The following is a 61670-nucleotide window of genomic DNA, read 5'->3' on the forward strand; positions in this document are numbered from 1 at the left end:
AGGAAGAACCTAGTGTGGAGTTTTATCTAGAAATGTATTGAACCAGTTCAAGCTTTCCCTGGAAGGTGACTCATTTTTGTCTATTGAGGAAAGATGTAGAAGACACCTCTCTTCTGAATAAAGCAACCACAATTGTCCTAACAAACTGTAGTCAATCCTCCAGGTAGTGAGTGATTGTCAATTTTTGCACGGAATTTGGAATTCCATTCAATCGAGGTTAAACCAAGGATTCTTTGGAGTGGATTTTCAAGAACCTAAGTAGAGACACCGAAGCAAATGGACTTCTCTTGAATTCATTATTGCAACAATTTGCTAATCTGTATGGAATTGAAGGAACACAAATAGTATCTACAAGAATTTTCAAATTCCAGCTTAGTGTGTGTGACGCATTCAACAATCAGTTGCCTAACACCTAGAAAAAGACATGTTGGATTCATCAAAATGAATATTTATGCATTACTGAATCAAGAAGGTGTTTTTGTGATAAATTCGATGCATTCCATCAACCCGACGGTACCATTTGAACGTGGAACTGGCAGGCGGTCTGAAGCACTCATGCATGATTGAGTATCAGCGGACTAATTTACAATCAAGGTGTTCCCATAACAAGTTTGATACATTCCATCAACCCAACAGTACCATATGGACGTGGAACTGGCAGGCCTCGGATGAGGTCTGAAGCATGCATGAAGAAAAGACAATAAAATTATTGGTCGAAAAGGATTCAAAAATGGCCTGCAAAATTATTGAAGAAGCTGAGAAGTAGGCGGTGGAGGCTAGCATTACTCCGTTCCCACAAATTTTCTTCGTGCGACAACAGAATCATAATAGCCAATTGAAGCTCACACACCTGATCATAGGATGACTTCCTACTGATGCCAAGCCTTCCGTAATGGTCCGCGTCAGTTATCGCTGTCAGTTTATTCACCAACAAAGGAAAAACAAAGGAAAAAAAGTCCTCAGTGTTTATTCAGAGATGGGGAAAAGAAGAAAACATACTGGTATGCAAAGATTTTGAGAGTACAGACCGAGGCCTCTAATAGCCTTCTGGACGTTTGCGGCGGAGATGAGAGATGAGGGCCGTTTCTGAGTTCCCACAGGCCTATCTTCGGAAAGAGACGACGCTGTGTCCTTCTCCGCCACAAGATCCGACCCGGCATCGGCGGAGCTTCGGACGCGATTACTGAGGTGCTGCCTCGCTGAAGGCGGACGGAAGCAGGTCAAGGAGCGGCGGCTGCGGAGCATCGAAGGCGGCGATTGCAGCGCAACGGTGGCCATCTCCGAGAGAAAAGCGGGTGGGCAATTTTAGGGATGCGTGCTATGTATTTCATATTTGTGTGGTTTTGCTCGTTACTTGATATGGACAAGGATAAGGTCCAACAAGTTTGAATCGATTTTACAAGAGAGTGATATATATATACACACACACCATCAGGATCGTAGTATACTACGATCCTACGATCCGGAAGCAGTGAATCGATCCGGGATCGATTGAGATCGGAGTTTACAGTAGAATCGAAACAAACTCGTTGAAATCGTATAGAATCGATGAAATCGTATCGATTCACGTTACAAACGATTTCACACCCAACTGGAACAACGGAGACAGCATCCTCGTCGGCGGGCGGCGGGCGGCCGGCGGCGACAGCAGAAGGATCCTCGTTGGCGGGCAGCGACAACGGAGGCGTCCTCGTCCGTGGGATGACGCCGATGGTGCGGAGGTGGACTACATCTTGCAATGGGAAGGGGGGCGTCGGCCACTGGCGGCTTGCGATGGGGAAGAGGGGAAGACGCAGGCGGCTTGGATGGGGAAGAGGGAAAGGCGCAGGCAATGGCCGGCAGCTGTAGCGACTGAAGGGAGCAGCGGCGATCGGGTGAGGAGAGAAAGAGTAAAGTGACGGCACTGTAAATCTTATACAGTTTAGGATTTCTAATTAAAATTTTCGTTAATTGATTTTAAATGGAATAGTTTTTTTTTAATTTTATTTGAATTATCTTATTTAAATATATATAAATTTATTTTAAATTTTAAAAATTATAAATAAATTATATTTATTTGTTCTATGTATTTTCATACCATTAGATTATTAATATTAATTTAATTTTATTTAATTTATTTAAAGATAATTTTAATCAAATATAAATTAATTTAGTATTTCATCATCCTCTCAAATATTAAATTATTTTTTTAAAAAAAATTGTGATGGGATCATACATTTCTACGATCCGATCTCACTCAATCCAATTCTAACTCCAAATCGATGCAATGTAGGATCACAGTTGTACAAACTATGCTCCGGTCTTCATCCATGATTGTACCTTTTTTTATTTTTTTTATTTTAAATATTTTTTTAACTAGTGGGATTTTACCATTAGGTTTAAGGGTTAAGTTATAATATTAAACATAAAAAAAATTTAAATCGAAAAAAAATTTAAGTGTGCACATGGCATGCGACGTTAGATCCTTAACCTATCAAATCTTATATATATATACACGTGCGACACTAGGGGGGCCGCTAAGGTAGCGGATCTACCTTTATATTTATATATATATATATATATATATATATAAGTGAATATGAAAGTAATAATACTTTACAATTGAAAACTAAGTGGGCGTTTGGTTTGCGTTTTCCACGTTCATTTTTAAGAAAATGAGAGGGCGTTTTTTAAGAAAACGAAAAACACGAAAAAGTCATTTTCTAAAAAATGAAAACGCGCGTTTTTCAGAAAATGAAAATAAAAATGGGGAAAACAAAACGCACCCTAAGCTAGCTTGATTTTTAGGTCGAGACTGATTTCTGCCTATTAGTCGACTAATTTTATCCATTAGTCGATTAATATAGTCTCTAATCGTTCAACGACCTTTGAACATTCTGAAATCTATTTGATTTTATTGATAATTCGAACATCAATCTATTGATGTCCAACGTCAATTGACCGAGCATCAGTCGAATAGAGCACGTGAGTTTCACTCGTTTCTATGTTCTTTAATTCAACATCAGTCGAACAGAACAAGTGAGTCTCACCCACTTTTGTTCTTTTTAGTTTAACATCAATCAACTGATCTGAACCATCAGTTGAATCAAATAAAGCAAATTTAACTTGTTTCTGTTCAGTTTCTAAAGCCATCAGTCGATTGATCAAATCCATCAGTCGACTGATTCCATCAGTTGAGTCTAATAACTAAATTAATTTGCTTCTATTTGGTTTAAATCATCAGTTGACTGATCAAACCCATCAGTCGACTGATACCTAAGTTTGAAATAATCTCTGAACGAGCTCTATTTTATAATGAAAATCACCTCATTCTGATATTCAAGTCAAAAATTATGACATTCAGAAGTTTGCTCTATCGGAACTTCCTCGTTTCATACCAACTCTCTATTAGACTTCCAACCGCCAAGTATTTGATCAATCGTGACCCACTTGGATTTTCCATCTCGTGCCAAGTGTTCAACTCCCAGCTAACCCACTTTGGAGTTAACATAATTCCCAACTAGGTATTCTACAGCCCAACCCCGCTAGGATTTCCCTTGTCTAATTCTCAACTAGAACTTTCATTGCCTAGTTCTCAACTAGGTCTTCCACCACCTAGTCTCGCTAGGACTTCTATTACCTAGTTTCCAACTAGTTCTTCCACCACCTATCCCTGCTAGGACTTCCATTATCTAGTTTTGAACTAGGTTTTTCACCGTCAAACTCCACTAGGATTTCCATTGCCTAATTTTTAACTAGGACTTCTGTTGACTAGTTTTCAACTAAATCTTCCACTATCTAATCCTACTAGGACTTCTATTATCTAGTTCCCAACTAGATCTTTTACTGTCTAGCTTTGCTAAGACTTCCATTGTCTAATCCCACTAGAATTTTTATTGCCTAGTTTACTAGGACTTGCACTGTATGTTCATCAAATATCGAAACTTTAACTAGATCTTTTACTGTCTAGCTTTGCTCAGACTTTCATTGTCTAATCCCACTAGGATTTTTATTGCCTAGTTTACTAGGACTTGCACTGTATGCTGATCAAATATCGAAACTTTAACTTGAATCAACTTGAGCTGGGTCAACTTGGTTAATCCTGACTAAAGTTCGATTGTACCAACAAAGACAACGGAGGTGAACTAGTAAAGGGATGACACATGGAATGAGTTGTGGCTTAGTGTATTTGAAGGACCTAGGACCTGATTGAAGATGGCCTTCTAGGTGAAGTAAAATTGTAAAGGTAAACTCTTAAGCGACTTGTGAGAGTCAAGTGACCTGTAATTTAGGTTTTAGGTATATTTGACGTAGGTGATTAATTATCTAGTGGATTGGAGGTTAATCCCAGTCGATTGATGCGTTAAACAAATAGGGAGTTGACTCAGGCCAAACTGTTCATCAACATATATGATGCCTGTTTTTTGGAGCAAAATGTTTGTGCAATCGGACTGAAGCTTGGCTTAAGTGGGAGATTGTCCATATAGTCATGGAAAGATTAGCAAATTTATTGGCAAAAGTTTTGAGTTAGAATTAATATATGTTTTTATATTTGTTAAGTGTACAAATGCAGGATTTTGATAGGAACTGCGATTGTAGTTAGGAAAAGTCCAAGTAAGTTGAGTCTTGGAAAGGAAAAGTCCTACATATGTTGGCATAGGAAATCCTAAAGAAGTGATCTTCAGGCAGATGAGGAAAAGTCCAGCAAGAGGAATTGGCAGAAGTCGAAGCGATTCTTGGCAATGAGAAGTTCCAAAGGAGTGAACATCTAGCAGACAAAAGTTAAAGCAGATCTTGGCAAATGAGAGATCCAAGAGGAGTGAATATTAGGTATACAGAAGTCCAAGTAGATCTTGACAAATAAGATGTTTAAAAGAGCAAATACTAACAGATTTGAGGGTTGTCAAAGGTTATTTAGATGTCTGAAGAATTGCTAGATGGATGGCTCAGACGACTCGGATCAATTAGGACTCAACGGTTAAGTTTAATTTTATCAAGGAGGAATCAAGGATCCACATCATTAATTAGCATGAAAACATGTCAAATGAGAGAGACGGGATAATGTCACTTTAGGCATTTTGGATAGAAGTTTTCTACTTAGGCATGTACTCAACTAACCAACAAGTGTTCTGGGTCGAATTTGATGAAATAGCTCAAGATTGAGCAAGTTTAGTCCATTGGACTAATTCCAATTTGACTATAATATAGGAACTCTTGAGACTCTGTAGCGCTTGGTTGAAAAACATATGGAGACTTAGTGTGGCCAAGGTTGATAATAAACTGATGGCTCGAGGTCCATTGGAGATTAGAGAATGGGGCATCCAAGGGAATGAAAAATTGAGAAACACCAAAGTGCAATTGAACTAGAGGAGGCAAACTACGTAGGTAAAATGTGAAAGATGATACATGAAATTAGCGAAGGATTCAATGTGTCCAAGGAACGAGTAATCTGATAGGGGTGGCGAAAGGGTATATTTCAACTTAAACAAAAACTCAATTATTAAGATAATCATAATCAACAATCTAGTGAGCTCATTGCAATTGTCATGATAATTATTTGAATAGTCTAAGGTTGTCCAATAATTTATAATAATAATTATTTGAATAGTCTAAGGAGCATAAGATCACTAACGCTACCTCATCATGGAAATGCAATTTACAAAAGAGAACGAGGGTTTTTGGTCGATTTTGTCATTCGACCAATTCAGGGAGGTTTAGATAGTTTAGTCAAAGGGGCATTGTAAAAAAAATAAAAGAAATGGGGGCATAGTTTATAAATATTTTTTAAATGGGCCCATGTAACTGTTTCCATCCGCCCATAGAGTCAAGTCTCCTGCATCATCGGAACATTTGACAACCACTAACGACTTTTTGTGCGGTGCTGACGAATTGCCCCAGTCAAATCAGCCAGGCAACCCCAACATTCTTCTTCTTCTTCTTCATCATGTTCATCTTCATCCGTCGTCGTCGTCGTCGTCGGCGTCATCACGGAGCATAATTCAATTATAGCGGCTCGGCTCCACCGGATTTTTGTGATAGGCCTCAGGATTTGTAATTCCTTTGCAATTATTATTCTTATCATAATTATCTCGACACGTCGATAGAGATATTATCATAATTCTCCTTTCTCCATCCATTTGCTAATGTTGCCTAAAACTATAGATATACCTCGTGTTTGATTTTAAATGGTGTCATGATCGTGAGAGATGGTGGAATTTTCCATGAATTTCTAGAAAACAAAAAGCAAGTAATCTTGGAGAACAGGAAACCTCCTCGCTCGATGTGCGATCGCATCCAAATCATATTGAAATTTATTTAATTATTTATGTTACTTGCGCCAAATATATTAAGGTAAAAATATTAAAAGGCCACTCCATGTTTTCGAAATCATCAGAAAGAACTTTTTTTTAATCAAAAAATGTCTCATCCCACTGGCCATCTTGTACCATTACTCAATTATACTTAGTATATTGTTTCTATCAGTTATATGAATAAGATATAATTATGAATCATAGTTATAATATTAACTACGATAATTATAATAATTATAATTCATAATTACTAGATATAAATATTATTGAATAAAAACAAGTTTATAATGTAACAGTTATAATTTATAATTGTCAACTTCTCTATTCAAAATACATAATTTAAGGTAAAAAAATTATTTTATTAAATTTAGATATTTGTTTTTCAATAAACCATATATTAACTTCCCTATTTCTTCTCTCCTCTATAATATTTAAAAAATGAAATTTATTTTCTAAATTAAAAAAAATATTGTTCATAAATGCATAATTAATGGAATGGATAGAATAGTTGATGTAAAATTTTTTTAACTACTCTATTTAAAATTTAGGATAATATTTTTGAATAACATATCTAATGTGGATATTTTTACAATGTAAATATTGTTTAATATGATAAGTCGTTATAGTAACTATAAAAATTATCTGAGCAACTGTTATAATACAGTAACTAAAATTTTATGGTTATTAAAATATAAATATTATTGAGGATATATGTTAAATCTATCTAATATTTAATTAATGCATATGTCAGAGCACTGTATTTGAGGGCAATCCTACATTTTATATGAGTTGCTGAAAGGATGAAATGCCCTTCTGATTATAAAAATAAAAGGGAGGTCCTTTTTCATGATTTCAAAAAATGCCATCTATTGAAGAATTTTGGTAGAACTCTTGAGGAGAAAGAGATATTTTGTTTTCTGTATAATAAACTTTTAATTACAAAGCCATTATATAGACTTGAAAGAAACTTAGAGGGTAAGTAAGCTTAAATGCTAAGTAACCGTTTAGCTTATCAAGGTGACTCTTTAGCTTATCAAGGTGACTCTTTGATTCATACAACAATTGCATGCACGATGGAAGAGTGATGGTCCAACTTCCTCATAATGATGGTCAACACATTAACTTTAACACTCCCCCTTAATGTGTTGTCGGATTCCAAGTTTGGCTCGGAGCTGTTCAAATCTTTCTCTCGGAAGTGCTTTTGTGAAGATGTCAGACAATTGCTCCTCAGATCGACAGAACTCAAGTTGAATTTCTTTATCTTCAATTGTTTGTCGAATGAAATGATGCTTGAGTGCTATATGTCGAGTTCGGCTGTGGTGAGCTGGGTTCTTAGCCATAGCGATTGCAGATTTGTTATCGCAGTATAGCACGGTTCCTTCAATCTGATGATGACCGAGATCAGCTAAGATTCTTCAAAGCCAAATTGCTTGTGAAGTGGCTACTGATGCTGAGATGTACTCGGCTTCCGCAGACGATTGTGCAACACTTTGTTGTTTCTTGGACAACCATGAGAATATTGCTGAACCAAAAGAGAAACAGTACCCTGAGGTGCTTTTCATGTCGTCTAAGGATCCACCAAGATCACTGTCACAATAACCGACAAGGTTAAGTGCGTGATTCTTTTGAAAGCTTAGACCGAGGTCGGTTGTCCCTTGAACATATCGTAAGACGCGCTTTGCTGCACCGAGATGAAAATGGCTCGGACTCTGCATAAATCTTGAGAGTAGACTTGCAGCATACATGAGATCAGGTCTAGTTGCTGTGAGGTATAACAAATTACCAATGAGGCTACGGTAATGAGTGACATCCGCTGCTTTTCCTCCATCTTCCTTTTTCAATTTCTCCCCCATAATAAGTGGTGTAGAGACAGGATTGCATCCCAGCATGTTGAATTTCTTCAGAATCTTTTCTGCATATATCTTTTGGCAAATAAATACTATCTCTTCTTCTTGGTAGATCTCCATGCCCAAGAAATGTCGAAGTAGACCCATATCGCTCATTTCATACTTTTGAGTCATGTCATTTTTGAACTCTTCGATCATCTTCTTGTTGCTTCCAGTGAAAATTAGATCATCAACATAAAGAGTGACTATAAGAACATCATTACCTTGCTGCTTGACATACAAAGTTGGTTCACTCTTGCTCTTCTCGAATTTTGTTTGGTTGAAATAGTTGTCGATCTCACTGTACCAAGCGCGAGGAGATTGTTTAAGTCCATATAGCGCTTTCTTAAGTTTGTAGACTTTTCCTTCTTTTCCTTTTAGGATGAAACCCTGAGGTTGATCTACATACACTTCTTCCTTCAATTCACCATTGAGAAACGCTGACTTGACATCAAGCTGATAAAGTTTCCACCCTTTGCTGGCGGGGAATGCAATTATAGCTCGGATTGTGTCAAGTTGAGCTACTGGGGCAAATGTCTCCCCATAGTCAATTCCAGGCTGTTGAGAATAACCTTTGACAACTAGTCTTGCTTTGTGTTTTTGAATGGATCAGTCTGGGTTGTGCTTGACTTTGTAGATCCATTTAACACCTATGACTTCTTTATTTGTCGGTTTATCAACAAGCTCTCATGTCTGATTTTTTTCAATCACACGGACTTCCTCCTCCATTGCTTTTTTCCACAATTCTTCTTTGATTGCTTCATCAAAGTTCTCAGGCTCAATGGAGCAATAATTGCATGTAGCATATATATCATCTAATGATCTGTACCTTTTTGGAGTTGTGCTCGGGGATGAGGAGTTTGATGAAGTTGGATCAGTTGAGCTTTCGTCATTGGGTTGAGATGAGCTTGAATCTGGTGTGCTTGGCTCAATTTCATCTTCTTTGTCAGTACTGATCAAAATGTCTTTCTTCTCAACTTTGTTTTCTTCCCAATTCCATAAAGCATTTTCATCAACTTGAACATCTCGGCTAATAATAACTTGACCCAACTGTAGGTTAAATAGTCTATAACCTTTGCTCATGGTACTGTAGCCGACAAAAATACATCTTTCGCTAGATTCGTCAAGTTTGCTTCGTTTCTCTTTTGGAATTTGAGAATAGCAAATGCTTCCGAATACCTTGAGATGGTTCACCGATGGTCTTCTACCACTCCATGCTTCAAACGGAGTCTTGTTTGGTATGGCCGTGGTTGGGCATCGATTGGATAAGTAAACGGCTGTGTAGACTGCTTCAGCCCAGAAGATTTTGGGTAAACCTTTCTCGTGCATCATTGATTTTGTCATTTCAACGATTGTCTGGTTTTTCCTCTCGGTAACACCATTTTGTTGAGGGGTGTACCTTACCATTAGTTGCCTTTCTACTCCTTCATCTTCACAAAAATTATGAAATTCTTTAGAAGTGTATTCTTTGCCTCTGTCACTTCTTAAGGTTTTGATGAAGCATCCACTCTGTTTTTCGACGAGACTTTTAAACTTCTTGAATATCATAAATACTTCCGACTTCTGTCTCATGAAATAGACCCAAGTCATGCGAGTGTGATCATCGATGAAAAGAATGAAATACCTATTCTGAGCATGAGAAAGGGTGTCCATCGGTCCGCAGACGTCGGTGTGGATAAGTTCCAACTTTTCTTTAGCTCTCCATGATACTCCTTTCGGGAAAGGAAGTCGATGTTGCTTTCCAAACGCGCATCCTTCGCATATATGTTGCTTTCCTTCTATGTGAGGAAGTCCTTGCACCATACTCTTGCCAGATAATTCTTTGAGGCTTTGAAAATTAAGATGACCAAGTCGTCGATGCCATAAGGTTGATGTCAGGTAGTCCGAGGTAGAAGCTCGATGAGCTTTTAGATCGACATAATTGATGTTGAGAGCGAAGCTTCGATTGACCATTTTGATCTTTGTGAACACCTTTGACTTATCTCTCCTGTCAAATATAACACATTCATTGTTATCGAAGCAGAGCTTGTACCCATTTTCCACCAATTGTCCAAGGTTGAGTAAATTTTGACTCAAGCTCGGCACACACAAGACATTGTTGATGCAGCTCGGACCTTCCTTCGTCTCGATGGCGATTCTCCCAAGTCCTTTTGACTTTGTTTGCTCTCCGTTTCCAAACTGAACAGGAGCATTGATGCTATTGTCGATCTCAGAGAAAATTTCTGAGATCGGCGTCATATGGTTGCTACATCCGCTGTCTAGCAACCATTTTCCTTGCTCCTTGTTGGTGGCTGTGTGACATACATAGAATGTTCCATGTGTCTCCTCAGCTGTTTGATTTTCTCCAACCTGATTTGCCTGATAAGAGTTCCTACTTCGGCAATCTTTGGTGAGGTGACCAAATCGATTGCATATTTTGCATCTCGATTGACCTTTGAACCAACAGTCCTTCTCGGAGTGATTTGGCTTATTGCAGTTGCTGCAATTCGATGAGTTATCTTTTCCTCTTCCTTTTGAGTTACGTCCACCTCGTCCTCTTGATTTCCATCCACCTCGTGATTGGCCCTCTCGTTCGTTGTTACCAATTTTGAGCTTTGATTGGAATGCACCCTCTATTGGCTTTTCAGAATGTCTGGACAATCTTTGCTCGAACGATTTTAGGGACGCCATCACTTCTTGAACTGTGAGTGTTGTTAGGTCCTTTGTTTCTTCAATGACGGCAACAATGGGATCATATTTCTCAGGAAGACAGATGAGAATCTTTCGTACCAGTCTCTGATCTGTAATATCTTCACCATGAGATTTCATTATGTTGACCAAATCAAATATTCTGGTTGAGAATTCCATGAGTGTTTCTTTCTCTTGCATCTTGGCATTTTCGAATTCCTTGAGTAGTGATTAGAGCTTAATCGCTCTCACTTTCACATCTCCTTGAAATTCGCTCTGCAAGATCTCCCATGCTTCTTTAGCAGTGTCGGCACGTATGATTCTGGGAAATATAGCCTTAGTGACTGCTCTTTGAAGGATTGAGAGAGCACTTGCGTCGGCTTGTCGAAATTTCTCTAATTTCTTCAGACCGGCTTCGTTGAGGGCAGTGGTTTCCTCAGGCTCTTGCACTCCATTCTCCACAATCTCCCATTGGTTAAGAGATCGAAAGATGGTCTTCATCTTTACATACCAGAAATCATAGTCTTCGCCATTGAACTCTGGAATGAGATGGTTGATGTTTGTTAAGCTCGAGCTGGCCATGGATTTTGATTGGTAGAACCTGGAGGCTCTGATACCAAATATTGAAGAATTTTGGTAGAACTCTTGAGGAGAAAGAGATATTTTGTTTTCTGTATAATAAACTTTTGATTACAAAGCCATTATATAGACTTGAAAGAAACTTAGAGGGTAAGTAAGCTTAAATGCTAAGTAACCGTTTAGCTTATCAAGGTGACTCTTTAGCTTATCAAGGTGACTCTTTGATTCATACAACAATTGCATGCACGATGGAAGAGTGATGGTCCAACTTCCTCATAATGATGGTCAACACATTAACTTTAACACCATCCTTTTAATTTTTTTTCCAATATATTAAATGGTTAAAAAGTTTCAAACATATTTATAAGTAATTTTTTAATTATAAAATATATTAAAAAAATCGTTTCAGCCATTCGGCTGTTTTTTTTATTTATTAATTTCAGGAGAAGGATGGCATTCTAGAAAATGAATTTAGATAATTACTATTATTATTATTATTATTATTATTATTATTATTATTATTATAAAAACATTGTTTGCAAACATGACCTTGTATATTTTCTTACAAGTTACGCAGTCAATATTTAACTTTATCGAAGTCAACGGCCCAAATTAATTCTGTTGACAATGGAGAAGCTTCATGGAACCGCTGTCTATATTTTTCTGTTAATTCAATCTCTAAGCTGTCGTCATACATTAAAAAATCTCGATTAATTGAACATGTGCGAACATGTCATTTCTCGCTATAGTGCCTGGTCCTGCAAGCTACCGGCGTATGTTACGAAGTCAACGCCCAAATTTAATAAGATTTGATTGACGGAGCCGAAGCTTCTTTGAGGCGGCGTCGATCCGGCAGGCCCGTTTATATATATGTTCTGTCCGCACACCGTCGAATACGCCGTAAAGGCAGAAGAACAGATAGACTGCGATGCTCTGCGGTACGGGAAGCTTCAAAAGCGTCGACGGCGGCGAGACATGGTCGTCGACTCCGCCGTCGTCGCCCAGGAAGAAGAGGACCAAGAGCCTGAACCCCTACTCCGCCAGGGGGCTCGACAAATTCGCCTCGTTGATCGCCGAGCTCGAGGCCCGCCGCGCCAAGGTCATGGCGAAGGCCGGCGCTCAAGGCGCCGCCACCTTGGTCAGGTTCACCTACTCCAACTCCAACGACTGGGTGCCCATCATCATCCGTCTCCCCGACGAGATTAACGCCAAACCTCACCATAATCCCAAGGCGAAATCGGAGATCGCCGGATCAGAGGCGGCGGCGAGGCCGGTGAAGACGCAGGAGAAGGAGGAGGCCGCGGCGGTAGTCCTAAAGGAGAATAAAAATGTGAGCGCCCAAGTGCCGCTCTCGTGGCCTCGCGTAAAGGAAGCTGCGCTGAGGAGCCTGAGGCCGAGGTGGCCGGTGCTGGTGGCGGTGCTGATGCTGGTGTGCCTGGTGGTGTTCGGAAGGGTGTTCGCCATCTGCTGCACCACGGTGGGGTGGTACTTGGTGCCGGCGATGAAGGGGGAAGGCGCGGGGAGAACGGGCAGGAAGTCCAAGTCCTCGAAGACGAAGGATTATGGACGGAGGCTGAGTTCCAAGAAGAGCCATCTCAAATGATGAACTCGTTCCATGTAAATTAAGAGAAGATCTAGCGCGCTCTCTCTGTTTTTTTCTTTTAATTTTTATTTTATTTTGTTTTATTTTTCTCTTCAATTTCCTTTCTTTTCATGGTTTGTGTGTCTGTGCTGTTGTTGTAAATAAACGATGTCTGAGCGTGTTGAGTTTGATATTTCGATCAGGGGATCAAAATTCCCTGAAATCATGGTTTGTTTCGAGCAGTTCATATGCTCAAGGCAAAAATTATAATTTTCATATACATATTTTATAATTAAAATACTTTTTTATTAAGTCTAATATAATATTTTAATCAAATTAACTGTCACATTATAAAATCACGAGACTTCACTTGCCTGCCACGACAAGTTTCACAGCTTTAATTAATTAAATCACGCTGAGAAGAAAATGGGTTCAGACGTGAACAAGTCTTCGCCCCCATTGACTTTGACTTTGACTTTTCTTAATGTATTTCTAGATCGATCATCGTGGTAGCCACCGAAGAAAAAGATCAAACGTTTGACGACGTTAATTTCACGGACTTCCTCTCAGACTTATTCTACGCATCGGCATGTGCTTTGGTTAAATCTAATCGTTCATTAACCACGAGAACAGTTGGATAAGCGTCATGCGTGCATTCTAGAAGGTAACAACGTGGACCAAATTAAAGGATTTGTTTAGGGTTAGTAAATTGAAGTTAATTAAAAGCATAATAAGTAATTTTTTACAAAATTGTTTCATTAAATTTTATTACTATAATTAAAATTAAGGTTTTACAAACAATTCAAAAGTATGCTTCTTGTTAAATATATGCTTCTTGTTATCCATCCTTTCTTGCCTTTGGACTGCTAAGCTTCAGGTTTTTTAGTCCAATATATGTTTGGAACTAATCTAATCGACTCCAAAATCTCTAGTTGACTAATTCAAATTTTATTATTTGTTAAACATAAGTGCTTGATGGATATGGAGGCCTAGAATTCCTCAATACAAATAAATAAATAAATAAATGATGCAGCATTGCAGCCTATAAATCTATCAGATTCTTCCTCTTTGTAGCACATAAATCAATCAAGCCTTTATTATCTTATATTCTCCACATAAATTTCCTTATATTTTTTCATGTAAACTTCATGGCGTGCTGCTAGTAGATGTTAGTGTTGTTAACTCAATTTTCAACTTATTGTTATCCATCGTCTTTTGCCTTTTTGGGTCATTAATTAAGATTCAAGTATATGCCTGAAACTAATCCAATTGACTCTAAAATCTCCAGTTGACTGACTTAGATCTTGTTACTTGTTAAACAAAAGTGTTTGATGGCTATGGAGGTGTAGGATTTATTTCAAAACATCATTGATAAATTACTAACATTCCCTAAGTTTTCCCATACTCATTTCCCCTGGGTTTGAGGTCTCCAAGGCCATTAAACACTTTCTACCAAAAGGGCTTGATGGATCTAAACTTATCAGTGTTGGTTAGTCCTAGGAAAACGTACCAATTTCACTGTACAAAAATTTTTGTACAAGTGTCGAACCTTTCCTTAAATAATCTATTGTGTTATTTAGAAGTTAAATTAGGAATCGCAGACGGAACTTAACATCATTGATTCCAAATTTAACTTATCTGTTCTTAATAGTTTAGATTTGAATCGCAAGCGGAACTTAACACTATTGATTCAAATCCACCTATGTTATTAATTTCATTAAATATTAATTTCCAAAATTGACTTCTAGGATTGCATGGTGAGGCTCATGGCCTTCTTGGATATGGGAGCAACCACCATCGCCTAGTCAAAGCCTTTTAAGGAAAGCTAATATTTAATTTTCTTAAATAACTCTAGGTTAACCAAAAAGAACAATCGAATCACAAATTCGAAAAAGAAGAAAACACAAACTCGAAAAATAAATTTGATAAACTAGATCTAATTACCTCTTGTATTTAGAATTCTTACAAAGAAAATAACTAGTATGATGCGGAAGAAAATTACTAGTTATACCTTCTCTTTGTAAGCTAATGACCTCGAGATCTTCTGCCGTATTCCTCGTCTCGCCTTGGACGTCGTGTGAGCGACGATCTTCCAAGATGAACACCACCCAAAAGCTTCTTCCTCTTCTTCTAAAATCCGGCCACCACCACCATCAAGGAGAAGAGAGCAAAGGGAAAGGGAGAAGAGAGAGGGACCGGCCGCCAAGAGATCACCAAGCAAAAGAATAAGAGTTGTGTCTCATGAAGTCTCCCCACCCCTTATTTTATATTAGTTGCCCAAGGCAAATAAGGGAATAATTTTTACAAAAATTAAAATCTTCCTCTAGCTTTTCCTTTTCCCTTTTAATTTTTCTTTTCTTCCCTCTTGATTAAATCAATCACCAAAATTAATTGATGATGATTTTATTTTTTTATTATGGTCGGCCCCTTGCTTGGGCACCAAGCAAGGTGGCCGGCCACCTCATCAAGGGAAAAAGGAAATATATTTTTTTTATAAAATTTTACAAGAAAAATTCTTATAAAATTTTACAAGCTCTCTTTCCTAAAGTATGAGTTAAAAAAGGAAAGTTCTAAAAATTAAAATCATATTTTAAAATTTAAAACTTCTCTTATAAAATTTCCTTTTTTAACATGATGATAGAAAATTTTAATTTTAAAACTTATCTTCCTTTTTTTTTTCTTAAACCATGAGGATGGTTAAAAAAGGAAAGTTTTAAAACTTTTTAAACTCTCTATTAAAACATGTGGCCTAATTCAAATAAGGAAAGTTTTAAAAATTAAAATATCTCTTTTAAAACTTATAGTTTTCTACAAAGAGAAGATTTTAAAAATTCAAAACAACCCCCTATTTGAATTAATCTTGGTCGGCCCCTACAAGCTTGGTCACCAAGCAATAGGGCCGCCCCCTATAAAGAGGATGTGGTCGGCCATTGCTTGGTCACCAAGCAATGGTCCAGCCCCCTTCTTGGACACCAAGAAGAGCCTTACATTTGGATAGATTTGAGGCTATAATGAGGCTACGACAGGGACCTAGAGGAGAAGTTGGTTTTGACCTTCCGATGAGCTTGAGTATCCCGTGCTCACCCCGAACACACAACTCAAGTTCATCGATAATAACTCATTCCACTAGAGAGTTATTATCGCACTACCGCACCAATCCCAAATTACATTATGGGCTCCTTCTTATCATGAGTGTGTTAGTCTCCCTGTGTTTAAGATTACGAATGCCCACTAATTAAGTAAATTACTAACAACTTACTTAATTAATATCTAGCTCCAAGAGTAGTACCACTCAACTTCATTGTCATGTCGGACTATGCCCACCTGCAGGGTTTAACATGACAATCCTTATGAGCTCCTCTTGGGAACATTCTCAACCTAGATAAATAGGACACAGATTCCTTCTATAATCAACAACACACACTATAAGTAATATTATTTCTCAACTTATCGAGCATATTGATTTATCGAGCTAAACCTCACCCTTTGATAAGTCAAAGAAATAAATATTAAATATATATGCTTGTTATTATATTAGGATTAAGAGCACACACTTCCATAATAACTAAGGTTTAGTTCTTTTATTAAGTCAGTACAAAAAGAACTTACCTAAATGGTCCTACTCAATATACTTAGAGTGTACCATGTAATTTATTAATCAAGATAAACTAATACTTAATTACACTATGACTATTCCGATGATTTGTTCCTTTCCATCTTAGTCGCGAGCAACTGGTTATAATTTATAAAGAACCGATAACATGATCTTCTGAGTGTGACACCACACTCCATGTTATCTACTATATAAATTAATTGAACAATTTCATTTAACAAATAAATGTAGATATTGACCAAATATGATTCTTTTATTTCAAAATAAATGTTTACAAAAGCTAGGCTTTTAGTATACACTCCAACAATCAGATTCACTCTAAACTTGGACTATTGTATTCCTAATATTCACCATAGTCTTTTTATGCTCAATTTTCTTGGTTTTGGGTATTGGGAAAATCATGCCTTTGAGCATTACGTTTTGATGTTTAGGCAAATATTTAATTGGACTATATTGTGATTATTAATATTATGTGTTAAGTGTGTTAGTGCAAGTTACTTGAAATTGAGATTATAGATGCAATAAATGAAGTTTAAGTGGCTTGAAGTCATTTAGATACTTTGCAATCGGGGAAGTCCAAGTAGATTGAGGATTAAATATCTAGACAAGTGGAATGCGCTTGGTGGATGAAAGTTGTGGTAGGTATAGGTTGACCAAATTCTTGGTAGAGAAGGAAGTCCTAGAGCCAAGCCCTCTGGACATGGAAGATCCAAAAGCAAGGCTTTTTAGCACATGAAATCCGAGAGGTGTGCGTTCTTGCCATGTAACTTTTAGTGAGTTGAGAATCGAACATAATAATATAATGAGTGATCCTATCTAAAATTGGGAAAGTTAGCGTGAGGGTTAGGTGACTTTGAGGTTGACCACAAGGAGACTTCGAGCAGGAGAAACTTGGCGCCATGAACGAACCTGTGTATCAAAGAAGAACGAAGGAGGAAGAAAACATCAGTAACCGGGCTAGGGAGGGGTCCCAAGCGTAAGTATTCCGATGCTCAAGTTAAACGAATGATGAGGAAAAAATGGAGGATCATGAATAGTAAATTCTAATAATGGAGCTTACCTATGCCTGTAGGTGGAGACCCTTTATATAGTGTTATTTTCTCATTGCACGAATATCAATGCATTACTAAAACAAGACCAGACGCAAGCATTTCTCTTTTCTCTTTTCCATCTTTCCTAAATTGGACCCATCATCTTTGCGCTTGTAGGATGGAAATTTCCATCGTACGGACAACACGGGGTATGTTTCTTTGATTCTCTGACAACGATTATGCAAAACATCAAAAAGGAGTATTAGGCCATTGGGTGAGGGGCTTTTAATTATAACACTTCAACGGTGGGCTGACCGAATCCAATATGTTGTCCAATAGAACATCATTTTTTAACGGATCTAATCGGCTATAGAAGGCTAGATATCTTGAGGGACTTGGCATCTGATTGGACAAGGAGTCCAATTGGGTAATATGTATAGAGAGTCCGATCAGACCAAGAGGACTTTAGATTTGATCGAATAAAGGGTTCTCTAGGATAAAAGGTTCGGTCAAGCATTGAGGCCATGCTAATTGACCCAAGAGAAACGTTCACTCAGAAGCAGTCGGTTAGCTTTGTCCTATATTTATAGGAGACACTCGACTAGTGTGATTACCCCCAATCGTTAACCCCTCCATGACTTTGACCACCACATCAACTGGCCCTCTTGACTTCGAACACAACTCACAGGGCCCCACCCTATTCGTCGTATTATAAGCCTCTCCTTTAAGTCTAGTCGAAGAAGGCTACAAGCTTGACTGATTAGACCCTTGTGCCTTTTTAAGTCTCTCTGTTCCTAATTGGATGCTCATCTTGAGCTGATGTCATCCCCCACCACCATACTTGTACCTCAAAAATGGGATATATCACATACAATTAATGCCCAGTAAGGTAAACACGTTTATCGATTACCATGATGATTACTTCGCCCTCCCCCCAAATAAATGCTGATGGTACCTCTCTACCACTTCTACCTTCCCCGCCATCGTCTGCAGTTACTTTAGGATTTCCACCCTTCGTCGTAAGTTTTTCCCTCATCTCCTCTGCTTCCCTTTCCTATTCCTCATGGCCTCCACTCCTCTTGTCACCATTCCTAGCTAATGGTGCACTTCAACCATCTCAGATTTTAATGGAGGGGAGGTGGAACATATACGCTTCACTTGTGAGTTATCCGTCGACCATCATATCATTATACCCTCATGCCACGATCATCCTAATCTCTCTCCCGCCAACTACCTCACTCTCTTCAAGAATCAACTCTTGGTCAGTCTTCATTTTTCTTTGCACCTCTTCTTTTCCGAAATTTCTCTCTACTTTCATATTATCCTCCGACAATTAGCCCCCAACTCCATCAGGTTGATGTGCAGAGTCGTGATTCTCTTTTGACTGTATCGTATTCTATTGCATCCCCATGTCTTCCATTACTACTTTTATTGCCCTAAGAAATCCGAACCAGACGTCTTTATTGTTAGTGCAATAGTCCCCGGGTCAAGGTTGACCAGTTTGACTAAACTCGAGTGAAGTCAAGCTTAAATTTTGATGTTTGGACAATATGTTGTGGACAACATGCTTGGACTGTAGGATCGAAAAGAATTTATATATCTTTATAATAGTATGATATTGTCCACTTTGCGCCTAAATCCTCATGATTTTGCTCTTGAGCTCTATCTAAAAGGCTTTATGCTAATGGAGATATCTTTTTTTTATAAATCCATAATTTTTTTCATGTGTTTTAAATGTGTGACTATGTTTGTAACCTTATAACCCTGATGTAGCTCATTTTGCATGTCACTAGACACTTCAAATTAATAAAGATCAGAAACCATTAAAACTCATGAAAAGAGATGTAGTAAGGAGTCCCAAGTCTTCTTTTTTCTCCAGGGATAACTATTACATGTGTGTGAATTCTAGATTCAAATTATTCTTTTGGGGTTCCTAAATGAACTAGGTGTATCCGTGGCTCAGTCAAATCAGAATTCAATTACCTAGACATTCATTTTCATTCTTTTCATGATAAGAGGCTACCTAAACACTTATCTTCTAAATTTTGAGCTTATCAATTCAGATTATCATCCAATTCAGAAATGAAATCAAAATAATTCTCGAGTAGACATTGAAACTCGAGATTTAAATGGCAATTGTAGATACACAAACTTCAATCAACACTCCAATCACAACAGATCAATTGCACAGAACAGGGGTTTCCTAAACTCAATAACTGAAACTAAGTAAATTTGCAGTAAATGAAATGACAAATTCTAAATAGAAAGAACATAGTAAACTAAACTAATCAGATCATTAAATCTGAGCAAGGGAATGAGAATCAAAGTAAATAGAAACAAAACACGTTCCACATCCCAAACCTGAGATCCAGTCCACTCACTCTGCCATGACACAAAAATGCTCATGGGTACCTTCCTTCAAACACCCAATGAGGAATGTCTAAGCTCCCAGCTGTTATCAGATGATGCTCACAGCTCCTGGGTACCTCCCTTTAAGCTCGCAATCAGCGGACAATCTCATCGCTCGAAGAATAGAGGTTGAATTTTGGGAATCACTTAACCCGATCGATTGATTGGATCGATCTATGTACCGCTGTAGAATGAAGGACGGAATGGAATCGGAAACTCTTGGGTACCTCCCTTTAAGCTCCGTTGGATGGAGAAAATCACAGATCGAAAAATCTCCCTCGATTTGGATTGCGACAGTGAAACAGAAATCCAAGTTCGCGGACTGGGAAACCTCCCTCTGTCGCTCTCTGACTTCGAATGATGAACGCTGGCAACTTAGAGATCGTCGTCGGTGGAGAAGACTTGCTCTTGGATCTGGAATGTGGACGAAAGCAACAGGCGAAGAAGATGAACAATACAAAAATCATGAGAAGAAAAAACATCCGAGCCCCCTTATTACTGTAGCTTCTCACGCCTTTTAAATCAACTCCTAATCTGATCAGACTGTCTAGAATTCTTCCATCTTGATCAACAGTCCAAATATCTCAAATTTGGATCAAAAACTCTGGATCTTTATTAATGGATGTGATCTACTTCCACTTGGCTCGGATGGAGTAGATCTTCGATGTATAGCTCATATCTCTCTTAATCTTGAATCGACAGTCCAAATTACTCCAAAGCTTGATCGTCTTGTTTAAACTCCAATACGAGCACAAATTTGGTTCGAATTAATCTGAGTCCAAGATCCTTTGATGCCTACAAAATAACAATCAAATATTAGCATCAAATAACGCAGTAATAAGATAATTTGTAATTAAGTCTAAGAATAAATACAATGTATGAAATGTGATATAAATAGGAGTTTCATCTATGAACAAAATATTAAATCATGCATGAATGAATCAAAATAGTGTAGTAAAATCATGGTTATCAAATCCCAACAACCCCCCCTCAAACAAAGGACCACAGAATTCCTCTCAAGTATCGAGTTACTCTTGATCTGCTTAGGGCCTCTCCTCGAGTATGGAGTCACTCTTGACCTGCTCAGGGTCTCTCCTCAAGCATCAGGTCACTAACCAGGGCATCCCCTACTTCGTTCAAGGTTTCACCCACATGGTTCTATCTTGAATTATGGCTCTGGCTTGTGCTTCTTCCAGCGGTTAGTCTGGTGAAGAGCGATCTCACTCTGATATCAATTGTAGGATCGAAAAGAATTTAGATATCTCCATAATGGTATGATATTATTTACTTTGGGCCTAAACCCTCATGTTTTTGCTCTTGGGCTATACTCAAAAGGTCTCATGCTAATAGAGATATCTTTTTCTTATAAACTCATGATCTTTCTTATGTGTTTTCAATATGAAACTATATTTGTAACCTTGCAACCCCAACATGGACAATATATTGTGGGACAATATATATGAGAATGGTCAAGTAGGTCAAGGAAGACTAGTATTTGACTGGTAAAGTTCTAACTGGAGATTAGGCAAGGCAAATCCTAACTCGAGGGTTAGGCATCGAGAAAGTCCAAGTGGGTCATGTAGGATTGCACGCTGGTAAGAAAAGTCCTAATTGTTGTTAGGTAAAGAAAAACCCAAGAGATCAAAGAGGACCGCACATTAGCAAAGAAAGTCCAAGTAGGTCAAGGAGCACCGCACGTTGGCAAGAAAAGTTCTAACTACATTTAGGAAAGCAAAGTCCAAGTGGATCAAGGAGGATGACATGTTAATAAAGGAAAGCCCTAACTGTAGTTAGGCAAAGGGAAGTCTAAGTGGGTCAAGGAGGACCACACGTTGGCAAGAAAAGTCATAACTATGATTAAATAAGCAAAGTCCAAATAGATCAAGGAGGATCACACTTTGCCAAAGGAAAGCTTTAATCATGGTTAGGTAAAGGAAAGTCCAAGTGAGTCAAAGAGGATCGCACGTTGGTAAAGTAAACTTCTAACTGCGGTTAGACAAGAGGAAAATTCAAGTTGATTAAGGAGGTCCACATTTGGTAATCAGAAGTATAACAAAAAGTTGGAAAAGTCCAAGTGGGTCAACAGGTTGATCGAATACTTGGTGGAGATGTCCGAATAGGTCACGGTTGACCCAAGGTTGGGCAAGGAAATTCTAGACTTAGGTTAAATAAGTTAGAGTTGGGCAATCGATCAAGTGATTGATTACCAAGAGTAAACACTTGATTGATTAACCACACTTCTTTGCGACGTAAAGACATTCTCAATCGATCCACTTATCGATTGCCAATTGATCAATGGATCGATTGGGAACTAGTTTTCATGAACCATAGTGCTTACTATGCTAAATCAATTGGGAAGCTACATTGATCGATTGAGAGTTGCGCCAATCGATCATATGATCGATTGGGCCCGTTTTCACCACGACAAACAACAGTCTCTTGATCAATCAGCTGATCGATTAAAAGGAGTTTTTCGCAAAGCACAGTAACTTTCTTGTGAGATCGTGATCAATTGGGTAATCAATTGGGAGAATCATGAGCAAACAGTGGGATTTATAATCGATTGGGTGATTGATTAAGATGGTCCGTAATCGATTAGCTAATTGATTAAGTGAAGAAGAAAAGAGCCGTTACGAGATTTGGACGACCAGATGTGCTTGAATCTGACATGACAATCGATTGAGGGTAAGACCAATCGATTGGAAGTCCTAATTCGCAGGATATAAAGGTATCGACAAAGATTTAAATGCAACCTCTCTTCTTTGATACTTTCAGCTAGTTCTTGAAGATTCTTGGAGAAATGTACTATTGCATTTTCAAGTATCAAAAGGCAATCCACGACAACAAGAGATCAAGAGCAATAGTCCTTTATTGTTGTATATATTTCCTTGTTTTTGTTGTATTCTTGTTGTGTCTTATATTCACTTGTGTATTTGCTTGTATAGGCTTCTCCGTCTCCTAGAAGGAGGATTTCATAATGTACTGTAAGTGAGGAGAGTGGACCTTTGGATTAGTCACCTCAAGGAGGTGGATACTAAGTAAAATCAAGGGAGTTAACGTTTGCTTCTAGTTTTTTGCTGCAACAAATAATCAATGAAGCGATTGGAGCTAATCACCCCGCTGCGAGCTCGCCGAAGTGTCTAACATTTATTCTCCAAGCTCGGACGGGCTCCGTCTTCTTTGACAAAATGTCTTCTTTCAAAAAAGGCCAGAAATCTCATTACTTCTATCTCCGACTAGTCCTTCCTGTATCCTTTCTAATCAGCTGGCAATATACCCCTGCACCCGAACTGGATGAATTCCAATGGAAGTCCACCTATAATCTCGTTATGAGGACTCTGTCTAGTTTAAAATTTAATATCCACAAACTGCTCCTAGAGGGTGTCTTGTACATTTTCGGGCTCAGTCTCATTCGAGCCCGACTACCCTACAACTTTTGTAAGAAATTCAATCCATTTTTGATGTTATATCTAACTGATTTTCTTTTATTACTTTACAGCCGAAACCATGTGGAAAGTGTGTGCGTTTGAGTCCACCAAGATAGACGATGAAGAGATGAATCAGCGCGCAGAAGCCGAGCTGACTTACTGCGATGCTTTGTCGATAGACTCAACCGAGGAGTTTACCGATAGTGTGGGTGTAGGACCGTAAATATGCTAGAGGAGGGGGATAGTATTTTTTGAAAATCAAGAGTTAAAATAATTACACAGTGGAATAATAAAAGAAGCAAACTAGAAGGAAGAAGACAAGCACACTCTAACACAAGTAATTTTTTACTTGCTTTGGAGCCTTCGACGACTCCTACTCTAAGGTCTGCACTCGTCGAGTGTTTTCGTTGGACAATCCACTAATAGTTCAAAAAGATACAATAATGAAGTACAAGAATTATATATGAAACAGTTACCGACAACAGAGTAAACTAAGTAAAGCTTGATGTCCGATTATCGGTGGAGCGTTACAGCGTCATAGGAGCCTTTTTGAAGCAGTCCAGGAAGGAAAGTCGTAGCAGATGATGTCCTGAAGCTCCTGGTCAAAGGCCCTTATATAGGTCTATTTCGAGTACCTGGAATCCCTCCGGGTGCCTGGACCATTGCTGACGTGGCGATCTCTCGTAAAAACTTCATTCATGAAGTTTATCTACTTCCAGGAGCCTAGATTGTTGAAGTGGATTCGGTCAGTTGTCACGCTCTAACTCAATTTCGAGATAACTTTTCTAGTCTGGGTGCCCAGACTGCCCGGGTGCCCAACCCAGGCAAGCTGGTCCGGGCGTTGGATTCCTTCCGGGCGCCCTGACACCCTTTTTTCAGCTTTAGAATTCTTACAAAAAAAAGTTAGTTCAGACAAATAAAAATATATTTATCCTGTAAAATAGAGTTAATATAATATTAATAAAATAGGAGTAATAAATAGATCATGTCTCCTTGAGACCAGGATCTAGTGAAAGTCTCAGCTTAGGTTTTCGAAATAGACCTAAGCTAGATCAACGCCTACAGTTTCCTCAATTGAGAACGTGTCCTCACTGGATCTCTCCTCCAGTTGCTTACCTTCACTTACCAACTACAGTTGCTTGACTTACCTTTGACCCATCAGGTCTTCCCGTCAGTTGTCAAGTCCGCAGACCCAACTGGACTTCAGCCGGTTGTCAGGTCCCACCGACGTTACCGGACTTCCTGCCATATATCGAGTCCCATGAACCTATCTAGACTTTCCACCAGCTATTGGACCCCCATGGATCTATCTATATATTTATCATGGTATCAGGTCCTTCAGACCCGTCAACTCCTGCACACTTGGTTAAGCAATTAGATCATAAAACACTCTAAATTTAATCCACTTATCATTGATCAAAATCTGAGTTAGATCATTAATACAAATTTCACTAACAACAGGTGCCAGTAGGGTCACGAGTAGTGATAGGGAAACTAGTACTGAAGAGTTGTCACCCCCTCAACTTTCCATAGTTCCGGAACAAGTCCTCTTCGAGTCCGCCACCTCCAATGAGCCTCTATGTTTTTGTCGCAAGTGATGTTGATCGACTGTGCTTGCACCCCCAACTTCAACCACCGTTCCTTCACCCTATCTGCCATCCGAGCGAGGGGAGAGCTCAGTTTCTGCTCCCCCTAGACCCGGGGCGGCCCTCAAGATCTTGTCCCCTCCGATCGGACACTAACAGATCCCTCAATGTCGACCGATCCCATCACAGTGTTGTATATTTCTTCCCTACTGCCTCCACCGATAGAATCGTCAAGGCCTCGTGAGAAGAGCTCCAAAATCACTTCCAAATCTAAGTCAAAGTCTAAGTCAAGCTCGCAAGGTTCTGAGCCTCGAAGAGTTAGCGTCACACTCAGGCTGCCTTCTTATGGTAGCTCTGCACCAATCCCTCCGAGCCCCTCACACCTCATCATCTTATAAAGATAACATTCCCCTTGGCCCAGACTTGGGCAGACAGCGTGGCGCATGTGGCCAATTGTTCACCCGAGGAACTAGCCAATTACTTCTCTCAGGATATCATAGGGGTGAGCTTTTCCTATCAATAGAGCTCTTTCTTCCTTTTGCCCTAACCTCCTCCATTCATCAGTTTTGGGTGACGAGATTATCCATATGTCAAAAGATGGTGAAATTAGGTCATGCCTATTAGGCCCTGAAGGGCTCCGTAGGAGAAATGGGAACCTCCCAAGTCCCCTCCGAGCGGCTCCAAGAAGAGGTTAGCTCACCTGAACGAGGAGTTGGAGGGCCAAAATGATCGTTGCTATGGGCTGAGAAGGCCCCGACTGAGGAAAAAAGAAAGAAGACTTGTCCAAGAGGCTTCTATAGAAAAACTTCCGAATCAGCTAAGGATCGTCGAGTCTTGTCTCAAATCTGAGAATGCTTGAAAAGTAAGGGGTCATATCAGACCTAAAACATAAAAACAATGAAGTTAGAGACCTCTTCGAAGTTAAAAGAGGTAGAGATCACCCATGCCTTCGAGCTAGCAAATAAAATAGCCGAGCTGACCGCTAAGGGCATGAAGCTCGAGGAAAAGCAGCAAGCCCTGGATAATAAGGATGCTGAGCTGGAGGTGATAAAGGTCGAGTTGGCTAACTATAAGGTGGGGGAGGCTGGGCGACTATAAGCCTATAAGGTGGATCATCTACCTTCTCGAGATTTCAATCTCCTCCTCAACCAATGAACTTCAAAGATGTTCAGGTACAGTGTGGAGGGTGTCATGAAGCAGCTTAAGTTGGCTATCTTACTACAGATATCCCGAAGAATTTTATCCGCCGCGAGAAGATTTTAGAAGATATCCCAAACTATGCCTTCCCTAATTTTGCTTAAGACTTTATAAGAACTTTTATCTTTTAGGTTTTATCCCCCTTTGTTATAAGCACTAAAGCTTTTTTGCTATGAATATCTTTCACTCCCATTTGACTTTGTATTTCACTCTTTGTGTTGTGTCAAGTTTTGTGCACGAATTTGTGCTAGTAGGGTTTAAACGGATGCTAAATGCTTAAGCGTAGCTTGTTGACAACTTGAAGTTGGGAAACATCCCGTCCAACAAACCGACCCTTGCTTTAATACTCATATGTGGCCATCGGCTCATTGGCTCTCAGATGATCTCATTTTTGTCGCCCTACTAAAGGCTCTTTTATGAGATGTCCACCAAATGAAAAATAAATAGATAGTAATCGACCCTTTCGACCTTAATCGACTTATCCGACCAATCGAATGAGTGGTGTTGAATGGGTAGCTGAGTGATCCCTTTATAAATGTCGGAGAAAACTCGTTTATAACTTGGTGCTAAAGCTCAAGAGTCTAGGGCTACGCGCATGAGCTAGCATTCTTATAACTCGGTCGAACGACACGAGAATATGGAATTGAACCTCTGACTGGATGATCGAAGGGTACAGGGAAATCCGCTTATAACTCATGTTAAGGCTCGAGAGTCTAAAAATTTACCTCCGACCAAATGATCGGAGGACACAAGAAACCCCACTTATAACTTACAAAGGCACAAAAGTCTGGAGTTGGGCACGTGAGTAAGCACGATTATAACTCAGCTGAGTAGTGAAAGTCTAGAAATTAACTTCTGACCAGATGATCGGAAGGCACGGGGAACCCCATTTATAACTTGTCTCAAAGGCACAAGAGTCTGGAATCGGGTGCGTGAGTAAATATGCTTATAACTTAGCTGAATGACACGAGAGTCTAGAATTGGGCATGTGAGCAAGCATAATTATAATTTGGTCGAATAGTGCAAGAGTCTCGATTTGGGCGCATGAGCAAACACGCTTATAACTCGGTCAAATGGCTCAAGTCTGGAATTGGGCGCATGAGTAGGCACGCTTATAACTCGGCTGAATGGTGTGAGAGTTTGGAATTGGGCACGTGAGAAGACACATTTATAACTCGGTCGAACCACGTGAGAGTTTGGAGTTGGACACATGAGAAAATACACTTATAACTTGGTCAACCGATGCAAGAGTCTGGAGTTGGGCACGTGAGCAGACACGCTTATAACTCGGCTGAGCGGCGTGAGAGTTTAGAAATTAACCTCCAATATAATGATCAGAGGGCATGAGGAACCCCGCTTATAACTTGATGCAAAGACACATGAGTCTAGAATTCACGTCTTTCAAGCTAAGTTTGCTTGCATTTTTATAGGGCATGCACAAATATTCGTCAAGATACATATTTATGCAATACAAGCATACCCTCAAGCTTAATAAGGTTGAAGATAGTTAGCGCTTCACGGCCTGTCCAGGTTCTTTCGATTGGTGTCTTAAAGATAATAAGTACCTAAGGTAAGCTTTTTCATCACCCTATATGGTCCGCTCCACTGAGGTTCTAACTTGTTAGCATCTCCTATTGACTTAAATCGTTTCCATACCAAGTCTCCCTCTTGAAAGAATCGGGGAATGACCCTCCAGTTGTAGTTTCATCTGAAATCAAGGAAGTTGCGTGCTAGCCAGATGACTTTGATGTTGACCGCGAGGAGACTCCGAGCAGGAGGAACCTAGCACCACAAATGAACTTGTGTGTCAAAGAAGAATGAAGGAGGAAGAAAAAGTCAGCAATCGGGCCAGGGAGGGGTCTTCGACGTAGGCACTCCGACACTTAAGTTAGATAAGTGATGAGGAAAAAATGGAGAACCATGAACAGTAAATTCTGATAGCGAAGCTTACTTGCACCTATAGGTGGAGACCCCTCATATAGTGTTGTTTCCTCTCTACACGAATATTAATGCATTACTAAAATAAGACCAACCATTCTGACACTTTAGCATCTTTCCTAAATTGGACCCATCACCTTTGCACTAGTAGGGTGGAAACTTCCACCGTATGAACTGCACAGGGTATTTTCCCTTGATTCTCTAATAACGGTTACCAAAACGTCAAAAAGGAGTATCGAGCCATTGGGCCGAGGGGTTATTAATTGTAACACTTCAACGGTGGGCTCATCGAGTCATATTTGTTGTCCGATCAAACATCACTCTTTAACGGATCTGGTTGGCTAAGGAAGGATGGATATCTTGAGGGACTTGGCATCTATTCAGATAAGGAGTCTGGTCAGGTAATATGTACAGAGAGTCCGATCAGACCAAGAGGATTTGAGATCTGATCGGACAAAGGATCCACTGGGATAACAGGTTCAGTTGAGCACTGACGCCGTGCTAGCTGACCTAGGAGAAACGTCCGCTCCAAGATTATAAGTTCCTTATAATTTCTCATGCCTCACATTCCAAGAGGCTTTACCTCTTAGTCTTCTTCCATTACCTAGTAGTTTTGCCTCAGAAACTTCTTCCACTTGTTAGGATGTCTTGCTTCCAAGTCCTCTATCAAGAGACCTTGCCTATCAGACTTCCTCATTTTCCAAGAGGTCTTACCTTTAGGTCTTTCTCATTAGTGCATGCCTTGCTAAACTATCTTACCAACTCCTATTGATCTTCTATATCTGCCAGATATTCAGTCAAACTTAATTTACCTAGACTTCTTATATGTCAACTCCTATTTGACCTCTTTGTTTGTCAAGTACTTGGTTGCCCTTGACCTTTGTAGGCTTCTCAATCCTGTCAACTCCGATTGGACTTCTTTATCAGCCAACACTTTTACATTTTTTTATCTGTTAAGTATCTGATCAACTTGGATCTACTTAGACTTTTCCAACCACTATACCTACAATTACCTATTAGGATTTATGCACTTGCACACTTGGCAAAACTTATCACTGAATACAACATAAATCTAACTTAACCCTTTGAAATGCATCACGATCACTTGGTTGAATCGACCACTTAGGGTATGATTGCACCAACAACTATATACACAAAATCATCCCAATCTTAAAGAAATCTTGCATTTGAAGCACAATATATAGTTACATTTTGAAGGAAAGTTCTATTGATCTTGAGCATAAATGTTGATTCAAACCATATGGAACCACCATATCGAATAGGATATTCTAGCAATGTAAGAAGATAAAACACACTTTCCCATTCAAGACACCTAGAACCCAATCAATACAAATATTAGCCTAGTTTCTCTCATTCACATAGAAAAGGATACACCCATGCTATTTCTTATTAAAAACTCATGATAAAAAAATTTATTTAAACAATTGATGGAAGAAAGATATTCCTAATCCTATTCTTTTCCATTAAATATTTACTTTGATAATATGTTTGGTGAATTGAATATACATTGGACCAAACAAGAATTTCATATTTATAATAGAAAATGGAATTAGCGTAGGTTATATGGATCAACATCTTTCAATTCATTGACAACTCAATTCAAGACAAAGTACATTGATGTTTTTTTAATACTTTGACTTCACAACTTTTATATTACAATATTCGACCAAAAAACTAAAAACAATTATGCATACAATCATAAATATTGAAGTTGCAATTAGGAAAAGGTATATTGAGGCATTCTCCAATTTTTACACACAACATAAAATACCTAATCTCGTGTTAGTGTATCCATCCATTGCTATTAGAATACCTTAACTAACAATGGAAATCCTTTTAAGAATCTTGATCCATTCCTTGGTTCTTCATGGTGGACTTAGATGTCTTGAATAATTTGAAAGCAAATTAACATGAAGAACCATGAAACTATGTAGCATGCCAATCTGATCTCCCCAAAGTGAACTCCAAGTTAGGACTGTTGTGTTCTTGATATGAACCATTTGAGTCGTTCGATGTATAATAATTAAGATCCTGTTGAAATTGCAATCAAAATTTTAGAAATGTTGAAGAAGTGCAATGTTTCACTGTGTATATGAAAAATGAAGTAAATACCTCAAGTAGTGCAGATTGAAATGGGGAAGAATGAGAACATGATCGAAGCTCACTATAGATGCCGTCATTTGATGTGTTAATTTGTATACCAATGCCTCTGTTGGTTGTTTGAAAAAGTAAGAACAAATATTTCACTAAATATTGTTACATATAAAGTGATTCAGCTGAGTTTAATCGGTGAATAATACAAATTAAAAGACTTACTCTAATTATTCTAGCTAATGATGCAATAATTAATAAAGAACACTTGTGAGTATTAAAAACAACATGTTTATGTTTAAGTAAAAATGTACTTGGATGGAAATTTCATTAATTAAAAAAGAACAATGCAAAATAATTTCTCTAGAAATTTTATCTTATTGTGCACAAAAAATACTTTAATGTCAAATCTTTATTAGAACATGTATTTAGGTTGTTCCAAAACGTTTGCACTATTTCATTCATACTATTCCATGAAAGTACTTCTCTAATTTTCAAGTGTTATATCAACTTTGATTTACTTAGACTTTTCCACTGCCGACATTTATTGACTTCTTCAATTATAAAGTATCATATATGTCAAACTTGACCTACTTGTAAAACCATATTGATGCTAATTAAACACAACCTATGATTATACATCAAAATATCTTGGTTGATCTCGACAAATTTAGATGTGATTGTATGAACGATCTCCCCAATTATCACTTAGTCGAGCTTGGCCATTTGGAATACAATTGCACCAACATTTCTTTGTCTTAAAGTCCAACCACTAGAACCACCTTCCCTTTTAGAGGGGGAAACTATTCTTCGCGCCCCAAACTATAGCTAGGGAAGAAATACTCACTACAAACGTTTTAGGCTATGTAGAATTTTTACATCTACCTTCAAGGGAGAACTAAATTTGTCCAAGTTAAAATAAGCTTCTAGAACAACTCCTAAGAAGACTTAGACATGCTAACATTAGATGTTCCTTTTATTTTGGTTAGATGCTTCAATTGAAATGAAGAGAGGTATATAAAGAGTGATTGTCCAAAGAAAATAAATACAATGAAATTTAGAAAAGAACATTTCTTTAAGGGCCGCTTGTGGCTAAACATCCTTCTCCTCTAAAGAAGAAAAAGAAACGTCAAAGAAGGAATATGTAGCATTTACAACATGGGATCATCATATCATACCAAAAAATAATGGGGAGGGATGTAGCACTAGTGAAGGGGGAGTATCACACAAAATTGGTGACGTAGTCAACTCTTATATAATTAATGAATTTTTTATGTAATTTCTAGTTTAACTAACTTATTGAGTAGGACTAAGGACAAAAAAAAGGAAGTGATAATGTACATATTCATTCTTGGGCTAAGAAACTTAAGATTGAAATGAAAACCTTAAATTGCAATTGGATACATTGAAGAAAAAACATTAGGAAAAAATCTCCCAAGGCTCATAATATTTAGACATGACTATTGGGAGTCAAAGGGTATATAACAATGATGATTTAAGATATAATTAAAAAAATAATTAATTTAACCATAATTGTTAGTGGTCAACAAAACAATAAATTATTTAGACCTTCAATGAATACAATCATAAATGCCAAGAAAATGTATATGAAATGATTTCCTAGAAAATAAAAAAAATAACTCAATTAAGGCCCATCTTATTTTGGATTTCAAAATTTGCCATTTCTTTATTTTTTGAATGGGTTAAGTTGTTTCAATAAATGAGAGAGGAATGGTTAGTTCATTCCTTGAACATAAACTAGGGTTTCACTCATGTTAAATACTATATTTAATTCATATTTGTATTTGTAAGAGTTAACGAACAATCTATAAAAAAATTATATACTTTTATAAATAAGAAAAACTTTAAAATATATATATAGTAACACCAAGAAAGACGTGAATATGAAACTTTTGAACACTTATATCGAAAATTAGATTAAAAAAAAAAAAAGAGATATTTATAGAATATCTAAAGTAAAAGAGAGGAAGACAAGAGATTTTATCCAAATAATTCAGATGTATTAAAGATGAGTGCAATAGGATACTAGTAAATGATGAAAGATATATTTTTATCAACTTTTTAATGAAAGTTTAGATAATTAACTTAATTTTAACAATTTAAGTAGGTCAAATGAATATAGAAATTTAATTTTTTTCATAAAATTCAAATTTTAAAAGTAGAGAAAACTTTAAATAGGATGCAAAATAGAAAGACAGTTGGACCAGATGATATTCCGATAGAGATATGGAAGTGTCTTAGGAAACAAAGTATTGAATGACTCACAAAGTTATTTAACTTGATATTGAAAACTAAGAAAATATCTAATCAATGGAGAGTAAGTACACTAGTTCCCTTAAATAAGAATAAAGGAGATGTATAAAATTATATAAATTATAGGGTAATAGAAAAAAAAAACACTAAGGAAGGAAACTATGATGACCGAAAATGAATTTAGATTTATGTATATAAAGTTAACAATAGAAGTTATACATCTTCTTACACAACTAATTGAAAAGAATCAAGAATAGAAGTAAGCCTTACACATGGTATTCGTCGATCTAGAAAAAGTTTATGATAGAGTCCTAAGAAAAATTATATGGAGAACTTAGAAAAGAGAGATATTAGCAAAATATATATTGAACTAATTAAGGATATGTATAAGAATGTAATAACAAGAGTGAAGACTTCAAATAGATTAACTAAAGTATTTTCCATAAAGATAGAGTTACATTAAAGATTAACTCCAAGTCCTTATCTTTTTACACTAATCATAGATGAACTCACTGGACACATCCAAGATATAATATCGCAATGCATATTATTGTAGATGATATTATTTTGATAGATGAGACACTTGAAGGAGTAAATACTAAAGTCGAATCTTAGCAAGAAATACTAGAAGTGAAAGGTTTAGGCTTAGTAGAGTAAAGATAGAATATAGAGAATTTAAGTTTAGCAATATTAGACATAATGAGACAATTATTAAGACACTACAAGAAAATATGACTTAAGAAATTGATTTTTAAAATAGAATTAAAATTCATTTAAATTTTAGTAAATTAGAAATAGATTTACTATGGAATTACTAATTTGATGCACTTAAATAAAATATAACATACAAAAAATATTTGAGACGAAATTTAAAACGAACTAAAAATGAATTTACAAAATAATTTTTTATAAACAAAAATAAATTTAGATTCAAAAGAAAATCTGACATGAAATTGTATTTGTCTTACATTTGTCGACGTCACTATCGTAGACGCACCCGTGACCAAATAACCACTTAAGGCGGTAGCCACATTGGATGTGTGAGTGATTAAATCACAGTGATCAACCACCTCCTTGGCCACGTGCGTGACCAAATCGCATGGCAGTCGCTGCCTGGGCCGCTGCTTTATTTATGAAAAATATTTGTATATTTTCTACAAATGCAAAAAATGTCTACAAGTTGTAATTAGATGCGGCGTCAAAATGATGAAATGGTTATCTTCTCAATGAGTTTATTAAAGGGGTCAAAAGATTCTTGAAGTTTGCCTATGAGCATCCGACTTGTGTTTATGATAACAAAAAAAGATGTTCATGCAACAAGTGTCGTAATAGAAAATTTTTAAAGGAAAAGGATTTGTGTTATCACCTCGTCAAAAATGGATTCACTTGTGGCTACGAGCAATGACAAGCACATGGTGAACCATTTGTTGGAGATTTGTGAATGGAGAAGAGGTGGAAGAGACATAGAGCTCTATTGTGAATGGGACTTTAGTCCCACATTGGGGGCTCTAAGGAAAATAGGTTGGTTTATATTAATTCACATGCATTAAGGATGTAAACAAATGCATGGGGAGAGACTCTCTCGCATGGGTGCGCAGAAGGGGTGCAAATTTAGGGTCCGGATTGCATTGAACCATGTTGACTCGTGTGCGGGCATGACCTGCGCGCGTCGAATGCTGGACCGGTTGGGGCAAAATTTACCCAAGCGGAACAATCAAAACTTTTTTCTACTTGTGTAACGGATGTATTAAAGAAAGATTAATATAGCCAAGTGAAACATTGACGTTACACAGCTGGCAAATAATAATCATTAAACGATCATTAACGTTTCCATTGGTCTGAGCTCCTATATAAGGAAGTTGCGACCATAGGCAAAATGTTACGCACATAGAAAAGCAACAGAAGCTCCCCGCATGCGTTCCCTCCACCTCTGTTGTGCAACTTTTGCTCGACGAAGTGCCCATGATTGTTCGCGTATCTCTCAATTCGCCACGACCCTCAGTGCTTGGGGAGAATCATGATTCGCTGTTGTATCCTGGGAAACAGATGACCCAAGAAAGTCTCGAAGCATAGCCGGAGGTGGGACGAATCTATTTCAAGGAAATTACATTCATCGCAGGCCTCAGTTTACTCAATTCACTCGTCCGACCACTTTTTAGGCTTCACTCTGCTATTCGGCAGCAATTCGCTCGATAGAAGTCTGCAACTTGTTCGGCAGCAACTCGCTCGGCAGAAGCCTGCAACTCGCTCGGCAGCAACTCGCTCGAAAAAAGCTTGCTCTTCACTCAGTCGGCCTTAAGCTTCGCTACGTTAGCCTCGTCACTCTGTCGACTTTAAGCTTCACTCGGTCGACCTCTTCACTTGGTCGGCCTCTTCGCTCGGTCAGCCTAAGCCCCTATTTTTGATCGGCCTTAAGGTTTGCTCAGTCGCCCTCGTCACTCGGTCAGCCTTAAACTTCGCTCAGTCAATCTCTTCACTCGGTCGACCTCTTCACTCGGTCGGCCTTAGCCTATTTCGCCCGGTCGACCACTGTGAAGCCTGTGTTCAGCACTTGGCAAATACCAGCCCTTGCTGGCAGCCTGAGATTATCAGCTCATGTCATTTCAACAGATAAGTTGAATTTATTTTTTGTAATTTAAATTCAATTAAGTCTATAAAAATCTCTGGCAATGAATTGTTTTATCGAACAATCTTGAAACAGATTCTGGTTTTGTTGAGATGACCACAGAACAGAATGTTGAGGTGCAACAAACTCAACACCTGAAGGCTTCCTCTGCCCCGATTGGAACTGTGTCAATCAATCATGGGGAAAAGCCAGAGAAGACAGCAGAAGATGCACTTCTACTTGACCATACTCAACCTAGCTCGGTTCTTGACCAAGGACCCTCCCAAGCGTGCTGAGGATGCTGATGCGAAGACCATTAGTGCAGTGGAGGCATGGACTCATTCTGAGTTCCTTTGTAGAAACTACATCCTCAACTGCCTTGCCAACTCGCTGTACGCTGTGTATAGCATGAAGAGAACGGCTAAGGAGCTGTGGGAGTCCCTAGACAAGAAGTACAAGACGGAGGATGCAAGGGCCAAGAAGTTCATCTTGGGTCGATTCCTGGATTACAAAATGGTTGACTCCAAGACGGTGATCAACCAAGTCCAAGAGCTTCAGCAATCTTACACGAGATCCACTCAGAAGGGATGGTTCTAAGTGAAACCTTATAGGTGGCTGCTATCATTGAGAAGCTACCTCCTGGCCGGAAGGACTTCAAGAACTACCTGAAGCACAAGCAAGAGGAGATGAATGTGGAGGAACTCATTGTTAGACTTCGTATCGAAGAAGACAACAAGAGTTCAGAGAGAAAGTTGTTCTCTCAGGCTACTGTGAAAGTCAACGTGGTCGAGCACAGTCAAAGCTCGAAATGGAAGAACCCCAAATCTTCCAAGATGGGACCCAGAGGAGGCATTAGCAAGAAGAAGTTCTCTAGGAAGTGCTTCAACTGTGAATGAGTGTTTCACAAATCTTCAGAGTGCAGGAAACCGAAGAAGACGCAAGAGGCCAACCTGAACGAGGAACCAGAAATGGATGACCTCTGCGTAGTGGTCTCAGAACTGAACCTGGTTGGTTCAAACCCGCATCAATGGTGGATCGATATTGGAGCCACCAGACATGTGTGCTGCAATAAGGAGTTGCTCCACAACTTTGAAGAAGTCACTGGAGATAACTATTCATGGGGAACTCAGCAACCTCGAACATCATGGGCCAAGGAAAAGTGAGTTAAAGATGACCTCGGGCAAGGACCTCATTCTGAACAATATGTTGTATGTTTCAGAGACTTGAAGAATCTAGTGTCTGGATCACTATTAAGCAAGCATGATTTTCGCATTGTTTTTGAGTCAGACAAAGTTGTATTGTCCAAGAATGAAATGTTTGTAGGAAGAGGCTATGTATCTGATAGGTTGTTTAAGCTCAATGTAATGGTGATTATGCCTAAGATAAATAAAAATGAAAGCTTTTTCACTTATATTCTTGAGTCTTTGTGTTTGTAGCATGGTAGACTAGGACATGTTAACTACGATATGTTGCGTAGATTAATAAACATACAAAGCATACCTACATTCCACCTTGACCTAAAACACAAGTGTGAGATTTGTGTTGAAGCAAAAATGACAAGGTCATCCTTTCAACATATTGAAAGAAACAACGAACCACTTGAGCTAATTCACACTAACGTGTGCGACCTCAAAGGTACACCAATACATGGTGGGAATAAATACTTCGTCACTTTTGTAGATGATAACACAAAAAATACTATTATGTGTATCTTCTCAAAAGTAAGGATGAAGCTATAGAGAAATTTACTCTCTATAAAAATAAGGTTGAAAACCAACTTAATAAAAAATATTAAGGTGGTTCGAAGTGACTGAGGTAGTGAATACATATCACCGGTCACTGATTGTGTGCTGAACATGGGATCAGACATGAGACAACAGCTCCTTATACTTCTCAGCAAAATGGATTTGCTGAATGAAAGAATCAAACTCTAAAGGAGATGATGAATGCTCTTCTATTGAGCTCTGGATTGCCAGAGTTCATATGGGGGGAAGCTGTGTTAACAGCTAATTACCTTTTAAATAAGGTGTCCCGAAAGAAAATAGATAAGAGCCCTTATGAGTTATGGAATGGAAGACAACTGTCCTATAAATATTTATGAATGTGGGGGTGTCTTGCCAAAGTATTGGTGTCTGATCCGAAAATGATTAAGATAAGACCAAAACTGTTGATTGCATATTTATTGGATATGCACAGAATAGCATGCTTATCGGTTTGTTGTATATGAATCACAAATACTGGAGATACAGAAGAACATGATAATAGAATCGAGAAATACCTCATACTTCTTGCATGTGTTTCCGTATAAGATTCGAGAGGATGCTAGGTCCTTAAATCGGGCATATGAAAGACAAGGTGAAGATGATGATGAGGAACCAGTGGAGGTTGAGCTTAGACTGAGCAAAAGAGCTCGGGTAAAAAAATCCTATGGATCAGATTTTATTACTTTCATGTTAGAAAGCGAAATCTGAAGTTACTCAGAAGTTGTAGGCTCTTCTGATGGACCTCATTAGAGAGAGACAATTACATCTGAGATAGACTCTATCTTGCAAAATCACACTTGAAAATTTGTGGATCTTCCTCCTGGAAGTAAATCACTAGGTTGTAAGTGGATTTTCAAGAAGAAAATGAAGCTAGATGGTATAATTGATAAGTATAAGGCCAGATCGGTAATCAAAGGATACCGATAATGAGAAGGTCTTGATTACTTTGATACGTATTCTCCGATGTCAAGGATAACTTCCATTAGAGTATTGTTGGTTATTGTCGCTCTATGGAATCTCGAAATACATCAGATGGATGTAAAGACTACCTTTCTAAACGAAGATTTAGAAGAAGAAATATACATAGAGCAACCTAAGGGGTCGGGGTTTCTATGTCAGGACAGAAAAACAAGGTATGTAGATTGATGAAGTCATTATATGACTTGAAACAAGCACCAAAGCAGTGGCATGAGAAATTTAATAATGCCATGAAGGAATGTGGATTTAAGATTAATGAACGTGATAAATGTGTCTACGTGAAAATTGTTAGAGTGTATACTGAAAGCCTAAGCTTTTGTAAACATTTATTTTAAATAAAGAATCACATTTGGTCAAATTGTCTACATTTAGTTATAGTTGTTCAATTAATTTATATTGTAGATAACATAGTATGTGGTGCCACATACAGAAGATGATGTTATCAGTACCTTATAAATTATAAACAGTAGCTCACGACCAAAATGGAAAGGAACAAACCATTGGAATTGTTGGTGCGGGTAGCACTAACGGTCTAACCCAGGTTTTGATGAATGACAAATAGGTTAAGTTAGTTTTGTTGTTGTCTGACACCTTGATCAAGTGTGCAGGAAAAGTCCAACTACGACCGGATGTCGGCACGAAGTCGACTAGGTCGACGGTGACCGGATAGTGGCGAGAAGTCAATGGTCGACGGTGACCGGACGCTTGGCGAGAAGTCCAGCTAGGTCGACGGGTGATAACCAGGTCCAAGCGGGTCGACGGGCTGGCCGGACGCTTGGCGAGAAGTCAGCAGGTGGCCGGACGTCTGGCGGTGTAAGGTAAGTCATGGAAGGGAGTGAGTGAGGCGTTCCGGAAGGGAACATTAGGCGTCGATCCGGCTTAGATCCATTTCGGATATCTAAGTCGAGATCGTGACTAGATTCCGGTCTCGGAAGACGGAATCTAAGTTATACTCTTTTAATTATCCGTTGAACCTTAACTGTGCTAACTTTACAGGATATACATTTGCCTCGGACTAACTTTGTTTTGCGGGAAAGGGAGTTTTGGAACAAGGTGGTCGGCGCGGAGTGGATCTGGCGCCGGAAGGATCCGGCGCCAAAGGATCCGGAGGCGTATCCAGTAGAGTCGTCGCCACGTGGAGCATCATGGTTTGTGCAGTGCGTCACATTCCAGCGCCGGAAGGATCCAGGCTCTGGGCAGCATATAAAAAGCCCCAGAGCTTCAGAATCAATCAATCAAGCTGAGAATTCTTCTGCTGCTGGTCTTGCTGCTCAACGTTCAGTGCGACGCCAACAAAGCTCCGACACTACGCTCCATTCTTTTCCCTTCTTGTCGGTATCTTGTTTTTAGTTTTCATTAGCATTCACTGTACGGTTCTTTTGTAATCATTATTTCGAATTGCTAGTGATTGCCCAACGAAAGTGGTCAAGGACCACGGGCCTTCGAGTAGGAGTCGTCACAGGCTCCGAACGAAGTAAAACAACTGTGTCTATTTTACTTTTCCGCTGCGCCTATACTCTTGTTTTTTCGAATCGATATTCACCCCCCCCCTCTATCGAATCTAACGGTCCTACAGGAAGGTCGTAGTGTAATTAGGAATTAGTTTATCTTGACTATATAATTACACTAGTACACTTAGAGTGTATTGAGTAGGACCATTAGAGGTCGTTTCTTTTATACTGACTTTATAGAGGAACAAAGACCTCAGTTATTATGGAAGTGTGTGTTCTTAATCCTAATATAATAACAAGCACATATATTTGATATTTATTTCTTTAATTTATCAATGGGTGAGATTTAGTTCGATAAATCAATAAGCCCGATAAGTTGGGAAATGGTATCACTTATAGTGTGTGTTGTTGATTATAAAAGGAAACTGTGTCCTAGAGATACTAGGTTGATAATGTCCTCAAGAGGAGCTCATAAGGATTGTCATGTTAAACCCTGCATGTGGACTTAGTCCGACATGATGATAAGGTTGAGTGGTACTATTCTTGGATTAAGATATTAATTAAATGAGTTGTTAGTAACTCACTTAATTAGTGGACATTCGACATCTTAAACATAGGGAGACTAACACACTCATAATAAGAAGGAGCCCAAAAATGTAATTTGGGATTGGTGCGGTAGTTCAATAATAGTTCTCTAGTGGAATGAATTATTATTGATAAAATTAAGTTGTGTGTTCGGGGCGAACACGGGATGCTTAATTTTATCGGGAGACCAAAACCAATTCCTCCTCTCGGTCCCTATCGTAGCCTCTTATTTATAGAGTACTATACCCACCTATACCCACCTTTGTACCCATGATGTAGGGGCCGGCCAAGCTAGCTTGTGGTTCAAGCTAGGGTCGGCCAAGCCTTGGTTCATGGGTGGCCGGCCCTAGCTTGAACCCAAGCTTAGGTGGCCGGTCCCATTACATTTAAAAGAATTTTAATTTTAAATTTTTCTTATGTGAAAGATATAATTTATTGGAGAGATTAAAAATTAAAATATCTCTTTTAAAAGGATCTACAAAAGATTAAAGAAAGAGATTAGATCTCTTTCCTTATTTGTAGATTGGAAAGATATTTTATTTTTCTTCTTTATAAATTATTCACATGTAGAAAAATTAAAATTATAGAAATTTCTTTTTGTCAACCATGAAGGAATTTTAAAGGGAAATTTTATTTTTTAAAATTTTCGAAGACAAATAAGGAATTTTAATTGTTGATTTAAATTATCTTGTTTGCTCTTATTGAGGTGGTCAGCCATGATATAATTGATTAGGAAATTGTATTTAATTTTTCTTAATTAATTGTTGTCAAGGAAAGTTAAGGAAATTTTATTGTAATTAAATTTTCTTATTTTCCAAAGCTAAGGAATATAAAAGAGGGGGTTGAGGTGCCTTCATGAGATACAACCTCTATTATTCTCTCCCTCTTTTTCCTTGGTGTTGTGGCCGGCCATCCTCTCTCCCTCTCTTCCTATTTGTGGTGGCCGAAACTCTTCCTTGCTTGGAGCTTTTGTGGTGGCCGGATACTACTTGGAGAAGAAGAAGAAGAAGGAGAGAAAGCTTGCATCCCTTGGAGCTTAGTTGGTGGAAAAAGTTCTTCATCCTTGGATTTTGGTGCTTGGCCGAAACTTGAAGGAAGAAGAAGAAGGTGCTAGGTGGTCCTCATCTTGGAAGATCGTTTCCCACACAACGTCCGAGGTTAGAAGAGGAATACGGTAGAAGATCAGGAGGTCTTTCTAAAAGGTATAACTAGTATTTTTCCTTTCAGCATCATACTAGTTATTTTTGGAAATAATACCAAATACAAGAGGCATGTGATTCTAGTATTTCGAATTTGTTTTCGATGTTGTGTTCTTTTGTTTTTCTTTTCCTTGTGATTTGATTGTTCTTTTCGGTTGACCTAAAGTTATTTAAGGAAATTAAATATTAACTTTCCTTAAAAGGCTTTGTCTAGGCGGTGGTGGTTGTTCCCATATCCAAGAAGGCCATGTGCCTCGCCATGTTTTCCTGGAAGCCAATTTTGGAAACTAATATTTAATAAAATTAATAACTTAGGTGATTTGGATCGAACGTGTTAAGTTCCGCAGGAGATCCGAGTCTAAACCTAAAAGAACAAATAGATTAAACTTTGGATCAAACGTGTTAAGTTCCGCAGGCGATCCAAGTTTAATTTAAAAGAACACATGGTAGCTAGGAAAAGGTTCAGACCTTTGCACAAAATTTTTGTACAGTGGAACCATTAGGTTTTCCGAGTAGCAACCAACAATAATATAATGAAGTCATTATATGACTTGAAACAAGCACCAAAGCAGTGGCATGAGAAATTTAATAATGTCATGAAGGAATGTGGATTTAAGATTAATGAATGTGATAAATGTGTCTACGTGAAAATCACAGAAAATGACTATGTTATCTTGTGCCTATATGTAGATGACATACTTATCATTAGGAGTAATGATAAGATAATCAAATCCACTAAAGATATGTTGAACTCAAGATTTGACATGAAAGACATGAACCTAGATGATGTGATTTTAGGAATAAAAATTCTTAGAACAACAGAAAGGCTTGTTCTTAGTCAGTCACATTACGTGGACAAGATTCTTGAGAAATTCACCCAGGGTGATACTACATCAGCGTTCAGTGCAGAGGACACCCAACCTATGCTGACTGGATATCCCAAGAATCAGGTTCAAAGGAACAACTAATTTACACTGACTAGACACACTGTGAGGTAACGACCCAATGAATCAGTGAAGGATGGAAGTTAAGCACATGACTTTTGATGATCCAATAAGAGTAATGTGGAATACTCTTAAGGGATCACATATGCGAGAAAGAAGTGGGGCCGCTTCGAAGAGAATTGGAGGCACAATTCTTAGAGCTTCTCACAGAACCGGGCGTGTTCATGGCCAAGAATGAACACACTCATGAGAACTGAGTTGTATCAGGAAGAGTCTTGAGTGAGATATGTCAATGCTTACACAAACGGTAGAATAGCTCAAGGACATTGTGTCTACTATCAGCCAGTAAGCAAACAGATCTTCACAAGGGAGGTTCAAAGGGTAAAACCTACTTGTCTTATACTGGACTCAACTGCTGAAAGTTATCACATACTCTATCTCCATTCATGTGGGGGATTGTTGGAGGTTTATTAATGGAGAAGAGGTAGAAGAGGAATGGAGCTCCATTGTGAATGGGACTTTAGTCCCATATTGGGAGCTCTAAGGCAAATAGGTTGGTTTATATTAATTCACATGCATTGAGGATGTGAACAAATGTATGGGGAGAGGCTCTCTCTCATGTGTGGGTGCGCAAGGTGGGGGTGCAAATCCAGGACCCGGATTATATTGAACCATATTGACTCATGTGTGGGCATGACCTGCACGCGCCGAATGTCGGACCGGTCGAGATAAAATTTGCCTAAGAGGAACAACCAACATTTTACCATGTAAACTTTTTTGCTGCTTATGTAACGGATGCATTAAAGAAAGATTAATGTAGCCAAGCGAAAACATTGGCATTACACAGATCGCAAATAATGATCATTAAATGATCATTAATGCTGTCATTGGTCTGAGCTCCTATATAAGGAGGTTGCGACCACAAGCAAAAGGTTATGCACATAGAAAAGTAGCAGAAGCTCTCCGCCTACGTTCCCTCCTCCTTTGTTGTGCAACTTTTGCTCGACGAAGTGCCTGTGATAGTTTGGGTACTTTTCAGTTCCCCGTGACCCTCAGTGCTTGGGGAGAATCACGATTCGTCGTTGTATCCTGGGAAACAGACGATCTGAGAAAGCCTTGAAGTACAGCCGGAGGTGGGGCAAATCTGTTTCAAGGAAACTGCGTTCATCGCAGGCCTCGATTTACTCAGTTCACTCGTCTGACCACTTTCTAGGATTCACTCTACTATTCAGCAGCAATTTGCTCGACAGAAGCCTGTAATTTGTTCGACAACAACTTGCTCGGTAGAAGCCTGCAATTCGCTCGGCAGCAACTCGCTCAGCAGAAGCTTGCAATTGGCTCAGCAAAAGCTTACTCTTCACTCGATCGTCCTTAAGCTTCACTCGGTCAGCCTCGTCACTCAATCGGCCTTAAGCTTCGCTTGGTCAGCCTCTTCACTCAGTCGGCCTCTTCACTCGGTCGACCTCTTCGCTCGGTCGGCCTAAGTCTCTATTTTTGGTCGGCCTTAAGCTTTACTCGGTCGATCTCGTCACTCAATCAGCCTTAAGCTTCACTCAGTCGACCTCTTCACTCAGTCAACCTCTTCACTCGGTCGGTCTTAGTCTATTTCGCCAGGTCGGCCACTGTGAAGCCTGCGTTCAACACTTAGCAGATACCAGCCCCTGCTGGCAGCCTGAGATTATGAGCTCAGGTCATTTCAACAGATAAATTAAATTTATTTTGCATAATTTAAATTCAACTAAGCCCCCGAAAATCTCCGACAATGAATTGTTTTGTCGAACGCCATTAAAGAAAACTAATGATTCTATTGATTCTGAAAGAGTTCATAATGAAGAAAGACCTCATTATGAAACTATGGTGATTGAGGGTACTGATCAAGATTTTGATTGGACTTCAATAAGTAATGAACAACCACTAAACTATAATGCATAGAAATTTTTTAACTTTTTAAAGGATGCCGATGAACCACTATGGAATGGTTGCAAAAATCACACTAAATTTTTAGCCATGACACAATTGTTAAATCTTAAGTCTGAGTATAATCTATCTAAGACATGCTATGATACACTTGTGTCAATAATAAAAAGCATGTTATCAGAAAATGATAATTTACTATCAAATTTATATATAAAAAAAACAACTTGTCAATATTCGACTTGGTTATAAGAAAATTGTGGATACGTGAATAATTGTGTCTATTTTATGACGAATGAAGGACTACAAAGAATGCCTCATTTTCTTTCATCCCAAATACAAACTGAAGATTCTTCTAGAGTGAGAAAGGAAGTATCTTGTCATGTCTTATGGTACTTGTTATTAATACCAAGACTTAAGAGGCTTTATGCATCTACATATACTTGTCAATGGATGACTTGACATACAAAAAATCATTGTGTAGATTAAAAAATGTCACACCCATCTCATGGTGAAGCTTAGAAGCATTTTGATCGCACTTGTCATTCATTCACCTTATATCCATGCAATGTGCAGCTTGGATTATGCACAGAAAAATTTAACTCATTTGGTCATTAAAGTACCACCTTATCCATATAATTTACTATAGGAAAGTCCTACAAGAATTTTTATTTGATGAATTTTATTTGTTTTTTATTGCAATTCTTGTTTGTTGAATTTTTTTCTTATATTCTCTTTTGCTAAAATCTTTTGCTAAATTTTGTTTGCTAAATTTTTTATTTATGTGGTGCAGGATGTCAAATAGAAGGACAAAGGATATTCATTCCAACAAAGGAAGATCAAGGGGGAGAGGACGATGGAGATGACAATCTCTTATAATACAAGATGAGTATGTTTATTTAATTCTTATTAATGATATTCAATTTGAAGAACCCATTAAGTTACATAATATTTACTTTAATGATGTTGTATGTAGGCAATATGATACAATGCCTGAACTTGACAACACACCAAATGAAATATAGGTGTGCAAATTTTATCTTGATGTTGTATTTAGTAAATTACATACATTTTCAAAGGATGAGGAGGGAAGACAAGTTTCAAAAAATGATGTAATTAATGAAGCTCGATATGAAGAATGTAGTTCCATCAGTAGTTCAATGAAGAGAACCTAATCAAGGGTCTTAGATTCCATTAAATATTAATGAATAAAATGATAATGAAGGATGGGTCTATTAACAAATATATTGGGATTTAATTACCAAATGATAATGAAGGATGTGTCTATTACCAAAATGATAAAATGAGGCTAATAATGAAGGATGGAGCACACCATGAGAGGCTGGTAAATCTCTTTTATATGTGTGTATTTCAATAATTTACACATCTCATTTATTAAATTTATTTTATTTAGATTTAAATTCAATTTATCTCATATGATCTGTTATATATTGACATATATTTATATAAGATTATAGGAAAAAGATTTTATTGGACCCCATGGTAGTTTTGATGCAATCAACCAAGTTGGTTAGGTCCTGTTGTGTTTGATCCCTGTGTCTGAGTGTGCAGGAGCTTAGGAGCACAGGAAGTCGAGCGGAAGACGCAACTAGCGAGAAGGACGGCACGGGAAGGGAGCCGACGGGCTCGGTGCGTCCGAAGGACGAGAGAGCTGCGGAAGAGTACTCCGGTGGGCGTGAAAAGCGTGCGCGGCGTTCGAGGGACGTTAAGCCGGGACGGAAGGCTGCTCGAGGAGAAGGCCGGGAATTGGGTTCGGGTGAGCCCTATTCCGGTTGGCCATAATCACCCAAAAGAACGAAGCGTCGGAAGCTGAAGAAACTAAGCTGAAAAATGGAGCTGCCAGCTTGGAGGCGCCTCCAGCAGGCTTGGAGGTGCCTCCATCTTGAAGGCGCCTTCAACCCTGTTGAAGGCATCTTCAACAGGTCAGATTTGACCGTTTACGCTGCGGATAAAGTTTTATCCGCTGACCGAGCTAGAGACGCCTTGAACGTTGTTGGAGGCGCCTTGGACCCTCGGGATAGACTTTCCAGGAGCTATAAAAAGGCCCATGGAGCTAGAAATTCAACAACAACTCAAGCAATCAATCTGTAAGCAATTCCTAGCAGTAGTTCTGAGCAATTAAGAGTGTAAAAGGCTTCTCCGCCTTCAGAGAAGGAAAATTTTCTTAGTGCACTTTTCACTGCCCTGGATTAACAACCCTCTTGGTTGTAACCAGGTTAAATTTCTGTTTCTGCTTCTATTTTCTGTCTCTACTATTTTTCTACTGCATTTATTCTGAGTTGAAATCCGAGGAGGGTAGTTTCATTTTTTGTCTACAGCAATTCACCCCCCTCTTGCCGGTCTCCGCTGCGCCAACAAGTGGTATCAGAGCCTGATCGCCTCAGAAGGACTAACCGCCAACTGAAGCACTACGATCAAGACGATGGCCGGAGCGAACATCCATCCCCCGAAGTTCGACGGAGACTTCACCACCTGGAAGCGCAAAATGGAGGTATATTTTAAAACCGAATTTGACATTCTGTTAATAATGAAATATGGCTATGCAGTTCCGAAAGATAAGGAGGAAAATACCTAGATGAAAAAGGAGCAAGCAGATTTCGTCGCCAACGGAAAGGCTAAGTTCCACCTACTCAGTGTTCTACCGCCGCAGGAGGTAAATCGGATTGGAAGCTACGACTCCGCGAAAGATCTCTGGGAAAAATTCCTGGAGCTTCACGAAGGTACTTCCGAAGCGAAGCTAGCGAAGCGCGACATCCTCCGGAACCAGCTAACGAACCTCCGGATGAACCAAGGCGAGAAGGTAGCGCAACTCCAAGCGAGAATCAAGGAGCTGATAATGCAACTAACGAACCTTGGAGAAGAGATAACCAACCGGGATTCTATCCAATACGCGCTCAATGCCTTCCTGTGAACTCCAGAGTGGGCCTCCTTAGTAGATACGTATTACATCTCTAAGGACCTCGAGGTAAGTACTTTAGAACAATTATTTTCCACTTTTGAACTTCACGAATCTCGAGTTTCAGAACCCAACGGAGCAGAGAAGACAAGTCAGAACATTGCCTTAAAGGCAAAGATGAACAGTTCTGACTCCGAAGCCTCAGTCGATGAATCCGAAGCGGCACTACTGGTAAGACGCTTCAATAAGTTTTTCAGTACTAATAAATTTAAATCGCAGAGGCATCATCGAAAGAAGAGGATGGTTCGCTGCTACAACTGCAACGAAGAGGCGCACATCAAAGATGACTGCCCAAAGCTAAAGAGAAAGGAGAAAGATAGGGTAAAGTCAAAATACAAGAAGCCAAAACCCTCCAAGCACAAGAACCTAAAGGCTACCTGGTCAGATTCGTCAACCTCTGAGTCAGACATCGAAGAATTCTCGGGGTTAGCGCTAATGGCGAACCATCAGTCGGAAGAAGACTCAAGCTCAGAGATGAGCATCGATGAAGGGGGAGGAACATCAGAAGGAGAAAGCAGCAGTGAAGGGGGAGCATCACCAGATCAGGTAAGTAAGGTACGCAATCTAACCCCCTTCCCAGTCTTTTCGGTTTATTAAATCGCTTTCTAAAGATTTATTCGAATTAGAAAAAGAAAATAAAGAATTAAAAATAAAATTAGCAAAAGCATGTCCACTTGAAATGTACGATCATATAAAATCAGAAAATGATAAATTAACATTAGAAATTGAAAAATTGAAATCTGATGCATGCTTAAATAAATTTCCTAAATCAAAATTAAGAACTTATGGAAAATTAAACTGGTACATTAGAAATCATCAGGGTCAACTTAGAAAAGTGCCCAAAATTTATGTACCCCCTAAATATCTGATTAATCTAGTAGAAAGGAACCTCCATTGGGTTCCAAAATCTGTTCTAATTTAATCTCTTTTAAGTTAAAAGCTTTAAAGTAAGAAAATTAAACATTGAAATTCTTTATGGAAGCTTTGTCTAAGGAAGTGGTTGTTGCTCCAATAACCAAGAAGGCCTAATACCTCGCCACGACCTGGAAGCTAAAATATTGAAAGAAAATGTTTAATTAACTTTCTGAAAAAGCATGAAAAACAAGAATTAAATAATGTTTTGAAAGTTTAACAAACAAATTTTTTTTTGAATTTCTTTGAAAATTCTTACTTAGAATTTTTTTTTTAAAAAAAAAAATTTAGTTTAACTTAGATTTTTTTAACTTAAAATTTTTTTTGGAACTATTCAAGAAAACTTCATTTGACTTAGACTGTTTTTTTTTGGAACATTTAAAACGTTTACTTAGTATTTTTTTTTACTTAGAATTTTTTTAAAAATTCAATTTCACTTCGATATTTTTTTGTCAAAAAATCATTTTTACTTAGAAAATTTTCAAAAACTTCAATTTTATTTAAATTTTTTTTCTTGCTTCAAGACCCCATTTTTGCTGTGATGAAAGGGGGAGAGTAAGGTGCAAGTTTAGGGGGAGTAAGGAGAATTACGAAAATGAAAATTTTACCTATTTTTTTGAAGATGTGTTGCAATTTTATTCATTTCAAAATTATGCTTAAATATGTTAGTTTAGTAATTTTTTCTTTAAAAATTACTATTTATGTCTATTTTGACCCTAACTTGAACTTGGGTTGATGCACATCAAAAAGGGGAAGATTGTTGGACCCCGTGGTAGTTTTGATGTGATCAACCAAGTTGGTTAGGTCCTGCTGTGTTTGATCCCTGTGTCTAAGTGTGCGGGAGCTTAGGAGCACAGGAAGTCGAGCGGAAGACGCAGCTAGCGAGAAGGACGGCATGGGAAGGGAGCCGACGGGCTCGGTGCGTCCGAAGGACGAGAGAGCTGCGGAAGAGTACTCCGGTGGGCGTGAAGAGCGTGCGCGGCGTTCGAGGAACGTTAAGCCAGGATGGAAGGCTACTCGAGGAGAAGGCCGGGAATTGGGTTCGGGTGAGCCCTATTCCGGTTGGCCACAATCACCCAAAAGAACGGAGCGTCGGAAGCTGAAGAAACCGAGTTGAAAAATGGAGCTGCCAGCTTGGAGGCGCCTCCAGCAGGCTTGGAGGCGTCTCCATCTTGAAGGCGGCTTCAACCCTGTTGAAGGCGCCTTCAACAGGTCAGATTTGACCGTTTACGCTGCGGATAAAGTTTTATCCACTGACCGAGCTGGAGGCGCCTTGAACGTTGTTGGAGGCGCCTTGGACCCTCGGGATAGACTTTCCAGGAGCTATAAAGGCCCCTGGAGCTAGGAATTCAACAACAACTCAAACAATCAATCTGTAAGCAATTCCTAGCAGTAGTTCTGAGCAATTAAGAGTGTAAAAGGCTTCTCCGCCTTCAGAGAAGGAGAATTTTCTTAGTGCGCTTTTCACTGCCCTGGATTAACAACCCTCTTGGTTGTAACCAGGTTAAATTTCTGTTTCTGCTTCTATTTTCTGTCTCTACTATTTTTCTACTGTATTTATTCTGAGTTGAAATCCGAGGAGGGTAGTTTCATTTTTGTCTACAGCAATTCACCTCCCTCTTGCCGGTCTCCGCTACGCCAATAGATTTAGGATGAGAAGTGGATGAATTTGAGATTTTTGAACGAATGTATAAAAGGAAGAAAGGTATTGGAGAGTCTGTGGACAACAAATCGGCTCGAGTTAGTGTAGGTTAATATAGTTAATTGTTCATTAATATTTTATTATATCATATTGACATCTCACTTGTTTGTTTTTATATTTACTAAACTAATATAAATTATTGTAATATGGACATGAACAATATAAAGAAAGATAAAATATTGATGATCATTCTACTTATCTTTCATTCAATCTCAAATCATGGTATGATGTAATGAGTGATCAAAGTGTTAGGGCCAAAAGAATTCACATATCTCTACAATTATATGATATTGTCCACTTTTGACATGTATCTTCACAATGATATGATATTACCCATTTTGGGCCTAAGCCCTTATGAATTTATTTTTGGGCTCTACCCAAAAAGCATCATACCAATGAGATATCTTTTATTTTTTAAACTCATGATCTTTTCCATGTATTTTTAATATTGGATTTCGTATTCTCAACACAATGTAAGAGGAGGGTGTATGGATTTAGATGCAATCAACACTTTGGAAGATCATATAATGGAAGTTCCAATGAAATGTGCTCTAATGAGAACACAGAACTATCAAAAAAAAATTGAAGACATGTGTGCTACTAGTAAGAAGATAGAGAAAGAAATCATTGAAAGCTAAAAAAAAGTAGGAAATCATTATCACAAAAAATATGCAGAGGGAAGAAAAACTTATTGAGGGAGGTAGACAAAGAGAAGAATCTCAAGGAGATGGTTCGTAAGATGAGTCAAGAGATGGAATATACAAATTATTTATATCCAGAAGGATATTGTCCCCATGAGTGTCATAATAAATGAAATAAAGATTAAAATTAGTTGGATGATATGAATATTTGGATGATGTGAATATTTGGATAATGTGAGTATTTATTTATCTTGATGTTAATTATATGATACTTTTGGATTAAAAATTAATTATTTTAAATATTTTTAATTTATTTGAAATGTGTGATTGCTTCTGGTAAAATAATATGTAGATGAGAAATATAGAAATAAAATATAATAAAAATTTAGTGATAAATTTAAATATGAATTTTGTAAATAAATTTATAAACATTAAAATTATTTGTGATATATTATTTGAGTTAGACTAATGACAGAATTAAAATAAAATTACAGAAAGAATTTATATATAAATTTATAAATAGGATTATAAATAGATTAATATTATTTATTATATCATTTGAGACGGACTAATGACAGATTGAAAATAAAATTAGAGACAAAATTTATATATAGGTTTATAAATAGATTAAAATTATATTTGTTATATAATTTGAGACCAACTAATAATAACATATTTTAAAAAAAATTAGAAACTGAATTTGTATTCAAAATTACTTTCATTTGGTCAAATTAAAACTAGATTTATAAATAATTTTTCAATCCATTTATGAAATTAGAGACGGAATATTTCGGTCTCAAAATTAGCTACGAGACTTTCAATAACGGAATTTTGAGACAAAATATTCCATTTCAAACATTCTTTAGAGAAAGAAAAATAGATTTCAAAGATGAAATTTTTTGTCTCTAAAGCTCTATTTTCTTGTGGTGGGATAGGGGGATAAGGAGTTATTTGTAACTGAGAGTTTTAAGTATTTAGAATTATTTTTGCAAAAGAATAAAGGGATTAAGAAATATGTCTTACATAGAATACAAGTGGAATGATTGAAATAGAGGAGAATTTCAGGTTTTCTTTGTGTTCGTAAAGTATCTTTAAGGCTCGAAATTTTTTTTATAAAACAACAGTTAGACATGCTATGTTGTATGGAGTTGCATATTAAGCTATGACGCGAGCACATAAGCATAAGATAAAAGTTGTAGAGATGAGAATATTAAGATAGATGTGTGGATATACAAGGATAGACAGGATAATAAATGAACATATTAGAGACAAAGTTGTGGTTACACCTATTGAGGAAAAACTCTAGAAGACATGTTTATAAAGATGATACAAGCATGTACTTAGATGACCAATAAATACTCTAATTAAGCAATGTAAAATTATGACAAATGTTCATATCAAACAAGAAGAGGAAGATCAAAAAAATTCTTAATAGCAACAATAAAATAAAATATATTTTATTTAAATATAAATAATGATATAGTATGGGATAGAGCTAGCTAATCTTGTAAAAGAATCCATATATTCAATCCCACCTAGTGGGATATGCTTGGTTGTTATTGTTATTGTCGTATTTGCAAGAGTTGGATTGGTAGAATACTTGATTAATATTCATGTCATTTTTGTTGATTCATGATTAGCATGCCATGTTTATAGCTAGTGAATGTTGATTGTATGTTTTGAGTGTTTATATCTAATAAAACTATGATAGCTTGTATATGATAGACACACTTGATGCATACTTGGCATACCTAAGCATAGTATTGACACACTAATTTGATACTTAGTATGATAGGTACCTTAAATGTTAGAAAAACTCAATTACTAATTATATAACCACACTCAGATGAAATGATTAGGATACAACTGCATCTATCTTACTCAATACTCAAAATTACCTTAATTGTCATTATGGAGTGAGAAGTTAGGATGGTAACTTTGGTTCCAAAATATTTATTATGTTGCATATTAATTGGAACAAAATAACAATTCCATTCATTAATATAAATGAATAATCACTGGGAAACTATTGAACTTAATCACGTACAATTAGTACTAAATGATCATTATTAAAAGTTTGTTAATTGTGAATAAAAACATTAGGTTCGCTAATGAAAAAAAATCATAATATTTAGCCCAACTTATCATTAAAAGTATAAAATCACTATAATTGCTCATTCATCAACCAAAAAAAATGTAATTCTAATCCATATTATACATGTAACAAAATGAGAGAAATATGCCATTCACATTAGAAAAATAAAATGAAACTTGGTTTTGAATATAAACTATTGAATTTTTTTAATTTTTTACTTTAGTTGGTACCAAGTATCAAGGCACGACTAATTCTAAGGGTAATTGGATTGGCTCCACAAAAATTTCTCACCAACCACTAAGATAAATTGAAAAACGCTCGTAGAGGCTCATCCTAACAACTAGCGTTCTCAGGTTTGCTACCCATTGGAGGAAAAAATCTCTCACAATACGTCATAACTCAGTCTCAAACTTCAGATGCCTGATCTATGGGTGAAAGGCCTAACCATGACACCAACCATCAAAGTAAATCGGGAAGTGGTCTTGGAGGCTCATCCTAATAGCTAACGTTCTTGGATTCGCTATTCATTGGAGGAAAAAAAATCCCCCATAATACGTCGCAATTGAGTCTCGAACTCTAGATGCATACCTGATCTATTGTTGAGGGTATGACCATGACATCGTTGCTTGGGGGAGAAACTATTGGAATTTTTGATCCTATACAAACTTGTGTAGAAAATATAAATTATAATTATTTTACATGAAAACTTAGATTTAATAACAATTTTGCCATCCAATCATTCCGAGACTTTATTAGTTGACTGAGGAAATCAAAATAGAGTCATCGAACTTGATGAATTGAACCACCTCACATCAAGTAACTCAAGACTTGTAGATGTATTGAATTTGGAAAAAAAAAAAGGACAATTAGCATGGTGGAGCCATATTCACCTCGGTTAAATTATATTTAGCTCAAATATGCGTAATAAAACCATAGTTAAATGTGGTATATGGATATACTTAAGTTCATGAGTTATCTTAGACAACTAAAAGCCCAAAATTATAAATATAACTTAATATCTTAACATTCATGCTTTCCTTGGTATTATTCGATGACATGCACTTTGTAATTCATTAAATATTAATATCGACATTAAGTTATCATATTTATATTTTATTTTTTATCTATAATTTTTGATCCACTATTGATCATTAATATTTATTTCTTATCAATTCATTTTCCTATTCTAATAATTCCAAAATTGTTTGAGTCTTCCCTCTAAATTAATGTTTATTTGGGCATTTATTAATTTTCATATCATGTTTTTAATCATTCTACATGCAATGTAAAGCATAATGAACTTGAGAAACAGACATATTTTATTTTGGTAGAATTTAATTAAAATATATTTTGAAAATAAAATTCAAATTATGCAAAAACAAAAAGAAAAGTGGATTCCACTTCGATAGCATTGCATTCTTTACACTATTTTCTTATTGAATTATGATTTAATAGCTAATCAATTTTGATAAGGAAAAATATGTTAACCAACATGTAAAATAAATATTACCTGATATAGTTAATCAGTACATTCATTCTTTAGTATTAATAATTATACCTCAATTTTTATGAAATAATTATCAAAGCCTTCTATTTGATCAATATTTAAGTATAATCCTTTACTATTCAAAGCAAAAAAAAAATGAGAGTTACCAACTTGTTAACAATAATACAATTAACCATGATTTAATCATATAAATTTGATTACAATGTCCAAAAATAACCTTAATTTATTTGGTAAATATATTACATTTATGATTCATAGATATCGCAAAAAAACAGTCTTGAATCAGGAAAATTTTAACTGAAATTAAATTTGTAGTAACGCATACAGAAGCTCTTGTTAATTTTAAAATAACATAAAAAAAAATACTATCTTTTGACAGAAAATAGATATGTTTTTTTGAGGGAAAAAATAAGTAATTTTGTGTGCTACATTAGTTAATGGAATTGGTTTTCTACGGTCACCAGAACTCAAAGTGAAACTTTCAAATTACACACCTATGTGTTTGTTTGTAAATAAATGCTGCATGCAATTGTTTTGTCATAAATACTATTGCAATTTTTATGTATTTAATTAGTTCAATTCATGTATAAACGAGGTGCTTAAAATATATATAAATAGACAAGATCATAGGTGAAGATTTAGTTTCCCTAGCACAACAACTGTTTGAAGGAGAAAAAGCTCGACCTAACTTTGGAAAGGTTTAATCAAGATGATGAACAATTCCTGAATTAAGAAGATTGTCGACTGGAATATAATGAGTATTTTAATTTCAGTCAAATAAGCTTTTGAAGATTTAACTTTAGATTCACAAGTCACTATATTAGTCCCTATTGGTGAATACATAAATTACTATACGTAGATACATGGCATTTTTTTAAGCATAAATGCCATGTAAAAAGCTCGATATTCGCAAAGAAAACACTGACAAAGGTGTCATAACCCAAGCAAGGACTATCATTTACTTTCCGACCATTCAACTCTTCCTTATCTCTCAGTCTTCTAGCTACTTTAATTAAGTTTCCGCATTAGATCTCAAACAACATAAAAGGAGCAAGGAGGAAGAAAAGTTAAAGCTGCCATGGCAGCAGCAGCTCTCTGCACCGGGAACTCGGAGTCAATCTTGTAATCTTTATATTCTAACATTAAAAAAGAAAGCAAGAAAAATCAATTACCTTGATGATGAAGTATTATTATTCCACATGAGAGCCGAGTCCAACTCCTGATTCTGTTTGTGTGCGTCTAAGCCGTTCGCTACTGTCTGATTACAGTTACCTGCTGCCAAATCTTCATCGATGGAGCCATCCGATCGACCTTGATTAATTTCACATGCATTTAGTCACAACCGAGAAGTTACCACAAAGCAACTTGAGCAAAAGAGAGACGGAAGGCCTAGTTTACCTGACGAAACTGCAGGTCTGTCAGTCGACTTAATGGTTCTGTACATCTGCAGAGAGAGAAGCAAATTTAAGTGTAAAAAAATAAAAAAAAAACTTTCATTCTTTCTCTATTTTATTAGCAACGAGGTTGATGCTTTTGTTAACATCACTCCCGGGGTCGCCCTCTCCCTTCTCGCTCTTATAATTGTGAAATGATGGCGTCTTTTTAAATCTGTCGCTGTGCTGTGCTTCTTTTGTATGAATGAATGAAGGGGCTGTCCCCCTGTCTTTGGAGCGACACGACCATTATTATTCAGTCGTTGATTTAGTCAATCACTACGTCCATCCATCCACCATACAAACACCTTGGCAATTGTGCAACTGCCTCTCTCTCTATCTATCTGTTTAGAGAGAGAGAAGAAGAAGAAGGAGAGCATTAATTAACTCTTGACTTACCTGCAGGTGACTTTTGACATGGGCTAGGGTTAGATCCTTGACATCCATCAGCTCCAGAATTGATTTTGGTGTAGCTCCTGCAGGCCACGGCCGTCGCCGGATTTTAATTAACGGCAGTGAGCTACCAAAACAAGCTATGCACTGTGTGTGGCACGTACTCTCGTGGCCGCCGAGAAGGTCGACGGCGTGGACGAATCGGTCGTGGAGGCTGCTCGTCCAGCGCATCCTCGGCGCCCTCGCGCTGCGCCTCGTCACGACCGCCGCCGGGTAGCCGGACGACAGGATGAGCCTCGACCTCATCGTCACCTCGCGGCGCGAGGCGTCCTGCGGGTGGTGGCGGTGGCAGCTGAAGAGGCTCGACGCGGACGACGACAGACCCACCAGCCAGCTGGCCGGCGGCGCCGCCTGCTGGAAGCGCGCGGAAGCGTGGCTGTGGTAGTCGAGCGGGAGGGGACTTCCCCTCAGGAGAGCGTGATTCCAGCAGCACTCTTCCCGTCGGTGCTGGTGCCCGTTCAAATAGATTGGAGTACCGTCGATCGGCGTGGTGGCAAAACAAAGATCTGAAGCAGTACTGAGCCCGCAGTATTGAGGCTTCCCCGCCGCCTCTGGAGAATCCGGTGCGCTGTCAGTCGCCGGCGGGCCGATATGCAGAGACAGATCCGGCGAAGGCGCAGTTGACCTAGCAGCTTCTCTCTCCCTATACATGACGCCGTATATACCTCAACTAAATCTCCAAACCGAGATTTGCATGCAGAAACCACAAGCCAGCTACAAGAACTGCCTCGAGGAAGACGAAGTAGTGAAAAGGAAAGCCTCTCTCTCGCCCCCCTCTCAGTAGCTAGGGCACAGCATGTGTATGCGAGAGTATAGATGTGCAGAGAAGTATAGAGGAATATATGGTGTAACAAGCTTTAATGTATGCGTGCCTTTGAGGCTTCTTAACTTCACAATTTAATTTTCTAAAATCTAAACTCACCAAAATTTAAAAATAAAAATAAAGAAAAGCAAGAGAGAAAAAGAGAGATTGAGAGGAAAAGGAAAAACTTTTCTAGGTTCCTAGCTTAGTGATGAAATATTGGGATGAATACGAGCACTATGGTCAGTTAACATGTGCCCAACATGTTCATTAAATAGTATGGCTACTGCACATTAACAAGTTGTAGAATTATTATAATGGAGGAAAAGTTTTACTCGGCATGAGATTTTTTTTTTTTTTTTGAAAAGATTAAGTGAAATATAATTCTGGTAAATAATAATAATAATTATCGGCAAACTTTAGCACATTTACAGAATTTAAAGTTGTTTTAAAAAGTATGGGGGGTGACAGTACTGCTACATAGATAAAGGAAAAGAAACCCAACTGATGTGTCTGATGCCTTTATCATCCTGCATCATGCTATCGTTAGAAAGGATTAGCATCATGCTATCCTGTTAAGCGTGATTAGCAGTGAGAAGAAGCATTAAACATGCGTGCGTGCGATCGATAAGTTGTTAAAGTATTCAGGAAAAGTCAGGTGCCTAACTTTCGTGCAGGAATATAATTGCATTGTTGGGGTCACACTGATACACTACCCTTTGGTAACAGAAAGGTGAGATTTTATAATTAACACAAACTTTCTAGTGCTAACCCTCATACTCCCAAATATCCCATTCTAAAAGCAAACGAATCCATGGTATATATTGGCATTTATTGTGATGTGGCCGGGCTTTCCGTCGCTCGCAATTGTAATTCGGCAAATAGGGGGACTTGGTCGGGGTCGAAGTCAAGAAAGTCGATTGATATAACGGTCAAGATTAAAGAGGGGTCAATCTTTAGGGCTAGCACGGTCATATGTCTCAACCAAATGGTCTAGCCGATCGGACCAGTCACTGCTGGTCCTATTAGATCTCAAGTCCCTCAAGAGCAAGGAAACCTTGAGTTGCAATAATTAATGTCATTCAGAAGTGACTCAGGTATTTCTGTTGGTCCTATTGGACTTGTTAGACATACGGCTTGACCGAACCGGACTATTTGGCCGAGTGTTTGCTTTTATCAGAGTGTTTATGTCCTATTTATAAGGACATACTCCCAAGCCTCTACTGGCCATTGGGTCTCGGAGCTACTTCATATGGATCAGATCGATTGGACTGGACGGGGAGGAGTGGGGAACAGAGTCTCCGATATCATATTATACTGAATGGCTTAGAATTGTAGGATAAGAAAGTTGTTGGGGTCGAAGGATATCCACATATCTCTACAATGACATGATATTGTCCACTTTGGGCCTAAGCCCTCATGACTTTGCTCTTGAACTCTCCCCAAAAGGCCTCAAGCTAATGGAGATATCATACATCCTTTTAACCCCATGATCTTTACCAAATCTTTCGAATGTGGGACTTTGATTGAACTCCAACAATCCTTCCCTCAAACAAAAGACCACAATTATTCTCATGATCCAGACCTCCCCGCGAGTATCTTGTCACACTGATCTGCTTTGGGCCTCCCCACAAGCATCCGCACCCGGTCACCTTGACCTACTCCGGGAGGCCGCAAGCATTCAGTCATCCTGACCTGCTCCGGGTCCATCCTCAATTTCGTTCAAGGCCACCCCACATGACATCTGGTCCAAACCATGGCTCTGATACAATTTATTGGGACTGATTGATGTTCATATATCTCCACAATGGCATGATATTGTTCACTTTCGGCCTAAGCCCTCATGACTTTACTCTTGAGCTCTCCCAAAAAGACCTCAAACCAATGGAGATATCATGTATCCCTTTAACCTCATGATCTTTACCAAATATTTTCAATGTGGGACTTTGATTGAACTCCAACATAAATAGACTTGTAAATAAATTCTTATTGAGAGGGAAATGTTTGGTTTAATTTATAGTTATATATGTCACCAAACATCCTTTCCCAAAGTAAATAGAGAATTCCATTTCAATAGCTACGGTACATGAATTCAGTATAGAAACATATACATTTAGTTCGGAACATTTGCAACAATAAGAAAAATGTCATTGTTTGTTGAGTACATTGTTGATTAGTATCAAATAGATTAGTGTGGTTGTTCACCAAATCATCTAATGCATCATTCTAAAAAATGATGCATTTATCAAGTAAGGCCATGCAAAGAGGGTGGACACTGATTGTTGGATGCAATACATCCTTTATATTCTTCGTGACTCTTTTTCGAATTCATTCCCTTCAAATAATTCAACTTGCTCTCTTGCCCATTTTTTTCTTTTGATAATTCTCCCATTTTTATCTTTTAGAGCTTCAAATCTTCTTCTATTGAAATAGTAATTCTAAAATATGCATGAAAGTATGCTTCCATTTTCATTCTCAACCAACTAAAATCTTTTACATATTGGGAAGATCAAAATGAAGACTGACCATAATCTAAGATGTTAATCCTGTTGAATATAAGCAACTCACTCTAATACCACTTGTTTCAATCTAAAATCGTGGATGGTTAAGTCACCGTACGTGCTCTCCGAAGATCGTCAGTGAAGAGGATGAAGTGACCTAAAGGCACTCCAAAAGAGAGTTAGAATGGTGCAGGGATGGATCCTGACAGACTAGTCCGACTCTCGAGTTAGGCTTTGCTTAAGTTATTAATTATGTTGTAGGAGGAAGATGGAGGAGGGTAGAATCTGGTGGAGTTAAAGAATAGAGCCGAAGTCCCTCTCAATTACCTTCACGAGTGTTTATAGAACTACAGAAGAGCATTTCCACGTCAGATATTATATTGCAGATGTCGCATGTCCATCCATCATCCTAGTATGCATCAGTGAGGGGACCAGATTTGATAGTCGTTAATTGCCTTTCCATTCACTAAGTGTCACGTGTTTGGAAAAGGACATTTAGAAGAGTAGGTCTAACAATTATATAACCACTTCTCCATTTACTCAGTGTCATATGTTCTGGCATATTCACAGTTGTTGCCTATAGACTAACATAGGGTGTAGGCTTGGTCCGAGGATAGGAACATGAAGTTGATGTTAAGTGGCCGTGAGGATAGACAAAATCGAGATCCAATGCTAAGGCATGAATGGTGCTAGCGATTGAGGCCGAGATATTGGTGTCGATGATGGGATCTGAGACAGATTGAGACTGGGAGAATGTTGACGACAACTAAAGCTGAGGCAGGAAGAATGCCAACGACTGAGACCGAGATGTCGGTGTCGATGCCAGGATCTGAGACTGGGAGGATGTCGACGACTAAAGCCAAGGTAGGGAGGATGTCAACGACTGAAGTCGATATGCTGATGTCAATGCTGAGATCTAAGACTAAGCTAGAGAGGCTGTCGGCTAATGAGACCAAGACATAGACAGAAGATGTTGGGCTCTGAAACTGAGATGGATGTTCGCTAATGAGGTTGAGAGATAGATGGAGGATGTCGGAATCTAAAACTGAGATGAATGTCGGCTAATAAGGTCGAGACATAAACAAAGGATGTTGGGATCTTAGACTGAGACTAAGACGAATGTCAACTGAGATTGCGACATAAACAAAGGATGTTGGGATCTGAGATGAGTTTTAGTATCTTTTTTGTCTGCATACAAACTCCATTTCATGGAGTAGGTGAGTGGAGTTAGCTCAATCAAACCTGAGTTTCATCAGCTCAATCATATCAAATCTGAGTTTCATTTGGACTACATATGATTCACGTAGGGGATACAGGATTCTGTCACATCACTACTCTTTTAATGAACAGTTGTCTAAATATGAATCAATGCTAACTAGATAGGAGGAGTGAATAAATTATTGAAATGAGATGATTGAGCTGGGAGAGGGGTGAATGATGATCGCTTAAGGAATAGGGAAAAGAGAAATAAATGGCATGATCAAAAATATTTTTCATTCAAAAATTAATTCTAACATCAACTAAATAATTATTTATATCAACTAAACAATATAATTATTTAAAGATACTTAAAATCCTAAGATAAAAAAAAAATTAATCCTAACAGAAACTACAAAATTATTCGGAACCTCTGCATCATGATTATGGACACTAGAGCTCAACTAAGGGGATCGACTTGAGGTACCAACTTTTAAGTAAAGTTGATATATGCTGCGGACACTTAGAATAAGTTGATGCATGTATTTTGTCAACTCCTAATAAATCACTTATTGACTTACAGAGAAAGACCGACTTGAGATGCCAACCTCTAAAGTGAGATTAACTCACTTGAATTTATTTTCGGGAAAAAATTTCCAACTTACTTAGTAAGATTGATGACTTAGCTAAGAATAAGTAGGTGTGACTAGTGATGTATATTTTAGGGTATCAATAATATTTAATGGAAATACTTTTTTTTTGTAATTTAGTTATCTAGTGATATGACTAATCCTAGAGGTAAACAGTCTGATCCCATATATAAAATTTTTTCACTAACTACTAGGGTAAATCCAAGAAGTGTGGATGAGTCTGGTGGATGGCCCAGTATTACGAATGGTTCGAGCACTACGGATGTATGATATACCTTATGAGAGAATCAAATCCTCATTGCATAGGAATTTGTCCTACCGCTTACTATCGCATCATGTCCCACTTACTTTTAAAATATTATACGTACTAATAGTGGCTAGACCTGACCATAGACTAGATCCGAACTGGACCCGACTCGTAACTGGGTCAACGGCCAGGTACCCATTGACCCAGTTCCCAGGCTGAAATTGTAACTGACCTGACAAGGGGCAGGATCGATTACGATTCTAGCCCAAAAAAATCACCGGTTCAATTTTTTTTTTTCTTTTGAACATCGGAACCACGAGTTTACCAGCGGGTTCCGACCATTGCAACCATCGGTTATAGCCATTGTGATAAAGGAGAAGTTTTTTTTTATATTTTTTACAATGGTTGAAATTATTTGATCATTTTTTGATCAATGACTATAATTTGTCATTTAGTGTATTTTACCCACCAAACTCTATAAATAGAGAGCTCATTTCATTATTTCTACACCGTCATCTCTAC

General features: G+C 38.0%; 3 protein-coding genes across 4 annotated transcripts in view; 1 reads left to right on the top strand and 2 right to left on the bottom strand.

Annotated features, from left to right (window-relative positions):
* LOC121982200 (NAD(P)H-quinone oxidoreductase subunit U, chloroplastic-like) overlaps positions 1–1727 on the bottom strand; it is a 6542-nt gene extending 4815 nt beyond the window's left edge. Inside the window, exons 1-2 of the mRNA XM_042535157.1 lie at positions 1029–1727; positions 851–912 (exon numbers count right to left, since the gene is read on the bottom strand). Of these exons, the coding sequence (XP_042391091.1) occupies positions 851–912; positions 1029–1278 (312 nt within the window). The 5' untranslated portion in view covers positions 1279–1727. The remainder of the gene's footprint in view (positions 1–850; positions 913–1028) is intronic.
* Positions 1728–12291: 10564 nt separating this feature from the next.
* On the top strand, positions 12292–13316 carry LOC121983341. Its single transcript, XM_042536275.1, has one exon. It carries the CDS (start codon positions 12351–12353, stop codon positions 13023–13025), a length of 675 nt encoding a protein of 224 aa, XP_042392209.1. The 5' UTR covers positions 12292–12350; the 3' UTR covers positions 13026–13316.
* Positions 13317–29840: 16524 nt separating this feature from the next.
* On the bottom strand, positions 29841–56647 carry LOC121982201 (probable transcription factor KAN2). 2 transcript variants are annotated; one of them, XM_042535158.1, is made up of 6 exons: positions 55856–56645; positions 55698–55774; positions 55264–55309; positions 55038–55176; positions 30340–30436; positions 29841–30258 (listed from the first exon to the last, which is right to left on the bottom strand). In XM_042535158.1, the coding sequence occupies exons 1-6, from the start codon at positions 56400–56402 to the stop codon at positions 30154–30156; spliced, it is 1011 nt and encodes a 336-aa protein (XP_042391092.1). In that variant the 5' UTR covers positions 56403–56645; the 3' UTR covers positions 29841–30153. The 2 variants fall into 2 exon arrangements, with proteins under 2 accessions (XP_042391092.1, XP_042391093.1); XM_042535159.1 differs by lacking the exons at positions 29841–30258; positions 30340–30436 and adding an exon at positions 54791–54960 and having other exon boundaries at positions 55856–56647.
* Between the last annotated feature and the right edge of the window lie 5023 nt (positions 56648–61670).

The sequence above is a fragment of the Zingiber officinale genome, chromosome 5A (genome assembly GCF_018446385.1).
Source record: "Zingiber officinale cultivar Zhangliang chromosome 5A, Zo_v1.1, whole genome shotgun sequence".
In the NCBI taxonomy this organism is placed as follows: Eukaryota; Viridiplantae; Streptophyta; class Magnoliopsida; order Zingiberales; family Zingiberaceae; genus Zingiber; species Zingiber officinale.

What these genes read in the sequence shown, in the direction of transcription:
- LOC121982201 (XM_042535158.1), bottom strand. Translation starts at nt 56,402, where the DNA reads ATGTATAGGGAGAGAGAAGCTGCTAGGTCAACTGCGCCTTCGCCGGAT. An exon ending in CCTTCTCGGCGGCCACGAGA is followed by an intron (nt 55,775 to 55,855) that starts GTACGTGCCACA and finishes CGTGGCCTGCAG; the next exon opens with GAGCTACACCAAAATCAATT. An exon ending in TTCAATCTGCACTACTTGAG is followed by an intron (nt 30,259 to 30,339) that starts GTATTTACTTCA and finishes CAATTTCAACAG; the next exon opens with GATCTTAATTATTATACATC.
- LOC121983341 (XM_042536275.1), top strand. Translation starts at nt 12,351, where the DNA reads ATGCTCTGCGGTACGGGAAGCTTCAAAAGCGTCGACGGCGGCGAGACA.